Below are 71,716 nucleotides of genomic sequence, written 5' to 3' on the forward strand. Positions count from 1 at the left end.
GCATCCATGCTGATGACAGGTTTTGCTTGATAACAATCCAAAGCAGAGAGGGCAGAGGCATGTTCATTTTCATCATGAGTCAGATGCCACCAGCAGAAGGTTCGGTGGTTCGGGTTCTTGTAGTTTCTGCATTGGAGCGTTACTCTTTTAAGACTTCAGAAAGCATGCTCCACACCTCGTCCCTCTCAGATTTTGGACTGCACTTCAGATTCCTAAACCTTGGGTTGAGTGCCGTAGCTATCTTTAGAAATCTCACATTGGTACTTTCTTTAAAAGTGAAAATGTTTTTAAAACAAACGTGCTGGATCATCAGCCGAGACTGCTATAACATGAAATATCTGGCAGACTGTGGGTAAAACAGAGCAGGAGACATACAATTCTCTCCCAAGGAGTTCAGTCACAAATTTAATTAACTCATTTTTTTTAACAAGCATCATCAGCATGGAAGCATGTCCTCTGGAATGGTGGCCAAAGCATGAAGGGGCATACAAATGTTTAGCATATCTGGCACATAAACACCTTGCAATGCTGGCTACAAAAGTGCCATGTGAATGCCTGTTCTCACTTTCAGGTGACATTGTAAATAATACGCAGGCACCATTATGTCCCGTAAATGTAAACAAACTTGATTTTATATACCTGTATCATATCCCCCCTTAGTCGCCTCTTTTCCAAGCTGAAAAGTCCTAGCCTCTTTAATCTCTCCTCATATGGGACCCGTTCCAAACCCCTAATCATTTTAATTGCCCTTCTCTGAACTTTTTCTAATGCCAGTATATCTTTTTTGAGATGAGGAGACCACATCTGTATGCAGTATTCAAAATGTGGGTGTACCATGGATTTATATAAGGGCAATAAGATATTCTCCGTCTTATTCTCTATCCCTTTTTGAATGATTCCTAACATCCTGTTTGCTTTTTTGACTGCCGCTGCACACTGCATGGACGTCTTCAGAGAACTATCCATGATGACTCCAAGATCTTGTTCCTGATTAGTTGTAACTAAATTAGCCCCCATCATATTGTATGTATAGTTGGGGTTATTTTTTCCAATGTGCATTACTTTACATTTATCCACATTAAATTTCATTTGCCATTTTGTTGCCCAATCACTTTGTGACGAACTTCAAAAAGATCTCACAAAACTATCTGCTTTGGTCTTAACTATCTTGAGCAGTTTAGTATCATCTGCAAACTTTGCCACCTCACTGTTTACCCCTTTCTCCAGATCATTTATGAATAAGTTGAATAGGATTGGTCCTAGGACTGACCCTTAGGGAACACAACTAGTTACCCCTCTCCATTTTGAAAATTTACCATTTATTCCTACCCTTTGTTCCCTGTCTTTTAACCAGTTCTCAATCCATGAAAGGATCTTCCCTCTCATCCCATGACAACTTAATTTACATAAGAGCCTTTGGTGAGGGACCTTGTCAAAGGCTTTCTGGAAATCTAAGTACACTAGATCCCCCCTTGTCCACATGTTTGTTGACCCCTTCAAAGAACTCTAATAGATTAGTAAGACATGATTTCCCTTTACAGAAACCATGTTGACTTTTGCCCAACAAGTTATGTTCCTGTGTCTGACAATTTTATTCTTTACTATTGTTTCAACTAATTTGCTCAGTACTGACGTTAGACTTACCGGTCTGTAATTGCCGGGATCACCTCTAGAGGCCTTTTTAAATATCAGTGTTACATTAGATATCTTCCAGTCATTGGGTACAGAAGCTGATTTAAAGGACAGGTTACAAACCATAGTTAATAGTTCTGCAATTTCACATTTGAGTTCTTTCAGAACTCTTGGGTAAATGCCACCTGGTCCCGGTGACTTATTACTGTTAAGTTTATCAATTAATTCCAAAACCTCCTCTAGTGACACTTCAATCTGTGACAATTCCTCAGATTTGTCACCTACAAAGGATGGCTCAGGTTTGGGAATCTCCCTAACATCCTCAGCCGTGAAGACTGAAGCAAAGAATTCAGTTTCTCCACAATGACTTTATCATCTTTAAGTGCTCCTTTTGTATCTCGATCATCCAGGGGCCCCACTGGTTATTTAGCAGGCATCCTACTTCAGATGTACTTAATATTTTGTTAAGTATCAGAGGGGTAGCCATGTTAGTCTGAATCTGTAAAAAGCAACAGAGGGTCCTGTGGCACCTTTGAGACTATCAGAAGTATTGGGAGCATAAGCTTTTGTGGGTAAGAACCTCACTTCTTTATTACCTTTTGAGTTTTTGGCTAGCTGTTCAAACTCCTTTTTGGCATTTCTTATTACATTTTTACACTTAATTTGGTAGTGTTTATGCTCCTATTTACCTAGCTACAACTGAATGAGGTGGGTCTTTGTATTGCAGTACAGTGAGATGAATCCTGTCCTAAAACCACTTACGCAGGTCTAATTCTATACTCAAAAGTTGTACTGGTATAACTTTTGGTGAGTGGGTTTTTTTTTTAATCTACCAGTACAAACCCTAGTGGGGAGACAGTTATACTGGTACAACATATTCCCATTCCTGTACAGGATTAAGCTAATCAGTATAACCACCTCTATAGAAATTTACTGTCTTAACTACGCTGGTACAACCCTTCTAATGTAGATAAGGCTCCCCTAGTGAAGTTAGTAGTTTTTTGTACTTCAGCTAGTCCAAGCACCATTCAAATATAATGAAAACAAGTGGAAGCTACTTTAACTATAACCCTGGTGTGTTGCTTTCATTATCAACCTCACTTCCTTCTGCCTTCCTGTTCAGGTGTAGAGTCCAGCTAGTTTTATGAAAAATCTCAAGTTCTCTCCCCACCTTAAAATTGTTTTACTACAGGACAGCTCCATTAGTAGGATAACCATCTTTGGACATTTGTGGCCCTGTGCACAGTGACAATTTTTTCATTTGATATCTTTCAAACAGCTTCTTTAAAAAGGACAGCAGCTAGTTACAAATAACCCCACCACCTGTTCTTGTGTTCAAATTGGTTTTAACAAAAATTTAGTTAAGGCTGGTGCAAAATGCTCACAAATACTCTTCAGTCAATTTAGATAAGGCCTCTTTACCTACTGATATGTAGGGGAAAAATGGTTTTTAAAGAGCTACAAAATCCAAAATTGGAAGGGTGGACAGATACATAGTCGCTGGAAGCTACATTAGTTGCAACAAAAACTCTGCTTTCAAGTCCTTGTGATGCTGATTGACAGTGGAGTTATTTATTGCTGTAGGAAATAGTGACCAAATGAAAGCCACTTTACTTGTAAGAATTCAACCACACTACACTAATGCCATTAAAGTGAAAATACTATACTTTATTTTATAAAAGGAAATTAAAACAAAAACCCTGCCAGTGTGTACATTGTACACATTTGAATGACACTCACAACAATGAAGTTTTATTCAATATACATTGAAAGATCACTAGCCCACACTGGTGAAGGATGATGTTTACAAGCAAATAAACTGGACTTCATAGATGTCACTTCCTGTAAAACTGATGTTTCATGTCCAGATGACAGATGACAACAGCAACAATTATACTACAATAGCACTGGTAATGGAGCTTTGGAATTAGTGTCCATGCTATTTATTCCACTACAAACTGTACAGAAAGCAAGGAAAGACTTTATTCAGAGTATGATTCAGGGATAAGATTTGTCATTTGCTGTAATAATTCCTCACTCTTCAGTTGCCATTTTCAACAGATGTACTTTGTCAATTTTGAAGAGCCTCCATCCTTCCTCAGTGGACAGATCAGAAGCACCTCTTCTCTTGTAGAACCTGATAGAAGGTTCATTCCATTCTGCGACTACAAAGTGCATGCTGCTACAGCGGCATTTGAGAGCAACCTACAAACATATAACCAGTATATTTATTAGGTATATAGCAATCTTATTTGTTATGTACACAAATCTATCCTTCCACTCACTGTTGATAGGCAAGAGTCCCCAGCAATATGATTTATTTTGAAGCGGACACCACTACTAAAATGTCTGCAACTGTTTTAAATATAGAGTTTCCTCCTTTGTCCCTCATCTCCATTGTGTCTATCACAATTCTGCATCTATGAAGAATCAGACAGATACTAAGCCACTAGTTTACAGAATCTGATAAGCCTGCCCCTATATGTCCATTTATCCACTTTACTACGGCAACTGAATCACTCACTTTCAAGTTCTGTTAAAGGGTAATATTAATTCAGACAACTGACAGACAGACTTGCTTCTCTGCTGTTGTCTTGTGCTAAAAATCTAATGGCGAAAGGAAAAACTACTTACCTGACTCAGATTCTTCAGAATTTCTGAACCAATGCCAAGTCCTAAAAAGTCAAGAAATGTTAGTTGTAATTTTTTAAAAAAGCATATACAATAAACAATACTTTTAAAAGCTATTCCTTAAAACATACCTCTGAACTCAGGCATTACAAAGAAATCTTCAAGGTACAGCAGTTTTCCAATCCATGGGTCATAAGTGAAGTAGTACATGGCAAAACCCACAATAAGATGTCCTGTAACAAAGGATTATATTACATCAGCAAAAAAAACCTTATTTTTGAAAGGCATCAAGATTAGTACATTTCAGCTTACATGCATGTAACCTAAATACCTAGGTGTTCTTTCTGTACATGCAACTATTAATTTATTAACTGTTATAAGCCTGATTTAAGAATGGAAGTTTGCAATAAGCATATTGAGGTGTAGGTAAAATAGGAATTCTGATAGCTTGAGATCTGTGTTGTGGAATGAAGATTATCCTTCTGGTTCCTCAAAGGCAGTGTTTACAGTTATAGCGAACAATGAACAACTAAGGCTTTCTGCTACAGACACATTATACATACCCTACTGATTTATCAGTATGTCCACTTTGGATTATAAATTGGTTTACATTTTACACGGCAGTTCAGAATATGGTGGCAGTTAACTCAATTCTGCTTTCTTAAAAATCAGAACACAACACTAATAGTAGAATCTAAAAACACACACCTTTAAAGTCTGTCTTCCAATTAATATTTCTCAAAAATTGCTCAGTGGGAAAACCAGGAGTGCTCACAGGCAGCCATGAGTTAACATAATGGCATCTCCAGCACTGCCTCAACTGTGTTCCCACTGATAAAGTAGTAGTCTGTCTCCTTTATCCTGGGCACCAGAAAGAGATCTACTTTGGCCAACAGCTTTCCTTGTTTGCTTGAAACAACTCTATGGCTCACCCTGTAAGAGGAGCCAACCAGTCAGTGCAAAACTGGTACCCTCTTCCAACACCATCCCACTCAGTCCTAAAACTTGAGAATTCAAATCATGTTGTTAGCCATAATGCTTTGCACATACTCATACGAAGAGAGTGCATTCAGAATTTCTGATCTACCGTGTGTTTTTTGGTAAATGCTTGGGAATAGTACTTGTCCCTGTTAGACCTTACCTCATGTATCATGATCATCTACTTTATTGTGTAACGGATCTTTTAGTTACCTCCCCGCCCATCCATGTACACGGAAGGGCCATGTACATGGCGAAGCTAGAGACTGTAACCTGAAGATTGGGGACAAATTAAAGAAAAAATGTGATTCAACAGGATTACATTAAGGTAAATTAGGGTCAAACAAGAACAACCATTTAATGAAATGGAATTACAGTACATCATATATATTATACCTGGTCTCCAGTGTCTTCAGGATGGTTGATCACTTTAGAAAAACATAATGGTTCTTCTATTTCAATAGTTGCATTTTAACACTTTCTTCTTACCCAAATTCACAGCTGGAGCTTTATGGATAATCAGTAGCTTTAAATAATGTTACATACACCCTGTGCATTTCTGATTTTAAAAAAGCAGCAGGATGTCTTACCTTCAGCTGTCCATTGTTCTTCTGGCACTTCTGCAACAAGACAGTGGTAGAAAGGATGCTCACCAAAGCCATCTTCAAGCAGATCTATAAGATGACAATAAGCTGATATACATTATATACTAACTATAGTGGGACTATCATCAAAACAAACTCACAGCTGCTAATTCGTTACCTTTTTCAGTTAGGACTACTTGATCTTCCATATCCTCATATTTAGCTAGTTCCTAAAAAAAATATATATATATATATATATATATAGGTAAACAAATATATTTCCATGTGTAGAGAAGACATTTCTTACCCAAGTGCTGTTTATACAAAGCAGCACTGAGAGGAAGCCATTTTCCCTGTGCAGAGAGTGAAGAGCAAGCAGCCCATTGCAGGTGAAGTGAACACAAACAACTTGTTTTTGCCAAGTCAGGAGGACAAAGGTGTCCTCCACACTCCAGCAAAGAAGGGCTGGGTGCTGGGCATAAAAAACCACAGGAACAGGGAGTGGGGGGGAGAGAGGTGGGAGGAGAGAATTTCTATCCCCTGTGGCGCAACAGGTGCAAAGGTTCTGATTACAAGAACAACAGATTCTACTCCTCCCCCTTCCCTCCCCCCAGATACTCCTCCGTCCCCTCCTCCACACACTCCTCTCCCCCAGTCTCCCCTCCCCCCAGCCTTTCCCTTCTCCACACACTCCTCTCCCCCAGTCTTCCCCTCCTCCACACACTCCCCTCCCCCCAGCCTTCCCCTCTCCCCCAGCCTTCCCCTCCTCCACACACTCCCCTCCCCCCCAGCCTTCCCCTCCTCCACACACTCCCCTCCCCCCAGCCTTCCCCTCCTCCACACACTCCCCTCCCCCCAGCCTTCCCCTCCCCCACACACTCCCCTCCCCCCACACACTCCCCTCCCTCCACACACTCCCCTCCCTCCCCTCCCCCAGTCTCCCCTCCCTCCACACACTCCCCTCCCTCCCCTCCCCCAGTCTCCCCTCCCTCCACACACTCCCCTCCCTCCCCTCCCCCAGTCTCCCCTCCCTCCACACACTCCTCTCCCTCCCCTCCCCCAGTCTCCCCTCCCCCCACACACTCCTCTCCCTCCCCTCCCCCAGTCTCCCCTCCCCCCACACACTCCTCCCCCTCCCCTCCCCGCCTTCCCCCGCGCGCAGCCTGTTACCTTGATGAGGCGCAGCAGATCGGGGCAGTCCTCGGGCCGCGCGCTGCGGATGCGGAACGGGGCCATTTTCGGCGGCGCTTCCCCCTGCGGCCCCCCCGGCTGGCGAGTCCCCGGTACGTGAACAGGAGCAGCAGCAGCTTGTTCATTCGTGTCCCCGGCGCGGCGGCTCAGTCAGGCTCCGAGCATGGCGCGGCGGAGGCGGCGACCTCGGCCCAACTGCGCACTCCCGACTCCGCGCTGTGTGGAGGCGGCCGGCCGGGCGGCCCCCATTTATCGGCAACAGGCCCCGCCTCCTCCGTCCCCTCCGCCAATGGCCCCTCCCCCGCACAGGCCGTCAGCCAATCACAGCGCTCCTGACCCAAGCATTACCTCACTCGTCCAGAAACTGCGGGCGCGGCGCGTGCGTCATGCCAGCGTGAGGCCGGAGCGCGCGGCCGGCAGCGCCCCCTGGCAGTGACACCCCGATCAACAGGGATTGCCACAGGGCATGGGGACGCTAACTAGCTGCTGCTCACCTGCATGGCACACACCCACTTTGCCCTCTTCTGGCTTAGCAGCACAGCAGGGCTACAGCTCTCCCCTCTGGCACCCAAAGCATAGGCTCCTTGGCACCACGGGAGAATCTCTGCTAGCTGCTCTTAACAGTGTTGGGTCTCTGACACATTTGAGCAACTCTGACACCCCACCTCCCATCAGCACAGAGCAGCAGTCCACAGACTATAGTGGCCAGTAAATTCTGCACAGTGCTCTCACTTTTATACAGCCTCATCCCACGGATGGGTACTTGGGAGAAAGAGTGTGAGGTGGGGCAGGGCCTGGGGTGTAGTGAGGGCAGGAAGAGGTGGGGTTAGGGCCTGAGCACCCCCCCAGGCCCAGCGGAAGCTGGCGCCTATGTGGGGAGCTGCCTAAGGTAGTCAATGGGAGATGCTGAGAGGCTAACCTCTGCCCCGTCTTGGAGATAGGCACTCACTGGGCTGCAGAGAAGCACCTAGTTCTGCTTAGCTATCCATGAACGGAATCCACCACATGAAGGCAGGCCGCTTAGGCATTTTTGTGGGAAAGAATTAGGCAGCTGCCTTGCTTCACACAAAATGGCCAGACATAGGGTGACCAGACGTCCCGATTTTATCGGGACTGTCCCGATATTTGCTTCTTTGTCCCGCGTCCTGACCAATGTTTGGTCGGGACACTGGACAAAAAAGAAATGTTGCCCTCCACTCTGGCGCTCGCGCCCCCCTCGCCCCGGCTCCGCTCCCTCCTTCCCCCATTGGCTCCCTCCCCAAATCCCCGCCCTGGCCCCGCTTCTTCCCCAACCACGCAGCATTCCTCCTCCCTCCCAGGCTTGCAGCATGGCGGCGCAAGCCTGGAGGGAGGGGGGAGGCGGCGGTGCCTGGATCCTGGAGCTGGTGAGTCAGCTCCGGCACCCTGGCACCGGGCGGGCAAAGGGGGGCTGGCAAGGGAGGGAGACGGGGGGCTCAGCTGTGAACCCCCCCGCCGCGCCAGAGGGCTTCTGCCCGGGCTGCTGCACCTGGGGCTGGGAGCGCAGCCTGGAGGCTGCTCCAGCCCTGCAGCCCGCGGGGCAGCGCGGTGGGTCCGGTCAGGGGCAGCGCGGAGCGGGCAGGGGCCAGGTGGGCGGCGCGGGGGCGTGGGCCAAATCCCTGCTGCTGCCAGGGAGCCCCGCGCCTCTCCCTCCCGCTCGCGGCTGCGGCTCCTTCCCGGTGGGACGCATCCCCCGGCCTGCCCCGCGCACATGCGGCGCGCGTCCAGCTGCTCCTTCCCGGCGGGAGGGAGACTAGGCGCAGGGGACGCGCGCCGCATGTAGCCGGGGCAGCGGGAGGCGCGTCCCGCCGGGAAGGAGCCACAGCCGCGAGCGGGAGGGAGAGGCGCGGGGCTCCCTGGCAGCAGCGGGGATTCGGCCCCTGCCGCCCACCCGGCTCCTGCCCGCTCCGTGCTGCCCCCGCCCGGACCCACCGCGCCCTGCATATGCCCGTGGCGGGCCGGGGGGCGGGAGGCTCCGCGGGGAGGGCAGCGCGTGGGGCCGGGGCCTGCTAACGCCCCAGGCCCCTTTAAAACTCTTTTTTTTTTTTTTGCTCCGCCCCCCCCCTTTTTTTTGCTCCGCCCCCGTCCCGATATTTTATACTACTAATCTGGTCACCCTAGCCAGACATGGCTCCCACCTTGTAACTTTTAGCCCACTAGTTACATCACTTGCCTGGGATGTGGGAAACCAGGTTAAATTCCCTGCTGTCTGGTAGAGGGAAAGAAAGGCTTTGAACAGGGGTCTTCCATTTCATAGGCAGCTGCGCTAACCACTGAGCTACAGGATATTCTGATGTGGAGCTCCCTCAGTCTCTCCTGTTGAAGCTGTTCCACTGTGGCTAAGTTGTTAACTAGCCATTGGCCTAGAGAAAGAGGGACTGACCCTGTAGTTGCCTGATGATTTGGGTAATCACTTGGGTGGTGGGAGATCCTGGGTCCAGTCCCCCTATTTCACTCTGTCATTATTTATTCACAGTGGAACAGCTTACACTGGAGACACTGAGGGCACCCCACATCAGCATTTCCCATAGCCCAGTTGTAAGAGCACTCATCTGTTGTAAGAACATGGCCTGAGAGATGGGGGAGGGGAATTGAACTTGGGTCTCACACATCCTGAGTGCTCTAACCACTGGATTAAACATATAAAGTAGGTAGTACCATCTCCTCCTCTGAGTAGATTCTGAATGGAACCCAATCCAGTAGGCAAGCTCAGAGGTTGCCTTCTAGTTTAGGCCCTGCACATGATATAGGTCAGGGGTCGGCAACCTTTCAGAAGTGGTGTGCCGAGTCTTCATTTATTCACTCTAATTTAAGGTTTCACGTGCCAGTAATATATTTTAACGTTTTTAGAAGGTCTCTTTCTATAAGTCTATAATATATAACTAAACTATTGTTGTATGTAAATTAAATAAGGTTTTTAAAATGTTTAAGAAGCTTCATTTAAAATTAAATTAAAATGCAGAGCCCCCTGGACCGGTGGCCACAACCGCTGTGTGAGTGCCGCTGAAAATCAGCTTGCGTGCCACCTTCAGCACGCGTGCCATAGGTTGCCTACCCCTGATATAGGTGGTCAAACACCTGTCTTCTCCCGGTTTGTGATTCGCTCTGGGTCTTAATAAGCGGGAGATAGGTGTTTGGACACCTAGAGGACGGAGGCAGTGTGGATGCTCAGAGGCAGAAACTTAGGCACTGAGAAAGCTTTTATCCTGATAACTTAGGCTTTGTGTTTAGACACTACAGGGTTCAGTGGAAGTTTTGTGGCTAGTAGTGGAGCCAAAACTGGGTGCCTAAGTTTGGGGTGTAGGCACATGACTACCTTTGTGGATCCCACTGCAACTGTCTAAGCCCTGCCTGCAAATTAATTGGTGTTTTGGTGTTCTAAGATGAAGAAATATTTTTCTTAGAATCCAACCATGCTGATCACAACTATGCTCTAGACTCTAGCAGATTTCTAAGAGTCTTTCAATACAGTAACTCCTCACTTAAAGTCATCCCGGTTAACGTTGTTTCGTTGCTGATCAATTAGGGAACATGCTCGTTTAAAGTTGCGCAGTGTTCTGTTATAACGTTGTTTGGCAGCTGCCTGCTTTGTCCACTGCTTGCAGGAAGAGCAGCCCATTGGAGCTAGCTGGTGGGGGCTTGGAACCAGGGTGGACCGGCAGCTCCCTATCAGCTCCCAACTCCCCTAAGTTCCCTGTGTGGCTGCTGCCCAGCAGGCTATCAATTGCCGAGCAGTTCAGTTGTCCCTTCCCCCACTGCCGTGTGCTGCTCCTGCCCTTTGCCTTGGAGCTGCTCCCGGGAGCCTCCTGCTTGCTGTGCAGGGGAGGAGGCGGGGAAGAGGTGGGACCGGGGCGGGGATTTGGGGAAGGAGTCGAATAGGGGCAGGGAGGGGGCAGAGTTGGGGCGGGGACTTTGGGGAAGGGGTTGGAATGGGGGCGGTAGGGGGCAGGGCGGGGTGGAGTCGGGGCGGGGCCCAGGGCAGAGGGGGGTTGAGCACCCACCAGTGCCATTAGAAGTCGGCGCCTATGAGTCAGTGTACTTAAAGGGGAAATGCGCGTCTCTCACGCATGGTGTGTGTTTCTGTCTCTCCCTCTCTCTCTCTCTCACACACACAGTGTGTCTCTGTCTCTCTCTGCCATGCTGTGTCTCCTCCCTCCATTTGTGCTGCCTTGTAGAGTGTGAGGCTACATTAACAACAATGTGTTAACCCTTGAGGGCTCAACCAAGTGCTAGTTCATCATTTAGCAGTAAGGCATTTCCTGGGAAATATCCCACCCCCTTCCACCCTCTGACTCCACCACCTCAACCAAGCTTCACAATCATCATTGCTGTGTACACTATTAAATTGTTTGCTTAAAACTTATACTTTGTATGTGTGTGTGTGTGTATATATGTATATATATATATATATATATATATATATACATAAAATTTCCTTGGAACCTAGCCCCCCCTATTTACATTAATTCTTATGGGGAAATTGGATTAGCTTAACATTGTTTCGCTTAAAGTAGCATTTTTCAGGAACATAACTGTAACGTTAAGCAAGGAGTTACTGTACAGTTTGGAATTGAGTGTGGACAGACCATGTTTCAGTCATCTATGGACATTATTAGTATTGTCAACCCAAAATGTTCAAAAATCTTGAGTCAGCTCCCTCCTCCCGCAAATCATGAGACTATTTTAAAAATCCTGAGACTTTAAAAAAAAAATGCTGAGTTGACTCCTGGTTTGAGCCTTCATAGTGCCTTCACCTGGTTCATGTTTTCAAGTTCTTCTCTGCAACCATGAGGGAAGATACTTTTCTTTTTTAAAAATGAAAGCTGAGATTCCCATGCAATCTCTTGGAGCTTTAAGAAGAAAAAAACCCAAATTTGTGAGATTTGTGCTAAAATAACAAGAGTTGGCAATAGTGGTCAATAACTGTTTGAAAACATTTCAAACATGTTTACAGGGTCTAGTAAGGTCAGGGCCTTAGTCTAGTCAGACAGCAAGTGACTCTTCATGAGTAAGAAGGAAATAAAGAGAGAAGAAGGGTGAGAGATTAATGAAAGGCATTGCTGTCGAAATATATAAACAATTTAGTATCCCTGCTTTTACTACTTACTGAAATAAATAATACCCTCTTCTCTTATAGCTTCTCATGTAATCCTGATTACGTCTGTGTTAAGGCTCTAAACAAGGCATATATTTATTTGATCACCTTCTCCTCCACAAAAATCCCAAGTAAGTGTCACTGATATTTTAAATGACCAATTAAAAATCATGGAATCTATGACTCTCATGACAGCATTGGCATCTATCCTTATAGTTCTGATACATAAGTTTCTCAGAGTTGTTTATATTGTCTATGTAGCCATGAAAGTGAGATGGCTTTGTTTCTTTGTACTGCATCCTTAAATTTCTTAACAGTCAACCTGTGGGGGGAGATTTTTTTTCTTAGGCCTGGTCTACACTATGACTTTAATTCGGATTTAGCAGCGTTAAATCGAATTAACCCTGCATCCGTCCACACAACGAAGCCATTTATTTCGAAATAAAGGGCTCTTAAAATCGATTTCTGTACTCCACCCCGACGAGCGGAGTAGCGCCAAAATCGATTTTGTCATTTCGAATTAGGGGTAGTGTGGCCGCAATTCGATGGTATTGGCCTCCGGGAGCTATCCCACAGTGCACCATTGTGACCGCTCTGGACAGCAATCTGAACTCGGATGCACTGGCCAGGTAGACAGGAAAAGCCCCGCGAACATTTGAATTTCATTTCCTGTTTGCCCAGCGTGGAGAGCACAGGTGACCACAGATAGCTCATCAGCACAGGTAACCATGCAGGCCGATAATCGAAAAAGAGCACCAGCATGGACCGTACGGGAGGTACTGGATCTGATTGTTATATGGGGAGAGGATTCAGTGCTAGCAGAACTTCGTTCAAAAAGACGAAATGCCAAAACTTTTGAAAAAATCTCCAAGGGCATGATGGAGAGAGGCCACAATAGGGACTCAGATCAGTGCCGCGTGAAAGTCAAGGAGCTCAGACAAGCCTATCAAAAAACAAAGGAGGCAAACGGTCGCTCCGGGTCAGAGCTGCGGACATGCCGCTTCTACGCCGAGCTGCATGCAGTTCTAGGGGGGGCCGCCACCACTACCCCACCTCTGACTGTGGATTCCCAGGCGGGGATAATCTCATCAGCTACACCTGAGGATTCTGTGGACGGGGAAGAGGAAGAGGAGCAGGAGGAGGAGGAGGAGGACGACGAGCTTGCAGAGAGCACCCAGCACTCCGTTCTCCCCAACAGCCAGGATCTTTTTCTCAGCCTGACTGAAGTACCCTCCCAACCCAGTATCCAAGACCACGACCCCATGGAAGGGACCTCAGGTGAGTTTACCTTTTAAAATATCAAACTTGTTTTAAAAGCAAGGGTTTTTAATGATTACTTTGCCCTGAGGACTTGGGATGCATTCGCAGCCAGTACAGCTACTGGAAAAGTCTGTTAACGTGTCTGGGGATGGAGCGGAAATCCTCCAGGGACATCTCCATGAAGCTCTCCTGGAGGTACTCCAAAAGCCTTGCCACAAGGTTTCTGGGCAGTGCAGCCTTATTCCGTCCTCCATGGTAGGACACTTGACCGCGCCATGCTTGCAGCAAGTAATCTGGTATCATTGCATGACAAAGCCTGGCAGCGTATGGTCCCGGTGTTTGCTGGCATTCAAGCAACATCTGTTCTTTATCTTGCTGTGTAATCCTCAGGAGAGTGATATCGCTCATGGTAACCTGGTTGAAATACGGGAATTTAATTAAGGGGACAGAGGTGGCCGTTCCTACTGGGCTGTTTGCCTGTGGCTGAAAAGAAATCCTTCCCTGCAGTTAGCCAAGCGCGGGGGGCGGGGGGGGAATTGGCCCAGAGCTTTTCGCGTTTGACTAGCAGGGATCTTCCCTGATACCAGCCACGCGGTGGGGGGAGGGGTAAAGCGATCATCCCAGAGAATTGGATGGGGGGGGGGTTAGTTTGTTTTCTGCTGCTGAAGGTTAACAGGAAAACCGCAGCACTCAACGGGCTTTGCTTGGTATGTGGGAAAGGAGGGCGCAGAAGCCGAAAGACAATGGCTTACCATGGCCGCATGCAAGCCGAATTCTGTTGCCCGGACCTGCGTCTATGATCTCTAGCAGCAAAGCCACAGGCACTCAATATTAAGAGGCAAAATGCGACCTTGCACAGAAATCACATGTGCTATGTAATATGAATAGTGTTGGTCACCGTGAAAGAGTATAAGCATTGTTCTACAAAATGTATCTTTTTAAAAAATTCTCTCCTTTTTTCCCTCCCTCCAGCAGCTGCAAATTCTTCAAGCCTCCCTCCTCCGTCCCGAAGGCTATCACAGATAAGGCGTCGGAAAAAGAAGACGCGAGACGATATGTTTGCAGAAATCATGGAATCCACCCGCAGTGACAGAGCTCATCTGAATGAGTGGAAGGACACGGTTTCAAAGTATAGGAAAGAAGCCAGTGAACGTGAGGACAGGAGGGACCAACGTGAGGAGAGGAGAGACGCTCGTGATGAGAGGTGGCAGCAGGAAGATCAGAGGAGGCAGGATGCAACGCTGGGGCTGCTGCGTGAGCAAACAGACATGCTCCGGCATCTGGTGGAGCTTCAGGAACGGCAGCAGGATAACAGAGTGCCGCTACAGCCCCTGTATAACCCCCCTCCCCATGTTCCATAGCCTCCTCACCCAGACGTGTAAGAACGCGGGGGGGGGGGGGGAGGCTCCGTACACCTTCCCATTCCACCCCAGTGGACAGCCCAAGCAAAAGGCTGTCATTTTTTAAACCTTTTTTTAGTGGCCTTTTCCTTCCCTCCTCCCAAACCCCACCCGGGTTCCCTCCCTCTTTTTATAATCTATGAATAAAGAATAAATGATTTTTAAACGATAGTGACTTTATTTGGTTTGAAAGCAAGCTGGGGGAAGGGGGAGGGTGGGTTCCTTACAGAGAATGAGTCAATAAAGGGGGCGGATTTTCATGAAGGAGAAACAAACAGATATTTCACACTGTAGCCTGGCCAGTCATGAAACTGGTTTTCATGACTGATGCACAGCGCTTCCTGGTGTGCTCTTCTAATCGCCCTGGTGTCTGGCTGCGCGTAATCAGCAGCCAGGCGATTTGCCTCAGCCTCCCACCCCGCCATAAAGGTCTCCCCCGTACTTTCACAGAGATTGTGGAGCACACAGCAAGCAGAAATAACAATGGGGAGATTGGTTTGGCTGAGGTCTGAGCGAGTCAGTAACGATCGCCAGCGACCTTTTAAACGGCCAAATGCACATTCTACCACCATTCTGCACTTGCTCAGCCTGTAGTTGAACAGCTCCTGACTCCTGTCCAGGCTGCCTGTGTATGAGCCATGGCATTAAGGGGTAGGCTGGGTCCCCAAGAATAACTATTGGCATTTCAACATCCCCAACGGTTATTTTCTGGTCCGGGAAGTAAGTCCCTTGCTGCAGCCCTTTAAACAGAGTAGTGTTCCTGAAGACGCGAGCGTCATGAACCCTTCCCGGCCAGCCCACGTTGATGTTGGTGAAACGTCCCTTGTGATCCACAAGTGCTTGCAGCACCATTGAAAAGTACCCCTTGTGGTTTATGTACTGGGTACCCTGGTGCTCCGGTGCCAAGATAGGGATATGGGTTCCATCTATCGCCCCACCACAGTTAGGGAATCCCATTGCAGCAAAGCCATCCACTATGACCTGCACATTTCCCAGAGTCACTACCTTTCGTAGCAGCACCTCAGTGATTGCTTTGGCTACTTGCATCACAGCAGCCCCCACAGTAGATTTGCCCACTCCAAATTGATTCCCGACTGACCGGTAGCTGTCTGGCGTTGCAAGCTTCCACAGGGCTATCGCCACTCGCTTCTCAACTGTGAGGGCTGCTCTCATCTTGGTATTCTGGTGTTTCAGGGCAGGGGACAGCAAGTCACAAAGTTCCATGAAAGTGCCCTGACGCTTGCGAAAGTTCCGCAGCCACTGGGAATCATCCCACACCTGCAACACTATGCGGTCCCACCAGTCTGTGCTTGTTTCCCTTGCCCAGAATCGGCGTTCCATGGATAGAACCTGCCCCATTAACAACATGATCTCCAAAGCACCGGGGCCCGCGGTTTGAGAGAATTCTGTGTCCGTGTCCGTGTCCGTGTCCATGTCCATGTCCTCATTACACTTGTCGCTGCGCTGCCGCCGCCGCCGCCTCCTCGCCTCGTTTTTCTGGTCCTGGCTCAGCATAAACTCCACGAGAACGCGCGAGGTGTTTACAATGTTCATGACTGCTGTCTGGAGCTGAGCAGGCTCCATGCTTGCCGTGGTATGGAGTCTGCAGTGTTCACCCAGGAAAAAAGGCGTGAAATGGTTGTCTGCTGTCTGTTGCTTTCATGCAGGGAGGGAGGGAGGGAGGGAGGGGTGAGGCTGTACCCAGAACCACCTGCGACAATGTTTTTTGTCCCATCAGGCACTGGGATCTCAACCCAGAATTCCAATGGGCGGGGGAGACTGCGGGAACTATGGGATAGCTATGGGATAGCTACCCACAGTGCAACGCTCCAGAAATCGACGCTAGCCCCGGTACATGGACGCACACCGCCGAATTAATGTGCTTAGTGTGGGCGCATACATTCGACTTTATACAATCTGTTTCCCAAATTCGAATTATATAAATTCGGATTAATCCCGTAGTGTAGACATACCCTTAGCGCTCAGTAGAGTCTGTCATTGTACCCTGTGCTCTCTCATGCAGTTTTTACCTTTGTTCATTTTCATTTGCTGTTTTCAATACATTCAGTTGGAATGATCTTTATTTTGTATTTGTTTGCTCTGTGTGTATGGAAAACAATAAATTTGTTAATCTTATCCACCAATGTATTGCTCCATGAACCTAGCTACAACAAATATTAATTTGTTTTTATGGATTAAATATTTTCTCAGGAAACCTGCACTGGATTTAATAACAGTGCTGCCAAGTGCTAGATTAAATAAAAGGGGAAAATATACTCGACAATCCACTAACATGTCTCAGTTATACAACTGTTAATCCTCCCTAAGTATTGTGGGAAAGGAACTTTGGAAAAGAATTCAAACAGAAGATTGGTGAAAACAAATATCCTTCTGTTTTCAGATGGAGTGAGGAGTGCAATTGAAGCAAACCCTGATTTTAAGTGAAATGGTGAGATTGTGTTCAATTATACATACATGTATCTATTTCCTTCTCAAAACTCTATGAAATTAAAAAAGATTAACAAATCCCCAGTTATCAAAAGTTGCTGATATTTGTAAAACAAGCGATGAAAAACCCTGGACTCCATGATTTTCACATTAGCAATGACAAACATCCACCCATAATGATACATGGTTGCATCGTATATTCTCCTTCAGTTGTTTATAAGTCATCTGTGGCTTTGATACCCATGGATGCAATGCCACCAAATCTCTTGAGATTTTGGAGGCATGCCTCAGAAGCAGGGCCGGTGCTACCACTAGGCGAACTAGGCAGTGGCCTAGGGTGGCAAGTGGTTGGGGGGTGACAGGGCCGTCCTCAGGCATAGGCAGCTGCGTAGGGCCCCTGAAAATTTGGGGCCCCACTGGGTCTTAGTGTCCACCCTACTTGTTTTCCTATCCCTGTTCTGACCCTTCCTGCAGGCTCTGAGTCTTCCTGGGCAGGGGATCTAGTAGTTAAAAGAGAAAAAGTCTCCAGCCTGCCAGACCTATTAGCACAACACTGAAACTGTTAAAGAGCCATTCAAGAGGTAATGAAGACATTTAACAGGCATACGCCAACCCCCAGGTATCTACTGTCAGTTTCTGAATGTACCACAAGTACTCCTGTTATTTTGACAAAAACAGTTGTGCATGACTGTAATATTTACTCAGAACAGGTCAGTCTACAGGACCTTAGTTTAAAATTTGCTTTAAAAATATTTCATTAGTGAGTTGGTGAATATTATAAAATCACATCTCTAAAAAAATCCTTGCATAGATTTTTAGATGCACAATCATCTTTAGCCTTAAATGCTTGGATCTTCAGACATATGGTTTTTTAAACAAATTCTTCAAAAGACCACCCTTATCTAAAATACACATTTTAATTACTATAGAAAAAAACTTACTTCCAAAGTCTTCCTGTCCTTTCTGTCCATCCATTTCTCCCTTCATCTCTTCCCCCCCCCCGCCCCCCCCATTGAAGGAAGCAACAGCCCTTTGCTTCCAGATAGCTGGACATAGAGTTTCCCTTTCTTTACTTCTGACTATCTGATGAACTAGTTTTACGCAAAAGCAGTACCTTAGTAAGATATAAAATCCTTTGTTATGCCTAAAATCTTTGGAAACATATTTTTTAAAGTTGGTGAAATTTCATAAACAGGTGTATTGTTATGGAGATCACACACAGTAAATTAGTGTTCCCTTTTTCTAAAAGCAATAAACATTGTTATGAACATGCTAAACCTCTGTGACGGATTAATTTAAAATAATGTCTGTTTCAGTGAGTTAAATATGTAGTAATCTGGAATGATTACTTTATGAAGGCTTAAGAGTACATTTAAAATATAAAATCAGCTTAGAAATACTGATTAAGAAAATGTAAAACAGAGAAGAGCTGCATCATGTATTCCATAATATTTAATGTTGTATTCAGCAAGACAGCTGACTCACCCTTACTACAAAGTTTTTGCAAATAAATGTCTGACAAACTTCAGGACATATCAAACAACCTGTGACTTTTTTATTCCCAAGTTTAGTGCTTTTAATTAGGTACCTTCTGCGTGTCCATTCTGCATGAGGGAGAGGGTACAGGGGTCTCTGCGGGGAACTGTGACTCTCCGCCACCGTGAGGCGGGCCGGGCATCTTGTTATTCTTTCTGCCTTGTCCCTCCACCCCCGCCCCCCCCGGGCTGCAATCTCAGGCTGCCGTTGGGCATAGGCGCACCAGTTTAATAATACTACATAGGGCCCCATAAATCCTAAGGACGGCCCTGGGGGCGCCAAAAAGTGGTGCCCTAGCTTGGCAGGGAGGAGCCGCCTTCCGGAGGCATCGGAGAGCCAGAGCATAGACTTGCAGGGGCGGCGAGCCCCAGCCATTGAGGAGCCGGCGCGGCGCAGGGGGGCAGGAGCCCTGCAAAGGCGGCGGTGCCGCTAGCGGGGAGCAGCCGTGGCCCCCGCCCCTCCTGCCCAAGCTGCAGCAGATGCATGCGGGCAGAGGCCCCCATGCGCCCCCAGCTCCCCCCTTGCCACGCTCGGGCTCTGCGGCTCCCGGGCATGTGAGCCGCCGCTGGGGCGCGGGGCCCTGAGCCTGCTCCAGGAGGGGCAGCGGTGGCGGCTCACACTCCCAGGAGCCGCAGAGCCTAAGCGCGGCAAGGGGGACTCCGGGGGGGCACACGGGGGCCTCTGCCCACATGCATCTGCTGCAGGAGCCCCCAGAAGGCAGCTCCTCCCTGCCGAGCTGCTGCAGCGGCCCAAGCCCGGCAAAGCCAGTGAGTGGACTCGGGGTGGGGGCTGCCAGGGTGGGGTGGGGTGGGGAGGGCTCACGGGAGGACTGTGCACCCTCCAGGGGAGTTCAGGGGGCGGGGAGGAGGGAACCTGGTCTGGGGAGCAGTCCCTGGGCACAGCTGGCCCCTGGGCAGGGTGGCCCCTGGGGTCTATAAAGGCTCATTGGGATTTGCCCCTCAATGAACCGATGTGCGGGGGGGAGGGCGCAAGGTGGAAGTTTCGCCTAGGGCGCAAAATATCCTTGCACCGGCCCTGCTCAGAAGGTTCTACAACCCTGCCTGAGTCTTAAATAAAACAAAAGGGGGAGGTGCGCGTGGGAAGCAAGCAGTTGGAAGGACAGGGCGGTTACAAATCAGCCAGAAAGAAGCAGATTGCATGGGAATTCTACCAAGAATGGCTGTGGGGACCAAGAAAAATAAACCAGATGTGAAACGCCTGAACTTGAAGGCAGGGCCGGCTCCAGGGTTTTGGCCGCCCCAAGCAGCCAAACAAAAACAAAACAAAACAAAAAAGCCACGATCGCGATCTGCGGCGGCAATTTGGCGGGAGGTCCTTCGCTCCGAGCAGGAGTGAGGGGCCGTCCGCCGAATTGCCGCTGAACAGCTGGACGTGCCGCCCCTCTCCGATGTGGCCACCCCAAGCACCTGCTTGGTAAGCTGGTGCCTGGAGCCGGCCCTGCTTGAAGGACTGAAGAAGCTGGTCCCTGGATCAGAGGATATGGTGCCTTTTCTGAACAGTGACCTGTTACTGCTTTCCCTGGGGTCAGATGACAAAACAAACAAAACCCCTTGATGAGCTCCAAGTAAAAGAAGCCAATTTTTAACAGAAGGCAAGAATGAATCCCCCACTCCACACACACCTGCTTTGCTCCCCTCAGTTTCATTTATCCTATCTGACGCTCCATGCACCAGATGTCACTAGGTCTGCTCAGTTTAAATGACTGAAGCAAGATGCAATGCAAGCATCCACCTTAGCTATTTCTCAACAGGAAGGTTTGGCCAGCTTGAAGAAAACACAATTTACAGAGAACCCAGGATAGACGGACGCTAACAATTTATTCAAAACACATATGGATGTGTAGCCACGCACAGGCACATACAGAATCTGCACTAACCAGTCAGGATTTCTGGCTCTCCCACCACCTCCCATTTGTCATGAGGGGCCATATGTTTTCACACTTGGCACCCAGTTCTGTATAGCTACATTGTACTCATGACTGCAGAATAGGTTCAGGGGTGGCTATTAGCCAAAAGATGGCCAGAGACGTAACCCTACGCTCTAGGCATCCTTAAACTTCCAACTGCTGGAAGGTGGGAGTGGACAACAGCAGATGGATTGCTTGATAATTGCCCTGTTCTGTTCATTCCCTCTGAAGCACATAAGAACATAAGAATGTTCTGCCGACAGTGCTGGGCTGGATGGACCCTTGGTCTGACCCAGTATGGTCATTCTTATGTTCTCTCCTGCCATCCATCTCCAGCCTCTGACAAACAGAGGCTAGGGACACCATTCCTTACCCATCCTGGCCATAGGTGCCAACTCCGTGGGTGCTCTGGGGCTGGAGCACCCACGGGGAAAAATTGGTGGGTGCGGAGCACCCACCGGCAGCTCCCCGAACCACCCTCCCCGCTCCAGCTTACCTCCGCCTCGTCCCCTGAGCGGGCTGTTGCGTCCTATTTCTCCCCCCTCCCTCCCAGCGCTTGCGCCGTGAAACAGGTGTTTCGCGCAAGCCTGGGAGGGAGGGGGGAGGAATGCGCTGCGTTTGGGGAAGAGGCGGGGATTTGGGGAGGGATCCAATGGGGCAGGGAGGGGACGGAGTAGGGGCCGTTGGGGGGGGGGGGGCGAGCACCCACCGGTGCCAACAAAAGTTGGCGCCTGTGATCCTGGTTAATAGCCATTAATGGACTTAACCTCCAAGAATTTATCTAGTTCTCTTTTAAACCCTGTTATAGTCCTAGCCTTCACAAGCTCCTCAGGCAAGGAGTTCCACAGGTTGACTGTGCGCTGTGTGAAGGACTTCCTTTCATTTATTTTAAACCTGCTGCCCATTATTTTCATTTTGTGGCCCCTAGTTATATTATGGGAACAAGTAAATAACTTTCCCACCTGGCACCAGCTGCTGCTACACACCATGCTAGGCTAGAGGGACCACTGGTCTAACTCAGTACGGCCCTTCCGCTGTTGCTAGCCCCAGATGAGCTCGTTAAGTGCGTGCTGAAGCACAGAGGGCGGGAGGATGCAGGGCTCACTGGAGGCAGGCTCTGTTTGTAGGAGCAGGGTTAACAATGACACCAAGGCAGGGCACGGCGAGCTGGGGGAGGATGCAGGTGCCAGCCGGGGCAGAGCCTTCGAGGCACAGGAGAGGAGTCTGAAGGGCACGTGCAGGGAAACCGGCGGCCAGCGCAGAGCTCAGCGCGTGCCGCGCGCGCGGCAGCCAGGCACAGCGCACCAGAGGCCAGGGCACAGCGTCGGGCGGGATGGACGGAACCACGTAGGCACGGAGGGGTGGGGGGCAGACGGAAGGAAGCATAGATAGAAAAAAGGATTCGGCGGCTCTCTGCGCCGGGGCGTTGCTGCGTGTCTATGGTGCTGGAGGACTGAGTTCTCGCCGCGGGGCGGCGGTTCTCGGCGCTCGGGGGCAAGATGCTGGCGCTCAGGTGAGTGTCCGGGCCGGGGGACGAGCTGCTCCAGGGCCACAGGCCGCTGCCCGGGGCTCGGCAGGGGACCGAGCGCGGCCGGTGCCCCCAGGGCAGCCATGGGCCGGGCGGAGCCGTTGTGCCGCCTGGGGAGCAGCAGCCGCTCGCTGGCCCCTGGGTGCCCGTAGGGAGCCCCCGGGTTCCGCTCTGTTTTGTGGGGCACCGTCGGCCCGTTCGCGGCGCTGGCGCCGGAGTCCCCCGAGGGCCGGAGGCGGGTAGCGGGACTGCCCAGGGAGCCGCCTTTGCCTGCGCACTGGCCCGATTCGGGCGCGCTCCTGCGCCCGCCTGGTGGTGCCGTGTCTGGCCCTGTGCGGGGGGCGGTCACTGGTCTCCGGTCCCCAGGGCTCGCGCCTGCCCGACGCTGCTTCCTGTGAAAAAATCACGAAGTAAATTTCATCCCCCCCCAACTTGTAAGTTCCAGATGCAACATTATCGTCGGCTCCGCTGCCAGGGCTGCACGGATAGGCTGTCAAAATCCCAGCCACGCACTAACGAGCTTCACTCTGTAGATGGGCACTATCCGGTTAAAATACACAGACCTGATTCTTGCACTGTGATTCGGCAGCGTTTTACAGATAACTACACAGTGTGCAAGGCAGTGAAGAATCAGGCTACATAGATATTAAATTAGCTGCTTTACAAATCATTCATTAAATAATTCAGCTTGAAAAATCCATTTTTTTGCCATTAATGCTAATTGCTTTTTTTTTTTGCATTTCACTCATCTTAGATAATGAAAATTGAAGAGTTGTACTGTCGTTTTCAGTATTTAACTTAATTTTGCGGTACTGGACTATCATAAAGCTGTACTACTTGAGTTGAAAACACTGTAGAGGAATGTTTAAATCCAAGCAAACTGTTTGAACTGAAATGCAAACAAACCAAACAGGCAGATTTTGAACCCTTTTCTAGTAATGCTTGGGGCTAAATTCTGCCCTAATTTATACCCTGTGCAACTCTATTGATGCCAATGGGCTGAGCCTGTACAGAGTGTCAGTGAGGCCAGAATATGGTCTTAAATGTTAAAACATTTTTTCCTCCTAAAGTACTTGCCATTGTATTTTAAAATCCTATGGGAATGTGAACTGAGTTAAGCAACATATCACCTGGGGGCTCTGCTAATAAAAGTGTCTGTTGGAGTCAAAGGCTGTGTCTGCAGTAGGGGATGTTAAAATAAAGTTTCCACCATTACCACTGCGGCAATTCCTAGTGCAGATGAGATTTAGTGCAGTGGTCCCCAACCCTTTTATGTCTTGCCCCCCCCCTTACCCATGTCCATGCCCCCTGGGAGCTTGGTTGGGAGCTGGGGCCACGGTTGTGGCCAGGGGCTGAGGCTGGGGCTGCAGCCTGGCTGGGAGCCAGGGGCCAAGGCTGGGGCATCAACTGGGGCCAGCAGCCGGGGCAGTGGCTGGGTGCAGAGCTGCAGCCAGGACCCGGGGCCACAGCTGGGGGTTGGGCCGGAAAAGAGCTGGGGGCAGAGTGGAACTGGGTGGTGCTCCCTCCGCCCCCCCCCCCCCCGGAGGGCACGCTCCACAGTTTGGGGACCATTGTTCTAGTGTTTTTACTGTCCTGTTAGTTAAATCAGCTGGAGAGGTGCAGGGTCCATAGTGGTGTGGCGATACATGATCTTTATGTAGACAGCCCTCCCCTATTATACATGCTGAAGACCTACCCGTTTTTGAGGTGAACCCTCTGGCCATTTCTGCAGGAGGTTGAGGGACAGGCAAACCCTGTGCCTTGACAGGACAATATGGGGGATTGCTGTGAAAATTTTACCAGACAGAACAAGGAGTAATGGTCTTAAGTGGCAGTGGGGGAGGTTCAGGTTGGATATTAGGGAAAACTTTTTCACTAGGAGGGTGGTGAAGCACTGGAACGGGTTACATAGGGAGGTGGTGGAATCTTCTTCCTTAGAAGTTTTTAAGGTCAGGCTTGACGAAGCCCTGGCTGGGATGATTTAGTTGGGGATTGGTCCTGCTTTGAGCAGGGCATTGGACTTGATGACCTCCTGAGGTTCCTTCCAACCCTGATATTCTCTGATTTTTTAGGGACTATCTGGCCTATTGAGATTAATATGGGGAACATGCAAATACAAATCAATAACAGTGTATCTTATCAGAAAAAGCAATGTTGCTTCGTTGAACAAACTATGAAACTTGAAGTCAGGACTCAAAAAATCTAGCAACTTTGGTGCTGACTCAGTATGTAACCTTAAGGAAGTCATTTAAGCCCAGATCCTCAAAGGTATTTAGACTCCTAACTTCAGTTGATTTCAGTGCTGAGCATCCACCCTAATGTTAAGGAACTTGCACTCTGTGAGACAGTGACCTGAAATGACATAGCTTTTTCACTAATATCAATAAGCCTCCTTTGTTGTTTGTTTTACTTTTCCAAATTAAAACTAGCGTCTTACTGCAATAAAACAAAACCTTTATTTCAGTGAATTTTACATTTTCCCTATTAATGTTACCTTAAATGATTTAAACTCATGTTCACTTTAGTAAAAACATTAGGTACGTCCAAGAATCCCAAAATGATTTAGAAGTGTTGCTATACCTATTTTACAAATGGATAAATTGAGGCACAGAAACCTTAAGGCCCAGATCCACCAAGGTATGTAGGCTCCTAACTTCCAACTGCAGTCTCCGCTGACCAAGCCCCTTTAAGGTGCCTCAGATTGGGAACCTAAACTCATGAGGCACTTCTGAAAATCTTGGCCACTGTTTATATGCTTCATTGACAACTTCTTCCAAACAATGTTATGAAAAATTCAACAGTTCTTTCTGTGGGGAAACAACATACCTGATTTGGCTTTACTTTTCCCCCCTGCTCCTCAAAATATTTTTACCATACAAGTAATGCAAACTTGTCTCTTTTACTAATTCTCGGCACATGTCAATTTGCAATTTAGCCAACTCCACCTATAATATGTTTAAACTATTGCGTTGCTTCTGAAAAAAAACTTCTATGAAAATGATTACTTCTATGAAAATGATTAAATGAGTCTCTGAAGTAGTGTGTACCTTTCTCATTTGTTTTCACTGCAGTAATTTTGAATGATGCTTAATTCCTTTCATGTCTACAGATGGTGTACTGTAAGGAAGGCTCCTTCACTTCTGGCTAGGGCACTGACATCCATGACTAATGGCTTCCAGTCTCCTCCAGACATGTTTGAAGGTAATATAACTGGTTGAATTTTGGAAGATCATGTCATTTGGAAGGATCATGTCATTCTTTCCTTTATACTGTTGGGTGAAAAGCACTGTCCTTATCAGTTACTAAGCTTAACTAGTTTAACGCTTTAATAGTAAAATGTTAGGACAATATATTACCACCTTAATCAAGCATAAAGCATAAGTAAAGTAGATAGAGAAGGATAATGTAATGATAAGTTAGCCTACCTATGCCCCAGGGCTAGGTATTTCTGGCATCTGGTCCAATCTGGTATAAGTCCTGCATTGCTCCACCTCCCGTTGTTAAACACACATTCTTTATACCTTGTCCTGTAACATTGCATGGGCACAAATTATTTAAACTACCTAATCTGCAAACATTCCATTCTAAATATGTTTTCTAATATAGTTTTAGCAGAATAAATAAAAAAGTAACAGGTACCTCCTTAGCTATCTTTTATTTAACCATTGCTTTCATGTGTTCATTATTTCTTTCAACTGTTGTTTTATTGTTACATATCTTTTTGTTATGGCCTTGTAGTTGCTGACTAGTTCTGTCCAGTCAGTGTTTATCCTTCCTAATCTGTCTTGCTTGTATCTATCTAGAAAAAATACACATTGTCTGTTTCACTTTTCCCAGTTATCTACACAGACCAAGAATCCACTGTAGATAGGATGCAAACCAGCTTTCTGATTTCTTTACAACCTTTGAAAGCTATGTCAACAACACACAGAGAAAGCAGAAAAGTTCCCTTTTTACATTTTCTTATAACAATATCTACTTCTCTAACATTAAATACAGTATTAAATACAGTTCATTGTACTTTTCGTTCTAATACTCTCATGCAACTCCCATTAAGGAGTGACATGGATGTATTGTAAAGAGCATATCCCTTAGTGTAGTTCATATTATTTAAGACATAGTTTCTGACAGTTTCTTTTATGTAAAATTCTTGCACATGTGTTGAACTAATGGTAAAGCTGTGTGAATGCAGCATACAAGTTCAGGGTATCAGCATGGTCCTTTTTGCCTGGAAAAGTGGAAAGCTCATGTCTGTTTTTTGGGAAGACACCTTTCCTTTTTCCCTGAGGATGCGTTCTGGATGGACACAAAAACTAACAGCAATTTTTTTTTAAGTACATCAGAAGCAGGAAGCCTGTCAAACAATCAGTGGGGTCACTGGATGATTGAGATGCTGAAGGAGCATTCAAGTAAGACAAGGCCATTGTGGAGAAGCTAAAGACTTCTTTGCATCTGTCTTCACTGCAAATAATATGAGGGAGATTCCCACATCTCAGCCATTCTTTTTAGATGATTTATCTGAGGACCTGTCCTAGATTGAAGTGTCAGTAGAGGAGGTTTAGGAACAAATTGATAAATTAAACTGTAATAAGTCACCAGGACCAGATGGTATTCACCTAAGTTCTGAAGGAACTCTAATATGAAACTGCAGAGCTACTAACTGTGCAATGTAACCTATCTGTAAACTCAGCCTCTGTACCAGACAACTGGAGGATAGCTAATGTAATGCTCATTTTTAAAAAAAAGGCTCAAGAGGCAATCCTGGCAATTACAGGCCAGTAAACCTAACTTCAGTACCAGGAATATTGGTTGAAACAGTAGTAAAGAACACAATTATCAGACACCTAGATGAACACGATAAGTTGGCAAAGAGTCAACACAGTTTTTGTAAAGGGAAATCGTGCCTCCCCAATCTATTAGAATTCTTTGAGGATGACAACAAGCATGTAGACAAAGATGATCTGTGGATATAGTGTACTTGGACTTTTAGAAAGCCTTTGGTAAGGTCCCTTATCAAAGGCTCTTAAGCAAACTAGGCAGTCATGGGATAAGAGGGAGAGTCCTCTGATGGATCAGTAACTGGTTAAAAGATAGGAAACAAAGGTTAGGAATAAATGGTCAGTTTTCATGGTGGAGAGAGGTAAACGATCTTTACTGAGACCAGTGCTGTTCAGCATATTTCTAAATGATCTGGAAAAAGGGGTAAACAGTGAGGTGGAAAAGTTTGCAGACAATACAAAGTTACTCAAAATAGTTAAGTCCAAAGCTGACTGTGAAGAGTTAAAAAGGGATCTCACAAAGCTGGGTGATTGGGCATATGTGTGATTCAAAAGCTTGTCTCTCTCACCAACAGAAGTTGTCCAATAAAAGTTATTACCTCACCCACCTTGGGCAAAAAAAATGGCAGATGAAATTCAATGTTGATAAATCCAAAGTAATGCACATTGGAAAACATAATTCCAACTATACGTACAAAATCATAGAAGATTAAGGTCGGAAGAGACATCAGGAGGTCATCTAGTCCAACCCCCTGCTCAAAGCAGGACCAACTCCAACTACATCATCCAGGGCTTTGTCAAGCCAGGCCTTAAAAACCTCTAAGGAAGGAGACTCCACCACCTCCCTAGGTAACCCATTCCAGTGCTTCACCACCCTCCTAGAGAAATAGTTTTTCCTAATATCCAACCTAGATCTCCCCCACTGCAACTTGAGACCACTGCTCCTTGTTCTGTCATCTGCCACCACTGGGAACAGCCGAGATCCATCGTCTTTGGAACCCCCCTTCAGGTTGTTGAAGGCTGCTATCAAATCCCCCCTCACTCTTCTTTTCTGCAGACTAAATAAGCCCAGTTCCCTCAGCCTCTCCTCATAAGTCATGTGCCCCAGCCCTCTAATAATTTCCGTTGCTCTCTGCTTGACTCTCTCCAATTTGTCCTCATCCTTTCTGTGGCGGGGGGGGGGGGGGGGGAAACTGGATGCAATACTCCAGATGTGGCCTCACCAGTGCCGAATAGAGGGGAATAATCACTTCCCTCAATCTGCTGGCAATGCTCCTACTAATGCAGCCAAATATGCCGTTACCCTTCTTGGCAACAAGGGCACACTGTTGACTCATCCAACTTCTCATCCACTGTAATCCCCAGGTCATTTTCTGCAGAACTGCCGCTAAGCCAGTCAGTCCCCATCCTGTAGCGGTGAATGGGATTCTTCCTTCCTAAGTGCAGGACTCTGCACTTGTCCTTGTTGAACCTCATTAGATTTCTTTTGGCCCAATCCTCCAATTTGTCTAGGAGTCTTAATTAACTGTTTGACTCCAAGATCTCTTGCTTGTGTGCTTGTGGCTAGTTCTCTGAAAGGATCTGCTCAATGTGCAGCGGCAGTAAAAAAAAAAAAAAAGCTAACAATATTAGAAACCATTAGGAAAGAGAGAGGTGATAAGAAAATATCATAATGCCACTATATAAATCAATGGGATGCCCACACCTTGAACACTGTGTGCAGTTCTGGTTGCTCCATCTAAAAAAAAGACATGTTGGAATTGGAAAAATACAGAGAAGGGCAACAAAAATGATTAAGGATTAAGCTTCCATATGAAGAGAGGTTAAAAAGACTGGGACTGTTCAATTTAGAAAAGAGACAACGAAAGGGGGATATGATAGAGGTCTATAAAATCATGAACGATGTGGAGAAAGTGAATAAGGAAGTGTTATTATCCCTTCACATAACAAGAATCCAGGGTCACCCAATGAAATCAATAGCAGGTTTAAAACAAACAAAAGTAAATATGTCTTCACATAATGCACAGTCAACTTGTGGAATTTGTTTCCAGTGGATATGGTGAAGGCCAAAAGTGTAACTGGATTAAAAAAAGAATTAGATACGCTCAAGGAGGATAGATACATCAGTGGTTATTAGCCAAGATGGTTAGGGACACAACCCCATGCTCTGGTGTCCGTAAACTTCTGACTGCTAGAAGCTGGGAGTGGACAACGGGATGGATCACTTGATACATTGCCCAGTTCTCTTCACGCCCTCTGAAGCATCTGGCACTGGCCATTGTTGGAAGACAGGATACTGGGCCAGATGGATCATTGGTCTGACCCAATATGGCCATTCTTATTTTTTAACATGTACATTAAAATAGAACAAAGGGACTGAAATGGGACACAAATAATTCCTCTGAGATTCTGCTAGTGTCTGATACTATCTAATCCTTCAGTCATTCTCTAAATAGAAACTCTCATTTGTACTAATGACTGGGTTACTTATTGTGATTTACTGAATGTTGGAGATTTGTGTTAGTAAATGAGCAAACACATAATTGAGAGGTGCGGAGGAGGGGAAGAAAAGCAAGCATACTGCATGTGGTATTTAATGAAAATTGTACTTGGTTCATTTATTGTGATTGTAATTTTAGATTTAGCTATAACAGTACCAGCTAGTAATACAGTACAGTACATTTTTGTAAAAGCTTCTAGGGGCACTCTGTTATTGGTTATTTACTGAGAAATGGGGAGCAATTGATGGTTTGTATATTATAACACTTACTGCTTAGTGAGGTTCTACTCTAAACCTGTAACTTTATTTGCCTGTAAAAACACCATGCAAACTTCCATTGCTATATATAAATAACTTGTCCTTCTTTCATTCCCATTCACTATATTAATCTATTTTTCCAAGCTGTCTCCTAAGTGCTGGATGCTCACCCCAACTTGTTTTTCCATACCACCGACCTCCATTCAAATCCCTTCTGTAAAAAAAAAAAAAAAAGCTCACTTCTTCTATATCCTCACAAGAGGTGAACCAAACAACCCTTTAAAGATCATCCTCCCCACCTCTGCAACTCTCCAAAAAAATACTCCATGTTATTCCTTCCTCTGACCTCCTTATTGCATCCTTTCTTCCCCATTTACAACTGTTGAGGCCCTGATCCTTGGGGCTGCTCACATGTGTCAAGTTAAGCATGTGCATAAATGTTTGCAGGATCACGGTGATAGATTGTAAGCTCTTCCGGGCAGGAAGGGATATTGTCATTACTGGTGCTTAACAAAAATTAATATTAAAATTAACCATGTAACTGAATGAAGACAAGTTGCCTACAATTAGATACTAAAGTGCATGTGCAAAGTGGAATTTGGAGGGGAAAAATAACCAGACAACCTGTGACTAGAAGTATACTCTTTTCCTTGTTTTATGGTGGTATTGATTATCTAACTTGTTTTTTCCACTCCACAGGACACTTACCCATTCATGTGAATAATGGTGTGTGGTGGTAATCCGCATGCATTTTAATATTTGCAGAACTGCTTCAAGCCTATCTTGCTACTATCTAACTTTACTTGAGGATTCATGAAAAACAAAAACTAATATTTTTCTCTGTCAACTTTCACAAGTCATCCCTGTGGTCATTAAAACTGTTAACTGTGACATGTGAATGGTTCCAATCTTATTGGTAGAAATATTGTCACAGGTCATATATACAATGTGCTGATTGATATAAGGTCATGCTAGATCACTTGCATTTTTAAAAAATCTGCAGGTAATAAAACCATTTATATTTTAAGGCACAAATCCTGCAGTTCTTATACATGTAAATCTCTCATAGGCAAAATTCTTACTTATGTCAAAGTAGAGATTGCAGGATTTGGCCCAAAAAGTATAAACAGAAGTATACTCAGGAAAGCCCCTGGAATAAGTTTTTTTTCCAATTTAGGTGCCTGAAGTCACGCTCCAATATCCATATTTAGGAATTTAAGCAGCCTGACTTTTGAAAAGTTTTGAGTGCCTGTATCTTCCAATGAAATCAATAGGAATTGTAACCGATTAATACTCTTGAAAACTCAGGCTATTTATTTAGGTCCCTATATATGGATTTAGCAGCCTAACTTTAAGGACTCAAGTTTGAAAATCTTTGATTTGGTATTTGAAGCAATGTTGATAATTTAAAGAGATGCCACATACCAACTCTAGTCTGCTTTTGTTGAAAGACCCAAGCCAACATTTTCAAAGTTGGCTGCCTAAAGTTAGACTCCTAAAGCCTCAGTTAGACATCGAAATAAAAACTTTGATTTTCAGATGTGCTGAGTACCTGCAACTCCCACTGAAATCAATAGCAAGGTCGGCTTAAAAAATGATGGCGCAATATGGCGCTTTGTTTGGGGAATACTGCTGTGTAACTTACTTGAAACTAATGGCAAGCTTACTCTCACTCTTAATGGAAATTAGATGTCAGTGCATCCAGTAAATACTGTTAACAGCCTCAGCCTCTGATTACCTTCACATTCTCTAGGGCAGTGTTTCTTAACCTTTTTGATTCCAGGGACCGGCTTGCTGTCTTCCTAAACTTTCTGACCTTGTCTACACTACAGGTTACTTCAGTATAACTTACGGTGTTCTGGGGTGTGAATAATCCACACACCTGAGCAACATAAATTATCCCAAACTAAGCACTGATGTAGACAGAACTATATTGGTGGGAGAGTTCTCTGTGCTGATAGAAAACTATTTTCAGTACTCTGGTCTTCAAAGAGCCCATTTCTTGTACATTGTGCAAAAGTCTCTACATGCACTGAAACATTGGGGTTTGTTTTCCTAGCTGTCAGCTGTCTCTGAGGCTACTTTAAATTTCCATCTGTTCAAATTGGAAGAAAACTGTATCTTGATACCATCCCTTGTAGAGCCACCTCAGCTTTCACTTTCATTGCTATTTACAATATTCTCTCTTGACCTGAGGAACTCATAGTATTTTTATTTATACTAAACAGCTTTAGTGATTTTTTTTTTTTTTTTTTTTTTTTAAGTTAGAAAACCTTTTCTGGTTTGAGTGAATACTGTTACAATGGAGCTGTAACAAAGAGTTTGAAATTGATGCAGCATCACTTTATTAGTACGCTATAGCAGGGATGCTCAAACTTTTGTATAGTGTGGGCCACATGGTCATACGGATTGACTCATAGCAGTGGTTCCCAAACTTTAACAACCTGTGAACCCCTTTCACTAAAATGTCAAGTCTCACGAAGCCCTCCTAAAAATGAATATTTCCAGGGATTTTCTCCTTTACCTGAGTATAAATTATAAAAGCAGTGATCTTGGAAATATAAAATTTGTTTTTATGACATGCTTATTGCACACTATTTATTATTAATTATTATTTATCATTACAGTATTTTTATTACATTATGAAAACGGCAACACTCTTCCAAGATCTCACCTTCATAGCTTGTATTGCTTAGAATAAGCCTGTTATAAGACAAGGCTCCTATATTTCATCAAGGAGTATAAGATGTGAAACAGCATGAAGGTATTTAAGAAGCCAACTCAAAGAGTTCCTGCTACACAAGCATTCAGGTCTTGAGCAGTCCAGGCAAACAACGCACATTACAAGAAAGCTTAAACTTGTTCTTTGTAATAATTTTAAAAACAATACTAGCTGCCTATTTATTTTAAAAACAGCAAAAAATATCCACCTCCCTTTCCATTTCTTATAAGAAGTCTTGAAGTTTAAATCTCCTCAGCGTGATAGCTATGCTTGCTTTGATCTGCGTAGCTCTTGGAAGTCCAGGGGCTCCGGGCCGCTGGCCCCGTGCTGCCCGGAGTTCCTATGGACAGCTCTGTCCGCCATTAGGGAATTTTTTCCCAAGAACCCCCGTAACATTTCGTGAACCCCCTCCCATTCGTGATCTCATAACATTTCTGTCACAAATAAAGCAATTGCTTTCATGGATGGTTTACTAATATTTTATACAGTTAAGCGATTAGAGTGTGTAATAAAACAAAATAGTAAATCAAGTATGGAAGTTTAGGGAGCGTTATCTCTAATTGGGGGAGGGATAGCTCAGTGGTTTGAGCATTGGCCTGCTAAACCCAGGGTTGTGAGTTCAATCCTTGAGGGGGCCACTTGGGGATCTGGGGCAAAAATCAGTACTTGGTCCTGCTAGTGAAGGCAGGGGGCTGGACTCGATGACCTTTCAAGGTCCCTTCCAGTTCTAGGAGATGGGATATCTCCATTAATTAAAATTAAAAAAAATTAATTGCTTGAAAGCCTGTTAAATGAAGAAGGGAGTAGATGAATAATAGAATTTACTCACTAAACAAATTCTGAAGTACTGTTTGGTTTTAAATCTGTAAATTGGAATGGATTTGGTTTGCTCACATTTTAATAATATTCATTATGCACATTTTCCTTTTACATTTTGTGTAATCACAATGAAAGTACTAAATCTTCTACCCTACAAACACTTGTGTGTTTTAAATCTGTGAATAGTTGCACAAAAGTGAATGGGACTACTTGCACATGTAAATCTTTGCAAGATTGGGGATTAAGTCATTAATAGTTTATTGCCTCACTCTCTTTACAATTAGAAATGGCTACAACTTTCTCTTCAAATCAAGATACAGAAATTCTGGGTGAAAACATTTATTTTTCTTTCACTTTGCACGATAGTACAAAAATGGTTGTAGATGCTGTGATGGGGTTCATTCTAATGCTGCTTTGCTCTAATGGATATTAGGGCAAGTTCACTGCTGGTTCCATGAGTGGAATTTAATTGACTTCAGTGAGTAGCTCTTCTTATATAAATAGGCCACTGATGAGGCTTAATTTAATTTAGTTAATTTTTAAGCGTTTCTTTTGGTTAAGGTTTATTGGTGTAAAATTAGTCATGGAATTTTTCTTAATCCAAAATATACTTTTGATAATTGTTAATACAAATAGCTTGAGTGTTCAGTCTGGAATGTGCAAAGCAAGACTATGTGTAATGATTTTAATTTGCCTTGTATAAAAAATGTGAAGGATCAGCTGCTGTGATATCAGTGGCTGAATCTGTGTCTTGCTTTTGTTCTTTATATAACTGTTCCCTGATATGTCCTTAATTCTGTCTTCATAATTTAAAATCCTCTCTCTCTTCCTGCTAAAAATCTTGATAAGGAGGCAAGTTTGCCCTGCTTGTGTAAACTGCTTCATGTCATTGTCTGTCTGAAATTTATCAACTGTTGCTGGATGAGTTCAGGCACTGAACACACCGTGCATATACCAAACTAGAACTCACAGAGTAGAGTCCCTAGATTTGAGTAGACCTAGCATCAACTTGGCAGTCCCAAATGAGAAAAGAGCAGAACCATTAATCTGCCTCTTCACCCCAAATTTAAAGAAATCTCACATCCTTGCACAGATGCTAGAGCTGTTTCATTGGTGCAGGCAATGGTAGAAGTACTATTGACTGCCTACCTGTAAGCCAGGAATAGGCAACCTTTGGCACGCGGCCCGCCAGGGTAAGCACCCTGGTGGGCTGGGCCGGTTTGTTTACCTGCCGCGTCCACAGGTTCGGCCGATCGCGGCTCCCACTGGCCGCAGTTTGCCGTCCCAGGCCAATGTAGGCTGCGGGAAGCAGCGGCCAGCATATCCGTTGGCCACACCGCGGCCCTGGTGTAAACCCAGCTAAGAGCTGCATTTCTACATCAAGGGAGACGAGTCCCTGCTTGCGAAAGCCAGTATACTGACCCTGCCCGTCCTTGTTTGGAAATTATTGATTAAAAAAGAGAAATTTTCCTTTTTTCCTCAGCTGCACTGTTCCCTTTTGGGTTTGTCTTGCCTCTTGTCAGTCTGTGAATTAGCCAGGATTTGTTTGTGTTTAGGCTGAAATGGCCCCATATTCTAATTCCCCAGGTTGATATTGATCTGCCATATTTTTTCAATTATTCAAAAAGCTAACAACTTTTGTATTTGCATTAGTAAATTTTCTGAAGGCATTTTCTGTTGGTCGTTGCTGTACACAACTGGTTACAGAATCATGTTACTAAGATAAAAAGAATCCAGGTTAATTACATTATTAAACTGTGGAGAGTCTTGTTAACTCATCTCAAGATCATGATATACCTACTAAAACCAGCAGTGAATTTGGCCAACAATATCTAGTTTTCAAGCCACTGTTTGCATGACTTTGCTTGATCTTCCTGTTCTTGGGATGAAGATTGCACCTTTTAGCACCAGGCAACTTCACATTTGTCACTTGACTGATTTGCTTTGATTTTGTTTCAGTGCGAAGCAGATTGAGTGCTATAGTGGGAGCTTCTACCAACTGGAGGTACAGTGTACATGAATGTATTTTTCTTTCATTTTTGATACCCTTGAGAGAGCTCACTTTCACAGCAATGGAGGTTAACAGCATTATACTGCTAACCTGTGGGAAAACACCTGGCTAACGCTGGAAGAAACAATGAAAACTAAAGGCTTTTGAATTCTGAATTAGTGGCTAAAGTTTGAGGTGGCAGCTCGTGTAGACATGCCCGAGCTAGCTTTGGGACCAGAACAGCAAAGCTACAGCAGTGCATGCTTAAGTGCTGGCTTGCTGTGTAAATAATTACCCAGGGCTCTGGGCAGGCTTGTACAGCCCACTCTGAAGCACATGCCATCTCATCTTCACTGCTCTGGTACCATACTAGCCAGATTAAGCTAGCTAAGGTATGGTTATGTGAGCTGCAATTATACCCATTGATTGCAGTGTAGATATGCCCTAAGTTTGTTGTAATGACATTTTAGTTCATGAATCTTTTGTGGAAATCAGTGCCATTTTACATTACAAGATCCGTCTATCTTGTTTGTACGTGTAGGGTTTATAGTATTTTCGAGATTATGAACACGCTCTTCTTACCCAATGAACTGCAAAAATTGAGAGACCATTTACATCAACTCTATTGTGCTGTTGTGTGTATAAAATTATTAAATATATTTATATAATCTAGATTACGGATATGATTCAACATGTCGAAGTCTATAGAAACACATTGACATCAATGGGAGTTGGATCGGGTCTTAAGATTCTTGTATGTCTAACTTTAGGGCTGCATGTACTGGACCATAGAACACATGCAAGATTCTCCTCTACTTAATGGCTGTTTGTATCAATTTTGCTGATGTGAAAAGTCTACACGTGGCTTTTATAATGAGTGATACAGAGGGTTGGACCATTTTGGAGGAAACCTGTTATAGTATTAGATGATTGTGCTTGATCCTATGTTTAGCTAATTCAGATACACAAGATTTCCTTTTTGTGAATGTTTGTCACCTAGCAGTCGATACATGGATGGAGTATTTGTATAATATTTTAAGAGTAGTACTGCAGCATTTAAAAATATTGATGGTTTTGAGGAATATTATTTCCTTATAATATACTATAGAGAGGATAACCCCTAATATTTACATCTATGTATATGAAAGTGTGAATTTTTCTAAAACTTTTAGGGGTGAAAGCCTGGCTTCCTTGAAGGCAATAGGAGTTTTGCCATTGACTTCAAAGGAGACTTTAATATGTCTATTAAAAGTGCAATGTAGGAGTAGGGTGGAGAATAGAATATAATTGGATCTCATTGTTCAATTCCTACAGGTTTATGGACTGTTGAATTTGCACCTGTGACTATCAATTTCATTTAGACCTCTCCTTTAAAATTTTGCATCTTCCCTGAAATGTTTCACTGTTAGTCCAACCTAGAGATAAATCCACAGAAACTAAAGAATAGAGCATCTTCACTTAGCAGTCTGGTGTATTTCGTGTCTGTACAGCTGTCTAACTTAGAATGTAGACCCTTTGGAGTAGGAACTGTAACTTCTTATGTGCTCTGTGAACTCTGATATGCACTAGAGCTGGTCAAAAAATAAATAACATTTCACAATATTTTTAAAGCAGTGAAAGTTTTTATTTCACTCAAAATATTCTGTGAAAATTTTGGTTTCTTTGATTAAACATTTTAATCCTTTTAATATTTTTGAAAACATTTCAAAATAGGTTTTGGTGAGGGAAAAAGCTCTCTCTCTCTCTCTCTCTCCCTCCCCTCCTCCCCCTTTCTTTCCACTGGAAAACAGGGGTAGAGAGAGTCCAATTGTTTGAAAAAGTGTGGGGTTTTGCATTTGAAATGGCATTTTTCAGTCAAAAAACCCCACCCCCAAACTTTTGTTAGAAACTTGGGACCAACTCTGCTATGCACAATGGCGCATAGTACTGTATTATAACATGCACAAAGGATCAAGCTGCACATATGTGAATGGTATAGATCCATTTTGTGGCATAGATCCATTGTGAGAATTAAAAAAAAATAGTTTGATGTGCCTGGTTCAAGAAACAGGTTAGTGTTTTAGAGAATATCTTTAGCATTATATTGAACTCTCGTAGGTTTAACAGATTTAATACCCATTTGTTATATAGATTTAGTATTGACTTTAGAAGAGTTATAAAATATATGCTTTCTAAAGTTAGGTTGCACTTTTAAGAGGAGGGAACTTCTGAGGCTCATGTAAGGAGTGAAGTTTAGAGCAAGAGTTTTACTTGCCATCTGCATCTCTGCAGGGAAGTAAGGTGGGATGAGGTGTCTCCTTATTCCCCTGTACAGGCTACTTGCCTCATGGATGACTGTTGTGGGGAGAGCACCCTCTGCAGGAGCAGTGTGCCTTTTTCTGCATAGATGGATTGGGGAATGGATAGATTTGGTTTTCACCTTCCATCAATGTTCTGGCCAGCACAGGTGAGCTGGTATGGCAGGGAAAGTAAACTGCTGTTGGCGTAGAACATTGGCAGGTTACTTTTCTCCTGGAACAAAGTGCTGGTGGGGGGTAGGGAGAAGAACTGAGGAGGGAATAGCAACGGAGTCATGGTTCCCTCTCTGGTCTCCTTACTGAAGGCAGATTGTAAAGTGATAATCTGGACCTAGTAAATTTAACAGATTTTTTATGTTGGAAGAGTTGGGCTATAGTAAATGTGAGCCATAAGAATCTGTACAAAAATCATTAGGTTAAATTATGTTTCCTTGAAATCAAGTGTTCTTTAAAGCAGTGCAGGTTGTTGTTTTTTTTAACAGCTTTGCATCATTCAGGATTGGACATACATTTTTATTTAATTATTTAACTCTCTTGTAGAAAGTACGCTACTTTATTTGATAAAACCATCACATCCTGTTCATTAAGAGTTTGCACATAGTTTACTTGCTTTTAACATTTCTGATTGTGATGTGTTGTACGTCTCTATTCCTCTCATGACGTGTGATCCCTGGTATAATATATACTTTTTTCTCACTGCTGCTGTTTTGTTTGTTTAAACGTTGATCTACAGCATGGCATATTTTGGGGAGAGTTGCATCCTGTATTCTGCTGATGTTCTCAATTTCTTTTCTTCCCAGTGACCATGTGCAAGCAATGCATGAAAGAAAAGACCTACATATTCTATTGGCCAAACAGCAGGAAGACTTGCCACCTAGGAAAATGAGTGATAGCTACATAGAGGTTATTTTACCTCTAGGAAGTCAACCTGAATTAAGAGAAAAATATCTGAATGTACATAATAGTGTGAGGTAACAAGGCAATCATTTTATGCATATGGAAAAATAAAAATTGCTTATCTACTGTTAATGTAGTAGTTGAATTCTCATTATTTATGTCCTAGGTTTGGAAGAATTCTTGAAGATCTTGACAGCTTAGGAGGTATGTAACTATACCTATGTTTAATGCAAATCTACTGTTACTGTATTAGAACAAGAGATAGCAAATGTATGTTTGAAGATGTAGCTATTGTATTGTTTGGAATGAATTACTTCAGAACAATATACAGTAAAAGCTTTGTTATCCGGCATGTTGGGAGAGTTGGGGGTGCTGGTAATTAAAAAATTCTTGTTAAATAAGAGGGAGGGAGTTTGGGTGTGGGAGGGGGTTGGGGCGCGGGAGAGGGTGCAGGGCGCAGGCTCTCAGAGGGAGTTTGGGTGCGGGAGGGGACTCGGTGTAGGGGGTTGGGGCACGGGAGGGGGTGCGGAGTGCCGGATCCAGGCGGTGCTCACCTCGGGTGGCTCCCCACAAGCGGTGACATGTCCCTGCTGCTCCTAGGCATAGGCGCGGCTAGGCGGCTCTGTGCACTGCTGGTGCTGCCCCTGCAGCTCCCATTGGCTGGCCAGTGTTCAGGGTGGAGCGGAGGCAGTGCGAAGAGCTGCCTAGCTGCGTCTTTGCCTAGGAGCAGCAGGGACATGTCACCCACTCCCGTGCCCCTGCCCTGAGCCCCCTCCCTCATCCAGACTCCCTCCCAGAGCCCACGCCCCACATCCCCCCTGCACTTCAAACCCCTTGTGGCCGTTCCTCCACCTAGGAGCAGCAGGGACATATCGCTGCTTCTGTGGAGCCATGCGGAGCCAGGTAGGGAGCCTGCCGACCCCACGCCAACTGGGCTATAAACCGCACTTTCAATGAAGATCAGAAATGCCGGCTTATAGAGCTTTCTGGTTGGTAAAGTGTCGGATAACACAGCTTTGATTGTAGTATACTGATGTGTTCTGTCTGTGAGGATGTGCTACAACCTCCAGAAGAAAAATCTAATACAGTTGGAAGAGAGGAAAATGGGGTAAGGAGTAGCCAGAGGCAGAATGGCTCAGCTGCTTGCCTATGCCAAATTTAAAGAGTAGCATGCAGGTAAATGTTCCTAAAAGAGGTTTGTTTTAGATGGAATAGGAAGCTATGAAGAAAAATGCTCTTGGGAAAGGGCTGTCTGTTTTTTTCCCCCCCTCAGTGTCAGGAGTTGGTTGGAAGTCATCCCACGGGTTCCACAGTTTAGCCTGGTGTGTTTGAAATAACAGGAGCCACTGATGGGAATACCAGAGGGGATGAGAATCAGGAAAGCATGGAATCACAGACTAAGGAGTGATCAGCCATGTCAACTGGAATAGGGACTTCTTATTGGATTTGGAGCTTGCCAAGAGAATGTGCGGCAGCTTCATCAGCAAAGCGCAGAGCCTTCAGACCACCATCAGATCTGGTCAGAGAGCAGTCGTCTGTGATTTGTGATGCTGTCTGTCTTTGGCCGTGACCCCAAGTTGGATCCTGTTGTTGACCCCCGGTGTGCTGGCTAGTTTCATATTAACCCTGGCTTATTCAAAATTGGTTCAAAAAGGCCCATGAGTGGTGTGGCAAATCAAAGCCACAGACATGTGTCAGGTCAGTTATAAGAGACTGGTTTCTGATGTCAGCTGCAGACTATTTTTCATGCCACTTCAACATCAGAGAAATCTAGGCAGGGCAAGTGGGTCCACAACGGGTTCCTTGAGAGCAAACATGCTCTTGAGTGGTTGAAGCGGTGTGTATATAGTGGTGTCTGGTTTGTCCTGATCTTCTCAACCATTCTGTCTGTAGCAGCCTGATGATGTATGCGTGGAGAAGTCATGTTGCTTAATGTGGGGAGCTGGTGTTGTCGAATCTTCCCAGCTACGATGTGCATGGTTGAGTGTAGTTATGTGTCAGCCGACTTGATGTGAGACAAATGGAGCCAGAGTGGAGCACTGTATTCTGCTGCAGAATAATAGAGGGCTAAACCAAATATCGGAGAGTTTGAGCATTTGCTCCTCAGGAAGTGCTGGCCTAGAATTTGTCTAGAAGGTTGTAATGCGTCGTCACCATAGCAGTTTTCCTCAGGTGATTAAGATATGTGACCTACTTATCGAAGGTTACTCTGAGAAAAACTGGTGGGGTTTGTGTTTCAAATGATGTCCGTTGAGAAAGATATTCAGTTTTTGGGCTGCTCTGGCATTGTAAAGATCGGAGCAGCAGGGAGATCTGAGATGATGAGTGTGACGGGGTTGGTCACAGAGACTCCCTTCGGACGGTCACCTGATGTGCTGAGATTACCTCTGAGCCTGTTTTCCTGCCATCTTGGGACTCCAGAACCCTTTCTTGTTGAGCCAGATACGCTAACTTGCTGCAACACTGACCCAGGGTCTGAACCAGACCCACAAAGCTGCAGACTTAACTGAAAACAGCTCAGCAAGTACTCCTGTCTCCAGCATCCAGACACCCAGCTCCCAAGGGGATCCAAACTCCAAATAAATCCGTTTTACTCTGTATAAAGCTTATACAGGGTAAACTCATAAATTGTCCGCCCTCTATAACACTGATAGAGAGGTATGCACAGCTGTTTGCTCCCCCGGTATTAATCACTTACTCTGGGTTAATTAATAAACAAAAGTGATTTTATTAAGTATAAAAAAGAGGATTTAAGTGGTTTCAAGTAATAACAGATAGAACAAAGTAAGTTACCAAGCAAAATAAAACAAAACGCACGAGTCTAAGCCTAATACATTAAGAACCTGTTTACAAGTAAAATCTCACCCTCAGAGTTGTTCCAATAAGTTCCTTTCACAGACTAGACTCCTTCCTAGTCTAGGACCATTCCTTTCTCCTGGTACAGCCCTTGTCAGTCCCAGCTCAGGTGATAACTAGGGGATTTCTCATGACTGGCAGCCCCCTTTGTTCTGTTCCACTCCCCTTTATAGCTTTGGCACAAGGCGGGAATCCTTTGTCTCTCTCTGGGTTCCCACCCCTCCTTCTAAATGGAAAAGCACCAGGTTTAAGATGGACTCCAGTTCAGGTGACATGATCACTGTAAGACCTCCTTCATTACCTAGTAGCTGGAAGACACTACATAGGAAGGCTTGCAGGTAAACAAACCCATTCACAGTTCATTGATTCTGAAGCACCCTTAATGGCTTCCACTTAACATGTTTACATCAGTAACACAAGTTTATATCTAAGGCCTTGGCTACACTTGCAAGTTACAGCGCTGTAAAGCCTCTCCCAGCGCTGTAACTCACTCCCCGTCCACACTGGCAGGGCACTTACAGCGCTGTATCTCCCTGGGTACACCGCTGCAGGTACTCCACCTCCCCGAGAGGAATAACAGCTGCAGCGGAGTGGCTAAGACTCACGGGTGTGAGTGTAAACGGCTTGCAGCGCTGTACTAATCACCTTGTCAAGTGGCCAATCCTCTCCATTGTTGTGACCGGCTGCAGGAATGCGGAAGTGCCGGTTTCAAAGCTCGTACCACAGAGAAAAGTAAACAGATTGCAGCTTGCTTTGAGTGAGTGAATGAATGAGCAGGGGGCCGGGAGTTCGGAACTTGCAAAATAGAGAGATGACATGCTCCAAAAAGCACTCTCTCTCCCCCCACACTCCCTGTCACAATCCACCCCACGCCCCCCGTTTTGAAAAGCACGTTGCAGCCACATGAATGCTGGGATAGCTGCCCATAATGCACCACTCCCAACACAGCTGCAAATGTTACAAGTGTGGCCACACCACTGCGCTGGCAGCTGTCAGTGTGGACAGACTGCAGCGCTTTTCCCTACTCAGCTGCACGAAGACAGGTTTACCTTACAGCACTGTACAGCTGCAAGTGTAGCCAAGGCCTTATTCTCCTAACTTCAGACATAGAAATAATACAGGCAAACAAATGGGATGAACACATGCAGTAGATTATAAGCTTTGTAATGATACCTTACAAGAGACCTTTTGCATGAAGCATATTCCAGTTACATTATATTCACACTCATTAGCATATTTCCTAAAACATATGGAGTGCAACATCACAATGAGAATTAAGAAGAAGCTTTGTACCTTTTCTGTTAATACAAGAACAAGAGAATACCCCCAAAAACTGAATTGCAATACATTTAAAATTGATAAAAGGAAATACTTTTTACACAATACATAATTTTTACACAATACATAATTAATCAGTGGAACTCACTGCCACTAGATGTCATTGAATACAAGAGCTTAGTAGGATTAAATAAATAATTAGACTTTTATAGGAAGAAAATCTACAGTTACATTGGGCAGGAAATAAAATTAGAAGAGAGAGTCCCTTATGTTTCAAGGCATAAACTAACCACTAACTGCCTGGAGGTAGGAAAAAAATTCTCCCAGGGGCAGGTAATGGAGGTCCCTTTATAGGTGTTTTATACTTTCCATTGAACTATCCTGTCCAGAAGAATGGCCAGTACCAGGATTGGATGGCTCACTGGTCTGATTTGATATGGCAGTTCCTGGGTTCTGGAGAGATTAATGAAAGCGAATAAGAGGTGTTTTTCTGAGTCGGATGCTTGAGTTATGAGGGACAGTGTGCAGGGTGGAAAAGGAAGGAGGCAGGGTACAGAAATTCATATTAAACTGGATGTTTTTCTCTCTTAAAAACAGCAGGAGGTAGAGTAGTTTTGTCTGAGGAGAAAGTTGAAAAGTGGGAAGAGGGGTGTCAGTAGAAATTGTCTAGTGTGGAGAAGTAAGAGTTGTTTGGCATGGGAGTGAGACCACATATATAACAGTCCCTGAACTTTCTGTAGAGGCATTAGGTGGTGCTGAGAGCAGGAGAGGAAGTCTTTCAATCAGACTTTTCATTTACAAATCAGCATTGAAACAGTAACAGGGGACCTGGCTCTGTAGCTCAGGGGTTAGACCATTGGTCTTGTAAACCAGGGGCTGCAAGTTCAATTCTTGCTGGGGCCTGCATAGAAGTTTCTGCCTTGGGCTGTCATCTCATCGCTTGTCAGCCAGAACTAACCACCACCCACTGAGGGTACTTGTGATGTAGTTCAGGTTTTAGAGCATTGCCACTTGAATAAATGGCCCAGGGATGCTGTGGAATCTCAGTCATTGGAAATTTTTAAGAGCAGGTTAGACAAACATCTGTCAGGGATGGTCTAGATCAGGGGTCGGCAACCTTTCAGAAGTGGTGTGCCAAGTCTTCATTTATTCACTCTAATTTGAGGGTTCGCGTGCCAGTAATATATTTTAACGTTTTTAGAAAGTCTCTTTCTATAAGTCTCTATAATATATAACTAAACTATTGTTGTATGTAAAGTAAATAAGGTTTTTAAAATGTTTAAGAAGCTTCATTTAAAATTAAATTAAAATGCAGAGCCGCCAGAACCCGGGCAGTGTGAGTGCCACTGAAAATCAGCTTGCGTGTCGCCTTTGGCACGTGTGCCATAGGTTGCCTCCCCCTGGTCTAGATAATACTTAGTCCTGCCATGAGTGCAGGGGACTGGACTAGATGACCTCTTGAGGTCCCTTCCAATCCTTTGATTCTATGATTCTAAGGTTCTCTTACTGCTTTTTGTGCAGGATCATTCACATCCAGCCTTTAAAGACACTGAGATTCTAATCTTTTGCTTTGCTGCTAAAAGAGGTGGTTTGTTGCTGATAGAAGTGTGGGAACATATTTGCACTCAAAGGGGGAGGGATAGCTCAGTGGTTTGAGCATTGGCCTGCTAAACCCAGGGTTGTGAGTTCAATCCTTGAGGGGGCCACTTAGGGATCTGGGGCAAAATCAGTACTTGGGCCTGCTAGTGAAGGCGGCAGGCGGCTGGACTCAATGACCTTTCAAGGTCCCTTCCAGTTCTAGGAGATAGGATATCGCCATTATTACTCAAAATAATACCACAAATCCCACAGTTGTCTATCTGTTCTGCCCAGCGTGTAAAGGTTTTGGTTCATGAAGGTCATATACCCAATTATGAAATATTCATAGCTGTGGGAACCAATTTTCATGTGAAGGTGTAATGTTTTGAAACCATGCCATTCGTCATCAGATGAATGAGCATCACTAATGTTTTGATGGCCTTGAGCAGTTCAGAACAGAAAGCTGTCTGAAAGCTTAGTTCTAGTGAGAGTCTTGAGTTGAATTAGACTAATTTCAGTACGTTACCTTGCTGTTATTGAGGTTGGATGGGTTGCGGGTTCTGAGGGGGGCAGTCAGGGGGCGGGATGTGGGAGGGGGTGGATGGGGTCGGGGGCCAGGCTGTTTGGGGAGGCACAGCCTTCCCTCCCTGGCCCTCCATACAGTTGCGTAACCCCGATGTGGCCCTTGGGCCAAAAAGTTTGCCCACTCCTGCTATACAGCAAAAAAGGGTGTGTTCTTAACTTGTGTTAGTTATCTCAGGTTACAGTAGCAGTGAAGACATGGCAACTTGGCATTTAACTTGGGTTAGGAGCTTGAATTAAAGCCTATAGGAGAGCCTGGGGATGAACTCAAGCTGTTAACCTGAGTTACTGCTATTTTAACTAACCTGTGTTAAGGACAAACTTTTTTTATTTGCAGTGTATGCATACCCTCAGTTACAAAAATCTCCATCATGTCAAAACAGTATAAACACTTAAAATGATCCAGTGCAATGTGAAATTGATCTAAGGAGTGGGTATACTTGAATGATCAGACCAAATTAACTTGCTCTGGGTGAATAAAATTTTGTAAGCAGATTAAATTACTTTAGTCATTAACCCTCCAGGATGTAGTCTTGTTTGTCCTCAGTTTTGTTTGAACTGTACATGTGCCCTACATTTTGTATCACAATGGCTACATTGTGAAGCTTGTTCCACTCTTTAAAATCCCTTTTAAAATATATGGAGAACGGATAACTTTGATCTCTCCACAGTTCTCATTTGTTACACTCACACGAAACATGAAGTTTCTCAGAGATCTCCTTTGTCAATAGTTACAGCCCTGGTGGATAAAATTGGTAAGTGGACATTTGATCAACTGAAAAATGATGGTCTGTTCTATGAACACTTAGTAATTAACTGCTTATCTCCAGCAGAAACTGATTTCTTCCTCCTTTGTTTACATGAAATTGTTTGGTGTTAATTCTGATATGTTCTCCTTAGATACTATTCTGCCTTTTCTGATGCCTTTCCTTCCAAAAAGTGAATATTTCATCTTTCTGTATTCAGTTTTGCATCAGTCAAGTCAGTCTTCTAGATATTGACAGGCCAGTGTTGCTCCTCTTCCAAGAAAGAGGCTTATAGCAGTGTCCCTCAGCTTTGATTTTGTACAGTACGTAACCAAGCACACTAATGGTACTTAAAAAATAATAACTTAGCTCTTATATAGCACTTTTTTTTCATCTGTAGATCTCAAAGTGCTTTACAAAGGATGTCCATATCATTATCCTCCTTGTACAGATGGGGAAACTGAGGGACAGAGAGGTGAAGTGACTTGCCCAGGGTCACCCAGCAGCCTAGTAGCAGAGCCGGAAATAGAGCGGAGTTCTTCCCTTTTCACTATGTATATATAATCTATTAAACCATTAAAAAAAAAAAGATTAATTGATTAACTCTAATTGTCAATTATGATGACCTGCTGCCATCTTGTGACACCAACAGTGTGTATGTGAGTCCATTGCTGATGATTCTAAACTAGAACTAATCTTGATTTAATACCAGAATAAATTTGCTGTGTGAACAGGAAACACTCTGGCCCTCATTCTTTACCACATCAGAGCTGCATTTTGGGTTTGTCTGCAGGGAGCCAGTTTATAGGGATACAGGGAAAGACCCTTACACCAGTGGAGGATGGTGTGTAGTGGAACTTTACTGTAGCTTGTCATGCTGTTTCCTTCTGTGTGCTGCTTCTTCCCCTTTTGCTGATGTTAGGAGGGGTGGCTGGTATAGAAGCTGGTTGAGCTTCTTCCACCAGCAGAGAGTTGCCCTACACTGGGTGCAATACTGACTGGCCATCTCTAGCTATTTTATGGCCACTTTGTGCTGTGAAGTGGCCTAGGAGAATCCATACCCTTGCTTTTTAAATACTAAACTTCAGTTATCTTGCTCTAACACATTGTCATGTGTATTCTAGATTTGTGCAAGAAGGTCATATACCCAGATTGTGATATCAAATTCACTGGAAGTGTTTCTTGGGTTGGGAAGACCTCAATGGAAGTGAAGATGCACATGCTTCAGGCTGGGGTCAGTGACTTCTATTTCTTCTATAGCAGAAAACTCTCTTCATTTCTCCCAAAATACCTTGGACACCTCAGAAGGAATTATGAGTGATAACACTAGAAGCCTAAATTACACTGAGGGTATCGTCTGTTTTAGAAGGGCTACCAACCCCTGTGCTTCAGGACCTAAATGACTACCAGTGGTCTAAGATTAAGAATATACTTCCCTGTTTTCTCCTTTCCAAAGCATAGTTGTTTATGGTAGGTGTTTTATATCTTCCACTGAAGTATCTGGTACTGTTGGAGATAGGATGGACCATTGGTCTAATGCAACATGGCAGTCCATAAGCCCTTCTTTTCTCCTCCAACAAAGGTGTCCTCCCTGCTTTTTGGAAATGTTTTCTTCTTTATTTTAACATCAAAAGATACCCAGATTAGAATGCCAGAGTTTAGAATTGATATTGAAATGGGATATCATAGAAATTTAAGGCTGAAAGGGACTTCATGAGGTCATCTAGTCCAGCCCCCTGCATTGGGGCAGGACCAAGTAAACCTAGACCATCCCAGACAGGTGTTTGTCTAACCTGTTCTTAAAAGCCTCCAATGATGGGAATTCCGCAACCTCCCTTAGAAGCCTATTCCAGAGCTTAACTATCCTTATAGTTAGAAAGTTATCCCCGAGATCTAACCTAAATCTTGCTTCAGATTAAGCCCATTACATCTTGTCCTACCTTCAGTGGACATGGAGAACAATTGATCACCGTCCTCTTTGTAACAGCCCAGGAAGGGAGAGTAGTTATTTAAGTTAAGGGCCAATGCTGGCACAAGAACAAAGGGATATAAGCCAGCCATCAATTAGTTTAGTCTTGAAATTAGATGGTTTCTAACTATTAGAGGAGTGATGTTCTGGAACAGCTTTCCAAGGGGAGTAGTGGGGGTAAAAATCCTAACTTGTTTTAAGACTAAGGCCTGGTCTACACTAACCCCCAACTTCGAACTAAGGTACGCAACTTCAGCTACGTGAATAACGTAGCTGAAGTCGACATACCTTAGTTTGAACTTACCGCGGTTCAGACGCGGTCCACACGCGGCAGGCAGGCTCCCCGTCGACTCCGCGGTACTCCTCTCGCCGAGCTGGAGTACCGCAGTCGACGGCGAGCGCTTCCGGGATCGATATATCGCGTCCAGACCAGACGCGATAAATCGAACCCGGAACTTCGATTCCCAGCCGCCGAACTAGCGGCTGGGTAGACATACCCTAAGATTGGTAGGTTTATGGAGGGGATGGTATGATGAGATTGCCTACAATGGCCTATGGCCTGTCTGCTACTGCTTTTAGCAAATATCTCCAGAGTCCGGAGATGGGACTCTGGAGGGGGAGAGCTCTGAGTTACTACAGAGAATTCTTTCCCAGGTGTCTGGCCAGTGGATCTTGCCCACGTGCTCAGGGTTTAACAGCTCACCATATTTAGGGTCAGGAGGAATTTTTCCTCAGGTCAGACTGTGTTTTTTTTTTTTTGTCTCCTCTGCAGTGTTGGGCAGGGATCAGTTGCTGGTTTGAACTAGCAGAAATGGTGGATTCTATGTAACTTGAAGTCTTTAAATCAAGATTTAAGGACTTCAGTAACTCAGCCAGAGGTTATGGGCCTACCTCAGTAATGGGTGGGTGTGGTTGTGGCCTGCAGTGTGCAGGAGGAGAACTGGATGATTCTGATGGTGCCCTCTGGCCTTGAAGCCTCTGAGTCTATGTGGGTGACAGCCCTTAGCACATTTGAAAACCATTATCAGGTCCCACCCCCTGTCTTCTTTTCTGAAGACTAAACATGCCCAGTTTTCTAACTGTTCCTCAGAGGTCAGGTTTTGTAAACCTTATCGTTTTTATTGCTCTGCTAGTCTCTCCACATCTTTCTTAAAGTGTGGTGCCCAAAACTGGATACAGTAGTCCAGCTGAGGCCTCACAGTGCCAAGTAGAGCAGTACAGTTACCTCCCATATTTTATATATGACACTCCAATTAATACACCCCAGAATGATATTAGCCTTTTTTGTAAATGCATCACAGTGTTGACTTGTATTAATTTTGTGATACATTACAACCTCCCCCCTCCCCCCAAGATCCTTTTCAGCAGCACCACTGCCTGGCCAGTTATTCCCCTTTTTGTAGCTGTGATTTAATTTTTTTCTTCTTCCTAAATGTAGTACTTTGCGCTTGCCTTTACTGAATGCCATCTTGTTGATTTCAGACCAATTTTCCAAGGTATTGTGTTGATATGTTCTAGTGTGTAAAATAACTTGACTTTTTAGCATTGTAAGACAGATAATTCATGAATGTCACTGGAAACAGTGTTGAAATAAGATACTTTAATTGGAGTACAGTTGATCTACAAAAAATATACCTGGCTAAATAATGGAAAAAATATTTATTAGTAACCATTCAGTGAAAAGCTGCCAATGAATATGATGTATTATTCACAATTAATTATTTGTCCAGCTCCATTACAAAATACTAATGTGGCAATTGAATTGTTCAAAATACATCCTACACGTCAGAAAAACAAATATAAAAACCCAGTTTTGATCCAGTTTACCTCTTAAAACTGTCTGTACTGTGGAACTGTTAGTGGATAAGGGATTATCTGTTGCTAAATGTGTCATTCCTCTCTGTGCTGGCATTAGGTAGGCAAGTCTGCAGTGATAATGGGTTGTTGTCATGGTATTTTTCCATGAGGTTGTTTGGGAATGGAAGTGGGAACTAATTGGTAACTAGAGTTGTTGCCATTTTTTATACTAATTGTATAACCTGTATCATTGCTAAATAGTTGCATGGCAGTTCTGCTGAAATAGAATATTATGCTGAGCACTTCTCTCGTCTTAGGTCCATTGCAAGAGAACTGGAAAGGGGTGAAATGTGAAAGCAAACAACATCTTAATTGCATTATTAGTATGAACTGCGTGGCCTGTTAAACAATGACACTTTTTTGTAGAGATTAAAACTTGATTTGTTTGTCCTCTTTTAGTTACATGATGGTACTTACAGCCCTGTGTTAGATGCAACCTTTGTCATGGTGGCCCGTGATCCAGAAAACAAGAGGTAATTTATCTGTGTGGGACACTGGGAATACCAGATTGTTGTTGCTGGAAAGTGGCAAATGCTCTAACTTTTATATGTGCTTCAGTTATAAGTAAATCTCATACTTGCCCTTTTTTTTTTTGGTTAGGAAATAGGCAGTATATTTTCAGGTTCTTTTGGGGAGAGCTTGAGGGAGAGGAGGTCTACGGTTAGCTTCTCAGAACTGTATAGAGTATTGTTAGTAGTTTTCAAACTATAATTGGTATTTGACCCATTTCTAGAAATGGTGTTTCCCTGAATTTAAACAATAGACCTGATTAAAACACGCCAGAAGGAAAAGTCATCTGGAACCCACCAGGAATCTACTGTAACCATGAGAATTAATTGGTCCCTGTATCAAGGGAGGGAAGGGCTGATCCTCAGCTTGTAAATGGTCACTCACGAATATAATTTTAATACCATACTGAAAATTCTGGGAGTTCCTTAGAGGACTCTGTCAACCCAAACTTGTGTAACTAATAACTAGGACTGTTAATGATTTTGAAGGAATTAAAAAATTCTAATTTACATTTCCCCATCTTGCTGGTTTTACTTCCCACATATTATTTTGCTTGGTCATTTAAAACAAACAAACTGATCTTTTCTCTTTTGGCCTATAGGGCACTAGCATTGCTGTGGGAGGTTTAACTAAAACTTCTACTTCTTCCCTGTTTAATTTGCAATTTTCAAAAATCTTAAATCTTTCTATTCATAATAGGTCTAACAACTTCTTGTGTGCATAATAATAGAAAAATATTTTTGTGATTTAAAATAATTCGGTGTCCTTGACATAGTAATATGGTCACATGTTTATTTTTTCAAGTTTATAATGCATCTATCCTAGGTACTTAAATGGGTCCTGTGGCTGTAGTATCTGAGTACCTTACAGTCTTTAATGTATTTATCCTCACAACACCCATGTGTGGTAGGAAGTGCTATTATTCCCATTTTACAGACGGGAAAGTGATGTACAGCGAGAGTAAGTGACTTTACTGAGATCAGAGAGGATGGCTGTGGTAGAGTAGGAATTGGCCATGGGCAACCTAGGTTCTAGGCTAGTTCTCCTGTCAGTGTACCATCCTTCCTAACCTCATATCTGGGTAACTATTCCAAAAAATAAAACATACAAAATAATATAAAAAGACCATCTCAGCCCAGCTCCGTCCTCTGTAGTCAGAGAACAGAAAGAGAAAACCTGGACTTTGCAGCATGCTTGGAAAGTTAGCAAATCTGGGGAACAGAGAGAAGCTGCCTCAGCAGTGTAGCATGATGCGAACATAGCATATATGTATCTTTTTGTATCCAGTCTGAACATAATGTAACAATTTAAGAACAGAAGTAACTTCTCCAAATTATGGAGAGGGAGGGCTCCTAAGAGTAAACAGTCATCTTGCTTTGTGAAAGATTCGTATGTTAATTTGATCTATATAATTAGGCATTGTAGATTTGTGCAGCACAATAAACAAATGAATTGGACTGTAGGCAGCTTCTAATGTTCTTATTTGGTAAGCTGTATGTGTGGTAAACAGCTTTTGGTTGCTGATAAGGCCACTGCTGAAATGAATAGATTACGGCAGAAGGCTTGCTACAGGTTTTTTCAAGTTCTTTCATTTCATTATTTTAGACAACTATTTAGACAATTTTAGACATTATTTTAGACAATCCTAGATCACTGCTTGAATTTACTGTACTTCTGAATGGTTTCAGTCTGCAGTAATCTCTTATATGAAAATTTGGTCATCATTTAACTTTTTAAGAAGTATAAATGCTATGAGGACTCATTTTTAATTCTACTAGAGAGCTGTTAACAGAGTCTGAGATCTGCTGAGCAATAAAGCCAATGGGTGACCTTCCGGTGTCACCAGCCATCCTATGAAACGTATTTATTTCTTTAGATGTCATCTTATCTGGGATAAAGCTATGTCTTTCTCTCTTAGATTGTATGTGAACGAAGGAATGTCTATTGATCTTTCCCCTGTGTATTTACATGACAATTTTTTCTAAAGCATATCACTTCAAAAATAATTCATATCCATAGGTCAGCATTTGTTAATCCATTAATTCCTGAGGGTCCAGAGGAGGAAGAAATCTTCAGGAAAGGAGAATGTATGTAATACTTCATGTATACTTTATGGTAGTGGAAAACTGTATAGATTCATTGCAGTGACCGAGAGAGCGCAAAGTTCAGAAATTCTACTAGCAAGAGTTGCTCTTAATTTATTTAAGATCAAATTTACTTCCACCTCACATACCTGCTAGTACCTCGAGATTAGTCCAAACCATGAATTTTGAATCTGGATTTTGAAACATTTTCCCCCTCACCTTACCTCAGATACAAGGTTTTGTTTTAGACCATATCTAGTTGTATCAATTTTAATACGCTATTGTAGTACATCAGAAATACTGAATAACTAAACTGAGAGTAAGGAAACTGTAGATATGTTAATTAAATAAATCATACTTCCTGAACTGCTGCATCTTGTCTTGTGTTCATATTTGGACTGTGGCACACTGAGGGCTATACTATCTAAATTGAATCACATAATATCTTACCAATTAAAGTCCCTATTCAGGACAACATTTAAGCACATGCTTAACATTAAGTTTGCACGTAAATCCCATTGATTTCAATTTTCAGTGCTTTAATCTTTGGATGACCAATTTGACACTTTAGAGGGGCCTGATTTTCAACAACTGGGTGCTCATCACCTTCTGAAAATAGAGCTCTTTCAGGTATCTCAACTTGGGCACCCAAAACCGTAGGCAACCAAAATGACTAGTTGTTGGACTGTTCCTTTATATCCTAAGTATATTTCACTGCACAAGACATAAGATAGAGAGGAAGTCATTGTTAGCTTTCTGTATGTGCATGGTAAATCTTTGGGGTTTGTGGCAGCATGTACTGTGTATGACTGATTTTTCTTTTTCTTACTCACCCTTGGTGACTTTTTTATTTCATTAAAGTTTGCTTCACAAATACCTTGTTTTAGAGGAGTTCAAAACTGCTCTGAGTTAAAATAGCCAACTAAGTTAAAATCTGAAAATTGTGGGCTGCCATAACTGGTTTCATCATAACTCATGTCCTCATAAATTTGGTTCTTTGTACCATATACACAGTAACCACACAAGTTTGTGGGGAAATCCAAATGCATGAGCAGCTAATTAACTGAACCACAGAAATGCTATTGAAGGAGATATGAGGGATGGGTTGCAGTATCAGGACCCTTGGAACTTGTCACGATAAAGCCAACTTTAAAAAAAAAAAAAGTATAAGGTACAGATCCTTGCGAAAGCCTCGTTACATTATGTTTTTTAAAATCCCCTGTTTTGTTTATTTTTGAAGGTGTACAAAAATAAAATACCAGACGACTCTTAAAAGCTCCTTTTCCCCAAAAGTTCTACACTATCTTTAGTAAATAATTAAATTATATACTGCCAATGATACAAAAAGTAGAAATGTGTCACACACTATTCAGTTCCTTTGCATTTTTTAGTATGAATCAATCTGTAGTGGTTAAATGAATATCCTAGTATGTGAATAATGGGTCTGCAGTACATTGCTGTGTTTATAAGACCAACAAATTCTGTTGGCAAACCAGCTAAGTGACCATTTCAAAATAAAGCACTTAAATAAAATGTATGGATGAAATCCTAGCCCCAGTGAAGTCAGTTACAAAACTTCCATTGACTTCAGTGGGGCAGATTACACCCTATATTTTTTTCTTTAATGCAGACAAATATTAAAATCAAATTTCTGATAAGTCTGATTGTGAATACAAAAATCACTTACTCTGGTGATGAATTTTAAAATGGAGAGAGGAGTTGACCCCTTTGTAAAGCAATTTAAAACCAAGTGATGTTCTGCAATCTTTGTGCTCAATGAATTTTTTTTATTTAGTGAACAAGATAAGGAGGGTTGATTTCAGCACTGCATCCTTACTGAAAATGGCTCCCACTGCAGAAGAAAGAACCATTGTTCATAACATATTCCTTAATACACTGGACACAAGGCAAGTAGGGGAAGAACTAATAACTTGCAAGAAGGGACAGTAATGTGGCAGTTGAATGCTCAGTTGTAAGGGTTGAAGGAATGCAGATACTTTTTGCTTCCCTATCCCATCACTTAAACACTTGGATGCTGTCTCCTGTACCTGGGATACAGGCACAAAGCACCATCAATGTGCTGGTATACCACATATGTTCCCGAACGGAATTTTCTGCCATCCAAGAAAGCTAATGCTATGCAGCAGCTGCAATCAAGAATAAAACAACAAGGTTACAGTAGATGGCTTCTGATAAAGCAGCATAGAATAATCTTAAGAAAAGGATTAGTCATGCTTAACCACAAGAAGGAATTTAACCCCCTATGGGGCTCTTGGAGCTATTGCACTGGCATTAATTCATCTGACATTTTGCATCTTCTTATACCCTAATACAGTGGTTTTCAACCTTTTTTCATTTGCAGACCCCTAAAAATGTTGAATCTAGGTGCGGACCCCTTTGGAAATCTTATAGTCTGCAGATCCCCAGGGGTCCACGGACCACAGGTTGAAAACCGCTGCCCTAATAAAAAGGTGAAGGACTTGCTTAGGGAGTGTAGAATGGATTTTTATGGTTGGCTGGGGTTTTTTGCTAGTTAAATTTTTCAAGTCAGGATACTTGAGAGGTTTTTATGGTCTTATGAGCAATGGTTTCCCCCATAAGCACATGCATAAACATTTTGAGCATCAGAGCCTAACTTTACTCATGTGAACAGTCCCACTGAAATGATCCACTTAAAGTTAAATATGAGCATACATGTTTGAAGGACCATGGCCTTAGACTAGACACTTGCATTAATCAAGTTGTGGTTTTCGAGGTCTGTCAGAAACAGCATATGTTTCTTCCATTTTTTCCATTTGAATCCTGGCTTGCTTGGTGTGCGTACACACACAAGTGGTTTTTCTATTTTTGCGGTTGTAGCTTGTTGAGCACTGTTAAAGCTGGATATTGAGTGTATTGCCTAAACCCCCTTATTTCTACAGGACTGTAAGTTTTCGGAGTCGTGTGCTACCACCCAATTCAGTATGGATGGAAGATGCAAAACTTAAGGGCTTGGAGATCTGCCATCCTCAGGTATTTGAAGGAAAATAGTCATAATGAATGAGTTATGAATCATCTTTAAGGTTGGCGGATCTAAGACATTTAACTTGGGCTTTTTTGTTTTTTACTCTGACGTTTAAATATAGTTCTAAATGTAAGACTTTTAGCATTTCTTTTTATTTATCAGAAGAGATATCTTATGTAAAGAAACTCCTCCACAGACACCTGAGAGCAATGGGAGTTGATCAAGAGGACCGTATCCATCAGTGTTAGTCTTAGGGTTGCCACCCATCCAGTTTTCACCCAGACAGTCTGGGTTTCGGCTTGTGTATCTGGGTGCCATTTAACAAGCCCTGATGTCTGTTTTTTTTTTTTTTTTTATCTGGGGGGGGGAAGAGGCAGAGCAGGGGGCGGGGCCTCGGGGGTCTGATTACCAGCCATTAGAAAGGTGGGAACCCTAGTTAGTCTAATTTGAGAGCACAAGATTTTGACTGAACAGTTCATATTGTTTTAACAGCTTTTGTCTGCCATGAATAAGATTCTTTTAAAATTAGCATTTGAATATATCAGCTAGGGTCACAGATTTGTGCAATGCAAACCCTAAAGTTACAAAGGTTTACCTTTAGGGCTCAGCAAATGTACAATTCCAGTAGTACAAATACAAAAGTGAAAACACCTGACAGATTCTTCAGAGTGTGTTTAAGATGAGCTGACCACAATTTTTTTTTTTTCTTCCATAGAATCAGAGAATATCAGGGTTGGAAGGGACCTTAGGAGGTCATCTAGTCCAAGCCCCTGCTCAAAGCAGGACCAATCCCCAACTATTTTTTTTGTCCCAGACCCCTAAATGGCCCCATCAAGGATTGAACTCTCAACCCTGAGTTTAGCAGGCCAATGCTCAAACTACTGAGCTATCCCTCCCCCCAGTCCATTTTGGTTTGGATGAGTTGAGCTCTTAAGAAGTAAGCACGCTGAATCATTTAGACTTCTATATATGTTTTAATTGTGCTGTACAGCTGCCAAATACTCATTATAGGAGCTATGTATAATCCTATAAACAAGAATACAAATGAACCTGACAGGCTTTACAACTGTGTTGTGTGAGTACATGCATATTGTTGCCACTTTGCTGTTTGTGTTTCTAAATGCAGAAGCGAAACATTTTCAATAGAATCTTCGGGGGGTTTCTCATGAGGAAAGCATTTGAGCTGGGATGGGCTACTGCCTGCAGCTATGGGTGAGTTTCAGGTTTTCAGTATTTGTGTATTCCAGAACATTTTGTGTGTTTATTAATGGGGTAGGGGGAACTGACCTACAAAATAACAGTTCAGCAGTCAATGGAAAATATGTATAGTTGGGATAGAAAAGGGTTTGATGTTTGAGTGGCTATTCTAACAGCAGGGCACATCAGCTGTAACTTTAGCCTAATCTGGGTCAGAACACACTTTTCATTAAAATAACTCTAAATTTGCATACCAAACTCCTGAAGCTCAGATTTTACAATCTGTTTCTGGGAAAATATGTAACTGATGGAATTTTGTTTTATTTTTAAAGTGCCTTTCTGTGCTACTATCACTAACTCTTAGAGATACACAAATTAGCTAAAAATGTCAAATATGGGTTCTTGTAGGTATTACATCTTGTAACATCTGTGATTTGATGAATGGCTTATGAACTTTACCTTACAGCCACTTACTCTTAGAAACCTGACTAGGTCCCTGATCCTGCAAACACTTACAAACCTGTCCAACTTTAAGCACATGAGTAGCCCCACTGAAGTCTGTGGGACTACACATATACTGAAAGTTAAGCACATGTGTAAGCTTTTGCAGGAGTGAGGCTTGAGTGAAGAGGACTAGACAAACCAAAAGTGGCAGCAAATTGTGTTTTGACGCTAGTACAGTGGTTCTCAAACTTTTTTTTTCACGGACCACTTGAAAATTGCTGAGGGTCTCGGTGGACCACTTAGATCTTTCCAAATGTTGTTTGTACCATTAGCTAACTATTGTAAAGCCCTTTGGAGAAAAGCGCTATATAAAAAAACTTTAATAATTAACGTTTTTTTGTTCTACAAATAAAAGCACACAACTCACATTTTAATATCAGTAATCTTACCTTTCTAATGCGATGGATGTGCCCTCTCTCCCCCACCGCAGGAGCCCCCGAGCTGGGGCTGGGAAGGAGGGCTGTCTCTCCCTGACAGCCGCAGCCCTGGGCTGGGGAAAGTCGCCTCTTTCTCTGGCTGCCACAGACCCTGCACGTCCTAAATTCCAACCACCCCCTCTTCTCACCCCACTGCCCCCTCCCACCTACCCCCTGCGCGGCTCCACTAATTAGGTGGGTGGCCCTTCATTTTCTTGTGTGCGGTTGCCCAGGCGCGCACCTTAGAGGGAACTATCCGTGGACCACCTGAATGGAGCTCGCGGACCACTGGTGGTCCACAGACCACAGTTTGAGAACCTCCGCTCTAGTACATAATGTTGCTATAGTATGTGGTGTAGTAGAAGAGGATGGGAGCCAGTACTGTGGCAGGAGTACATGTATCACCTCTGTGCTGGCATTCCCTCAGGATATTTGTTTTCTTCTTGGCACCCTGGCAGTATTCTTTAGCAATTCTTCTTGTTTTTTATATTTATGTGGCTCAGTTTCAGATAAATTTTGCATTAAAGATAATTGAAATTGTTTCAACTTGTGCAGAGACAAGTAGCTGCTCTTGAATACTAAGTGCCTTTTTTTTCTCTGCAGAGGTTCCAGACCTTATGTAGTAGCTGTAGATGATATCATGTTTCAAAGACCAGTTGAGATTGGATCCCTATTACTGCTTTCTGCACAGGTAGGAGTTGGTCTCTTTTCAAACAGCCATAAAGCTTATTCAGCTTGATGTCTTCATTATCAATCATTGGCAATGAACAATGAGTTATGGAAGTGGTGGAATTAACTCTTCTTCCGTCTTGTCCCCTTTCTTTGGTGTAAATGATAAAATAATAACTGTGTCCACTGTTCTGTCTAGGTTTGTTATACAGAAGAAAACTATATCCAGATTAGAGTACACAGTGAGGTTTATGATTCAGATACCAGAGAGCACAAGACAACCAACATCTTCCATTTCACTTTTATGTCAGAAAGAGAGGTACCACAGATTGTCCCAAAAACATATGGTGGTAAGTGGCAATTTTAATGCATCTCATTAAAACTTTGTTCTTGGAAGGGAAAGACCTATTTTCTGTCTGCTGGTGGAGCATACTTAATTTTTAATAGACTACTACTAATAGAGTAACAAAAAAAATGTCCCTTCATGCTAAACTGTATTTATTCTATACCCTGCCATAATGCAAATGTATTTCATATTGCCTCTCAAACTTGGTCTTCTGTGTAGTGCCCAGTACACTCCAGAGGCTGTGTTTTTAAAGTGACCCTTTTTTAAAAATACTCTTATCTCTTTTCTTTCTTCCTGTCATTTCAGAGTCCATGTTGTATTTAGATGGGAAGCGGCACTTCAGTGCCACCACGAAAGAAACCAGAGAAGTGGAGAAAACTACTGCAGCACCATAGCAAATGCTTAGCTTTGGAGAAACCTCTGTCAAAGATTGCTAGCTTCCTATGCACAGTGTATCAGTAATGGTATTCCTGCTCTTTAACGCAGTGTGGTCATCAGTGTAGGCATATTGGAAAGTGGTCTGTTTTTGTACAAAAAGACAATTATTTAGCACTATTTATACAACTAGCTGTAGGCTGACTGTGATATTGTACAGCTTTCCCCTCTACTCTCCCTTTAGAGCTTCCACAGTTAAGATGCATAGCTTCTTAAAATTCTGCTCTGACAGGCTGTTCATGTTAGCATAGAGGGATGAAAACTATAGTCCAGAAAACTTTAAAGGGATACTACCATAGAGAAGTCTCAATTTGGTCACCATTCCCATCTCTTCTCTCCTACACACACTTGTGCTTCTCATTATGGTCCCGATACAGGAAAGCTATCATCTCTCTAAAATGAGGGCTGCTGATGTTGATATCCTGTTTGATCATTTGTGTGCAAATCTGACCCAGGGCACGTCTTCACTACCCGCCGGATCGGCGGGTAGCAATCGATCTATTGGGGATCGACTTATCGCGTCTAGTGAAGACACGATAAAATCGATCCCTGATCGCTCTGCCGTCGACTCTGGAAATCCACCGCGGCAAGAGGCGGAAGCGGAGTCGACGGCGGAGCGGCAGCGGTCGACTTGCCGCCGTCCTCACAGCCAGGTAAGTCGATCTAAAATATGCAACTTCAGCTACGCTATTCACGTAGCTGAAGTTGCCTATCTTAGGTCGACCCTCCCCCCGCCCCCCCGTAGTGTAGACCTAGCCTTAAAGTCAGCCTCCTGTTGGTTCTTGGGAACAGGTGCATCTGGGCAGCGGAAGGACAGTGTGATGTGCACATCTGTTTTATGTGAACATAATCCTTGCAATCGTGTGTATTTGTCTGCTGATGGGATCTCACAAGGTTGCTGCAGTCCTTGTTTGAAGGATTGATGATGTGTGTTTCCTACTTCTTTTGAGGACACACTAATTTTTACAATGAATGAATTGGCTAAATGTGAAGTTTACAGACATCTGTATGTGGGAGATCCCACCAATACTGTATACTCCTTTTTGAATTCGTTTATACAAGTGGTTCAGTGAACAAAAGATGATTAGGGCAAATTCCTGAGAGAATTATTCCCGAAAGCCTTTAGGCTAAATATAGTACAGATGCTATTGGCAGAGTGCTGTGTATGTGTGGAGGGGAAGGCAGGTTTTTTAGAACAGAGCATTAGGTTCCAGCTTTGTGTGGAAGCTGCTAGAACAGCAGTGGATTGAGCTGATCCATAGAATCATAGAATATCAGGGTTGGAAGGGACCTCAGGAGGTCATCTAGTCCAACCCCCTGCTCAAAGCAGGACCAATCCCCAACTAAATCATCCCAGCCAGGGCTTTGTCAAGCCTGACCTTAAAAACCTCTAAGGAAGGAAATTCCACCACTTCCCTAGGTAACCCATTCCAGTGCTTCACCACCCTCTTAGTGAAAAAGTTTTTCCTGATATCCAACCTAAACCTCCCCCACTGCAACTTGAGACCATTACTCCTTGTTCTGTCATCTGGTACCACTGAGAATAGTCTAGATCCATCCTCTTTGGAATCCCCTTTCAGGTAGTTGAAAGCAGCTATCAAATCCCCCCTCATTCTTCTCTTCTGCAGATTAAACAATCCCAGTTCCCTCAGCCTCTCCTCATAAGTCATGTGCTCCAGCCCCCTAATCATTTTTGTTGCCCTCCGCTGGACTCTTTCCAATTTTTCCACATCCTTCTTGTAGTGCGGGGCCCAAAACTGGACACAGTACTCCAGATGAGGCCTCACCAATGTCGAATAGAGGGGAATGATCACGTCTCTCGATCTGCTGGCAATGCTCCTACTTATACAGCCCAAAATGCCGTTAGCCTTCTTGACAACAAGGGCACACTGTCGACTCATATCCAGCTTCTCATCCACTGTAACCCCTAGGTCCTTTTCTGCAGAACTGCTGCCTAGCCATTCGATCCCTAGTCTGTAGCAGTGTATGGGATTCTTTCGTCCTAAGTGCAGGACTCTGCACTTGTCCTTGTTGAACCTCATCAGATTTCTTTTGGCCCAATCCTCTAATTTATCTAGGTCCCTCTGTATCTGATCCCTATCCTCCAGCGTATCTACCACTCCTCCCAGTTTAGTGTCATCTGCAAACTTGCTGAGGGAGCAGTCCACGCCATCCTCCAGATCATTAATGAAGATATTGAACAAAACCGGCCCTAGGACCGACCCTTGGGGCACTCCTCTTGATACCGGCTGCCAACTAGATGTGGAGCCATTGATCACTACCTGTTGAACCCGACGATCTAGCCAGCTTTCTATCCACCTTATAGTCCATTCATCCAGCCCATACTTCTTTAACTTGCCAGCAAGAATACTGTGGGAGACCGTATCAAAAGCTTTGCTAAAGTCAAGGAATAACACGTCCACTGCTTTCCCCTCATCCACAGAGCCAGTTATCTCGTCATAGAAGGCAATTAGGTTAGTCAGGCACGACTTGCCCTTGGTGAATCCATGCTGACTGTTCCTGATCACTTTCCTCTCCTCTAAGTGCTTCAGAATTGATTCCTTGAGGACCTGTTCCATGATTTTTCCAGGGACTGAGGTAAGGCTGACTGGCCTGTAGTTCCCCGGATCCTCCTCCTTCCCTTTTTAAAAATTGGGCACTACATTAGCCTTGCAGAAGTCAGGGCCCAGTGACCCTGTTGAGCAGCTTACAGGCCAGGTCCTGAGGTGGAAAGATAGCAGTGTTCTCAGACTCAGAACGATTCCAACCAGATGAGAGAGTATTGCTTGAAGAAAGAATCCTCAACTGGACTATAGACTGTTTTTTGTTGGTACTAAGGTGGGCAATAATGAAGCACTACACCAAAGGGTTATTTTATATGTATGACATGCAAAGCAGAGCTCCATTGTAGAGGGACTCTGACACCAGCTGAAGTCTCCGAGAAATAATAGAAACTCTATAAAATGGATTACAAAGGGAAGACCTAGATCTGGTTGAGAACAACGGTGGGATAGCTGTGGAGGAAGATGGAACAATCTCCACGTAAGTACCTTAGAAAAACCTGTATGGCAGCAAAAGAAGAAAAGGGACAATTCATGTGGAAGCATGCAGCCTAGAAACTGGCATATACATTACACCCTTGACAAGACATTGTGAGGAAGATCAGAAGGAACAAAGGCAAAACACGGACAGCCCATCCAGTCAGTAAAAGGCAATTACTGAAAAGGAGCCACCAAAGAGTAATATAGATAATAGATGTAATATTAGATTTTTTATTAGTACTATGCAACATTGATTTTAAAATTACCACTATGCAATACCAATAAAGCACATATTAAATGGATTAAGAACTGACTGATGGGTCTCAAGAAGAAGTTGTCAGTGGTGAATCATTATCAGGTGTGGGGTTTTCTGGTGGGATTCTGCAGGGCTCAGTACTAGGCCTGATGCTTTTCAATGTTTTCATCAATGATGCAGAAGTAAATATAAAATCACTGCTGATAAAATGTGTGGCTGCCACAAAGGTTGGTGGAGAGGTAATTAATGAGGATAGGGCAGTCATACAAAGCAATCTGGATCACTTTGTAAGCTGGACCTATTCAAACAAATGCATTTTAACACAGACAAATGCAAGGTCATACATGTAGGAACAAGGAATGCAGGCCATACCTGCAGAATGGGGGCCTGTATCCTGGAAAGTAGTGACCGAAAAATATTTAGGGCTCATAATGGACAAGAAATTCAACATGAAATCCCAATGTGATGTAGCAAAAAGGGCTAATAGGATCATGGGTGTATAAACAGGGAAGTAGTGAGTAGAGTAGGGAGGTGATTTTACCTCTGTATACAGCAGTAGTGAGACTAATTCTGGAATGCTATGACCAGTTTTGAAAAATTGGAAAAGTGCAGAGAAGAGCCACAAAAATTATTTTGAAAACTGAAAAGCATGCCTTATAGAGAGAGACTTAAATAGCTTAATTTGTTTAGCTTATCAAAAAGATTGAGATGACTTTATTACAATGTATGAGGAAGAAAATACTGGGTACTAAAGAGCTTTTTAATCTAGTGGAGAAATGCACAAGAACCAATGGCTGAAAGTTGTACACAAAAATTCAAATTAGAAAAAAGGCACTGATTTTTAAGACTGAGGATTATTAACCATTGGAACAATCTACCAAGGGAGGTGGTGAATTCTTCATCTCTTGATGTCTTCAAATCCATAGTGGATGCCTTTCTGAAAGATGTTTTAGCCAAACAAGTTATTGTGCTCAATATAGGATTAACTGGGTGAAATTCTTTGGCCTGTGTTATCCAGGAGGTCAGACTAGATGATCTAATGGTACCCGCTGGCCTTAAAAATCAACAAGTCTAAAGTCTTATCCCCAAAGCGATTTTAGTGTGCCGCAAGCTGGAGTGTAAATTTACATCACCATGTGGAGAAGCCATTAGAAGAAGCAAGTAATCTTGGTCTCTGACTCAGCAATCAAAAAGGGAATACATTGATAGAACTAAGCACTATAGTAGGATCTTATTTGAAGTTAAAAACATTTGAGAAATTCAGAATCCTGGCGTGGACTCTTCCGCTTGCAGTAAAGTCAGGCCATTGTTTTTAAAAGGAATTTAATATAGCTCATTCCCATTAATAGTAAAAGGAAACAAAATTCCTTGTAGTGTGTTTCTGTGACATTCCCTAGTTCTCCAACCCGGGGTGCCTTTCACACTGCTTTGCTGTGGATACAACCACTCCTGGTTTGTTCACACACAGCCTCTAGCATGCAAAATCACTCGCAGTTGAATGATATGAGTGCTCTAGCCAGTCGCTCCTGAATTATATTGCAGAGTGACACCAGCAAATTCTCAGTCCCAGACTTGTCCCCAGAAATGTGCATCTTGTACTGCCCAGCTCTCTCCTTCTGCGCAGTACAAGGTCATAGAAAATCTGTCATTTTATTAATAGAAAATGATATGCACAAACTCTGTCATCTCAAATGAAGTTCCCAAATACTTCAACCCAAGCACACTGGTTTATATAAAACAAGTTTATTAACTACAGAAAGACCTATCAGTAGCCCCCTACTTCTTACACTTTAACATTAGCACAGTAATCCTATTTGTTACTTGCATAACAGTTATGAGTTAGAGTGGCTACCCAGTCCTGTCCCCATTCTTTTTTTTTTTTTTTTTTAGCAGCAATTCTATATACATAAAGCACCATATTTTCCAACTTCACCTTTAGCGTAATTTTTTTAAACAAAAAATGGAAAACTGCCCTCAGTAGCTATGGCCAAAGTCCAGAAAGCCAACTAGCAAATGCAGAATAGAATGGAATGCGTAAGTGTGGAAGCCCTGTGTGTTTATAAAATTCCTGGTGACTTGGACTTCGAGATGTACCCCAATCAGAGTAATGATAGATATGTATGAATAACCATGTGTATACTGTAATTAACAAATAAACCAGTGGAAATACATTATTTGTGTGTCTGGTTATTTCAGTTTTGTCAGTTAGGAAATGTAGGTGTCTCCAGACTTGCTCATGTTCAACATATTAGTGGGGTAGCATGTACTCAGAGTTCATCTGTGAGATGTATTTCCATCTCTGACTCTAGGCCAGCTGAAGAAATTTAGAAGAAATTTGTTACAATTTGCATGTCATGTTAATGTGCATGTTTATATACAAGCACACATGAGATCAAATTGTATGGAGTTAAATAAATCCGGTGTATAATGTTGTAAAAGATATATTTGATGTTGCAGGAATGGAATTTCGCATTAGTTAAAAATGTTGCATTATTTTGTATAATAAAATATTTATCCCAACTAAATGACCAAAATATAGCCCTCACCCCTACTTTAAAATGACTACCAATACCAGACAGGCCTAATGATAGTAATAGCAAATATACTGCTAATAGTTCTTGGGGGAACAACTTACTGTAATCATTAGTGTATTGTTCAATAAAATTAATTCATATTGACAGGAACTTTCATTTTTTAAAAGCTACTGTGTACTTCCTGCTATCATTCTTCTCTTAATTGCAGCATTACAATCCTTCATTTTTGTCTGTATTTCATTTCCTTTGGTAGAAGCTATGTTCAATAAGAGCTACTGTATAGTACAGTGTAGTGAGGCAGAGTGGCCTCTCTCTGAACTGGATAGTGAGGGACCACTTCCCTCCTTCTGATGGGCAGAGCCAAATGTGCCCCATCCCCTGGCTGGAAGTACTGGGGAGAAGAAATATAAGAGGAGCACTCTGGAGCTCAGTTGGTGCTGGGCCACTAGAGGGAGCAGATATCTTTCTGGGAGCTGCAATCCCCGCAGGATCCCAGACTGACAGCTGAGCTGACCAGCACCCTGTGAACAAAGAGGCAGAGGACACCAAGGAATGACTGAAGTGGCCACTTCCCGACTGCGAGGTGGCAAGACATAGCCCCTGCTTGATGGAGCGACACAAACTAAGTGGGGTAGGAAATAGCCCAGGGGAACCAGACTTCAGTCCAGTTGCGCTGCCGGGAAGCGAGGCAGTGTGTTTCGGTGATTTTCCTGCTGACCCCGTGGTGCGACCGTATTCCATTAATAGGGCCCTGGGCTGGGACCCTGTGGAGTAGTGTGGGCTAGGGTCCCCCTGCTGCCAGCCCCACCCCTGGGGCGGTGCCCTACTCACCTGAGGCCAGAAGGCCTTGCTATAGACTTGTATTGCTGCCTGCCCTAGCCAGGAGGCTTGGGCTAAAGACTGCTCGTTGCTCTGCCCCACCCAGAGGGCCAGAGCCATAGACTGTTGTTTGCTGTCAGTCCTAGTCAGGAGGCTCTGGATTAATGATTACTTATTGCTCTGCCCTACCCAGGGGTCAGAGCCCAGATTGTTAACTGTTGTGTTCCCCGCCAGCAGGCTGAGAGTCATAGGCTGCTGATTACTTGGCCCCAATCAGTGGAGCATGAGCCCGACTACTGTTGCCTGACACAGTGAGGTGGCATGGCCTCCCTCCCCCACTGAATAGCAAGGGACCACTACATACAAACTTTTTATTTTTTTATGGCTTTGCTTTAAGGTAGTTGACTTTCTAAAGGCTCTTGTGATGGATATTAAGGTAGCTAGTCACAGGTGAGAGGTAGGTGGTGTGAAGTTACACCCCATATTCATAATAGAAATATGGTTATGATATGCATATGGCATAACTAAGATATATTTTATGCAAGATGGACCATGTAAGGTATCATTGGAAAGACTGATTTACAGAATGTGATTATCCTATTTGTATACATATATCATTTCTGTATTTAAAGTTAGGAATATTGACTATGTAACAATTAAAACCGGGTCTGTATTTGCGAGACACTCACCAGACAACCGGCCATCACAGCCTTGATAGGCCATTAGGAAGAAACAATAAGACTGTGAAGATACTAATCTCTCTCCTTCCTGAGAAGCATCTGGGGACGTAGCTGTGACACTGCCAAATCAGGTGATAAGATCACCTGATACAAAATACTATCTTGGACACTGCTGGTACTTTTCCTCTGTAGGGGGATGGGGATCAAACAAAGGTTTCCAGCCTTAGGTAAAGCCTTTTTAAGGCTGGGGAGGGGGTTAATCTTGACTCTCCTCCATTGCCTACCCAAGAAGAAGGACTGCTGAAAGTATCTGAAGAGACAAAGGAACTAACCTGAGAGGAAAGGCAGAGGTGAGTCCAGACTGAGATGGGTCCAGTCTGTGAGAAGAAATAACTGGAACTCTAAGCTACAGAAACTCTGCAACTTGCCTAAAATAACATTTAGGGTGAGAAATTACTTCTTGAAACCAGTCTCTTTAAGAGCTTAAGCTTAGTATGTGTGTTTTGTTTTAGTTGCTCAGTAATCTGCTTTGTTCTGTTTGCTATCCCTTATAGTCACTTAAAATCTGCCTTTTATAGTTAATAAATTTGTTTTGTTTATTATTAAACCCAGTTTGTGCAATTTCTAACAGGGTGGGGCAAGAAGTTGTCCATATTTCTCTTCACATTGAGGGAGAAGGTGAATTTTTATGAGCTTGCGCTGTGCAGATTTTTATATACAGTGCAAGACCATATACCTTTGGGTCTGCACTCCAAGGGAGGTGGGCACCTGAGTGCTGGGGCAAGTCCCTTAAACTGAGTCTTCCCAGAGCTGATCTCAGTGTCTGTGTCTTTCTGCAACTGGGTGTGGCCCTGCCTGTGTGTGTGCCAGAGGAGGCTTAAGAGCCTGGCTTAGCAAGACAGGGTAAAAGGGGCCCAGGCGGGCTCAGTGACATCCCAGAATATCAGGGAGCACCTTAAAGTGGGGCAACCCATCACAGGTGTCATGGATTAAAAATTGGTTGAGAGAACAAAACGAAGAATAAATATTAAGTTTTCATGACAGGAGTTTACTAATGAGGTGTCTTAAGGCTCTGCACCAGGAGGAGCTATTTAATGATTCAGTGAAGGTGCAAACTTTGTGGATAACACGGTTGCTTTAGTTAGCTCAAAATTGAGCAAATAACTTAAGATTTACCCAGCGCCAGGGAAACAGGCAACACAATTATAGATGAAATTCGCTAATGGCAAGGTAACGCTTCTGGGGAGAAACAATTTGAACGACTTGTACACATTGGCGGAATGCATAGTCGTGGAAGTGCTGTGTGTCTGTCAAGTTTATGGTGCTTTTGACTTAGAGATGTGCTCCAATCAGATGTTACCTCAAAGTAACTATGAAGGCTGGGCCAGCGGTGAGGACATTAGCTTCTGACTTGGAAGACCTGGCTTAAAGTCCTTGCTGTGCCACAGTCCTCCACGCACTGCCCCCACCCCTAGCACCGGCTCTGCACTCCCATAGGCCAGGAACCGCGGCCAATGGAAGCTGGGGCGGGGCAGTGCCGGCGGGCGAGAGCTACGCAGAGCTGCTTGCGCACCTCCACCTAGGAGCCGGACCCGGCCGCTTCCGGGGCGCAGCACAGTGACAGAACAGGTAGGCACTAGCCTGCCTTAGCCGGGCAGCACTGCCAACAGTACTTTTAACGGCCCAGTCGGCGGTGCTGACCACAGCCGCTGTGACCCAGTGCCTTACATTCCACGACCCAGCACTGGGTCGCGACCCCGCAGTTTGAAAACCACCGCTGTAGAGCTACTATGTCCCTCTGTGGGTGGGGGCACCCTCCTAACCGCCTGCTCCAGCCCTGAGCCCCCCTAAACCCAGAGCCCCCTCCTGCACCCCAAACTCCTCATCCCTGGCCCCCAACCGTCTACCCCAGCCCTGAGCCCCTCCCACACCCCAAACCCCTCATCCCCAGCGCCGTTGGGTTGCGGGCATCAACAATTTTCTTCAACTGGGTTGCCAGAAAAAAAGTTTGAAAACCACTGCTCTACAGAGCCAGCCACCCCATGAGGTATGACACATTGGCAAAAGAGGACTAAAGGGGCACTGGGTCCCTTCCAGCACTGCACTGGCAGGCAGGACAGGGCACAAGCTGGCCCCTTGTGTGTAATCTCAAATATTAATCCACTCAGTGTGGGTTTGTTCTAACAGGCAGCCTAGAAACTAGGTTTGTTCTATTAATTTTAAAATCTCAGGAAAGTGGAGCTCATGTCCCAGTACAACTGATTGGCAATGAGCTGAAGACTGAACTGTTTCTGAGATCATCAGTCCAGAACAGATAATATGCATGAGTAGCACCATCTGCTGGTGTGCTGGACTCAGCTTTATCAGACTTAAACTCAAAAGACACATAGTTAGTTTGTGTCCATCTACTGACTTTCATCTAAGGGCATAGCTGCTTCATGAAGTTAGGTATAATCTCTTTTACAGATGGGGAAAATTGAGGTAAAAGTAACTTGATCCAGAGCATAATGAGAGTCAGAGGTATAGTGAGGAATCTACTTGTCCTGCTTCAGGTCCCATACTCTGACCACTAGCAATACAAACTATCTGCTTTCTTAGGATTTGTAACATGCACACACACTCACTCTTTTTCTCTCTCGCTCTTTTTGAAACCATATTTTAAATGACACCCATTTATGCTAATGCATTTTTCAGCTTTGGCCTCCAGACTACCTCAGTACCTACAATTCCTTTCTTGAAGTGGGACAAAGCGGTTTGATTACATCAGGAAGTGCATAGGCTATCCCACTGGATGCAGTTTGGGTGGAATAGAGAAGTACTGCAACAAAAAGATGCCACACCATATGGAGGGGCAACATGAGCCTTGATCATGCTTTTGCATACCAGATCTGATAAACTTTGAATGCGAAGAGGTAGAAAGTGAAGATAAAATTAAGACTAGTCACCAGGGCCAGCTCCAGGCACCAGTTTGTCAAGCAGGTGCTTGGGGCGGCCGATCCGGAGAGGGGCGGCACGTCCAGGTATTCAGCGGCAATTCGGCGGACGGTCCCTCACTCCGCCTGGGAGCGAAGGACCTCCCGCCGAATTGCCACCGCAGATCACGATCGCGATCGCAGCTTTTTTGTTTGTTTGTTTGTTTTTTTGTTTTGGCTGCTTGGGGCGGCCAAAACCCTGGAGCCGGCCCTGCTAGTCACCTTATCACAGTGTGGAACAGAAGGCAGAGAATCCCACTGCTTGTGGGCTTTTGAAGTGAAAGAGATGCTTCCTCTGGCTAATATCTCATTAAAGAAGTCTGAGAATATGTTAATAGTAAATATGCTGAAAATGGGGCATTGATGTTATTTGCAAATGTGAAATGAAGTGGCCAATTTCATCTAAAAAAATAGTTTTGGGGACTGAGGTACTATTCACAAAAGTGAGAGGCCTCCCTTGCACCATTTAGAGTACCCACTTGGGAGACTCTGGTTCAATTCCCCCGCTGTGTGGGGGAGAGAGAGTTTTGAACTGGTTCCTCTCATAGGGTAGGAGCACACCCTCACAACTCACCTATGGCATCATTTGCTCTGTTTGCTTTGCTGACTAGTTAGTTAGTTATTTATACAAAGTGGAACAGCTTCAAAATGAGAGACTGAGACAGCCCTACCCAAGCCTCTCCTGTAGTCTATGGGTTAGGGTAGTCCTGTGGGAGGTAGGAGACTGAGATTCAAATCCCTGTGCCAAAGGCTATTTTAGTATGGATACACAATGGAACAGCATCAACAGATGAGGCTAAAAGTGCCTTATATTTCAAATAGGCCAGTGGCTGGGGTACTTTCTTGTGAGGGATCCAAGTTCAAATTTCTCCTCCACAGTGGGGAAGATAGAGAGTGAAACTGCGTCTCCCACTTGGCTCGTGAGACCCCATAAGCACTGCACTAAAGGCCCGAAAGGAGGCTGCTCCTCCCACTTTGTGACTCTTTAAAAATACTTGGCAACAAAATATTTTAGGTCAAATGAAATGTTTTGTTCAACCTGAAACTGACTCTTTCGATTTGCCAAAAATGTTTCGTCATTTTAAAATTTAGTTCAACCGGTACCACGTTTTATTTTCAAAATTTCAAAACTGCCAGTGAACTGTAAAAAATCAATTATTTGCTCAGTTCTAGAAGGAAGAAGTTACAACCATCTATTTACCAAGAGTACATAGGCACAGCCCAACACAAAACACTCTCTAAACAGCTTTTGTCTGTGTGATTCTGCCCAAGACAAATACTACTGCTAGATTCTGTAGGATGGGATTCTGTATTATTCCACTAATTAATTCTGCTGCAAGAGCTCATAAAATTGCTAAGCACTGTGCAGGGTCGCATGAAGGACACAACTATCTCAAGCACCTTGTGACTGCCACCAAATCTAAGATTCTTTTGTAGATACCTGGCCACCCCACATTTCAGATGCAAATCAGTATTTTATTGGGATGCCGAGGTATTAACGGGTCCGGAAGACAACACTTCAGAGGTAGACACATTAGCTCAGGTTGGGGTATCACACTTATTTTCTGCGTTCAGTTATCAGTTTCTGTTCTTGTGCGCTCAACCTAGTCTCCACCATTCCCAGTCAATCCTTCCCAGGAGAAGGCAGGGAAACTGCCCTTCATTGCTTGCATCCACTTGTAAGGCTATTAAAGTGTACCAAGTGTTACAAGTCCAACTCTCACCCCATTAGTTAGCCACCAGTGCACACCACCCTAAGGTGCTTTGAAAACAGCTATGTGATGAGAGGAGTGGTTTCACAGATAGAGGCCAGCTATTCCCTAGGGTCTGTAAACGAAGCATCAGGTGGGTTGGGTTAAGGGCATTCTAATTTTTGCTGGATCTAGCTCCGTAGGTTCATCCGAGCTACAACTGGCACAGCTGAGGAAGGGCTGGTGCATAGATGACTTTCCATTCCCTCAACAGTGCTTCTATATCCTGGGAAATTTCCCAAAATCTGGGAATTTGGGAGTAAAATGTTTTGAATGAAAATTCCCAATTTCCCAAGTTGAAACATTTTATTCACAAATTCCCAGGTTTGGGGAAATTTCCCAGGATATAGAAGCACTGTAAAAAACTTTATCTGGGAATTTTTCACCAGATTTGGGAAAGTTTTAGCGCTAGGTTGGGAAAAGTTGGCATCACGCTATAGCAGCACTGTCCAGGACCTTCAACCCTAATCCTGTGAGCAGCCCCATGGCTTCAAGACTCCTTCAACCCTAATGATGCACCCAACGCTTGTTTCAGCCTCTTCCAGTCTTTGCAGCAATCTTTAGCTACCCTCTCTACCTAGCTGTCTGAGCCCTGAATCATTTCTTCATGTAGCATTGTTTTTCTATAAGCACTTCTCTCCCATTTTTCAAACACGCCTTTCTGGGGCTGGCCCTTTAAATTTGGCAGAGCCAACCATCTCCAGGCCTAAAACTGCCATTTTCCAAATGACTTCTCCTTGCTGCATCTACTTCTACTCTATCTAGTAAGTACTTAATTTGTAATGGAAGAGATGCTGGGGCTTAAGCAATTTTTTTTACATTCATAACTTATGCAGTTAGCCCAGGGGCTATGAATTGCCAAGCTTAGAGGTGCTGGGTCTCAGCCCTAGCACAAATTAAGCTTTGAGTACTTTCTGTTTTGGTCTCCCTTCTTGTTCCTGACATGAAATGCTTTCACTGCCTGGCCTCTTATGTTGCCATCATTTTATTATTTCTTCAGTGTCTTCTACACCCTGACCTGCTAGTGCAGGACAGAGGTTTGTCACTTGACTTTGTCTGAAGCTACTTGGGTTAGTGAGTGGCTGGAAGCTGAAATGCGTTCAATATGTTGATGACAACCAACTCTGCATCTCTGTCATGTTT

At 43.9% G+C, this 71,716-nt stretch overlaps 2 protein-coding genes and 1 non-coding gene across 3 annotated transcripts; 2 read left to right on the plus strand and 1 right to left on the minus strand.

The window, feature by feature from the left end:
- Positions 1-3,356: 3,356 nt before the first annotated feature.
- On the minus strand, positions 3,357-7,233 carry SAT1 (spermidine/spermine N1-acetyltransferase 1). Its single transcript, XM_065412532.1, has 6 exons — positions 6,996-7,233; positions 6,004-6,055; positions 5,832-5,915; positions 4,395-4,496; positions 4,267-4,307; positions 3,357-3,837 (listed from the first exon to the last, which is right to left on the minus strand). Exons 1-6 carry the CDS (start codon positions 7,059-7,061, stop codon positions 3,667-3,669), a joined length of 516 nt encoding a protein of 171 aa, XP_065268604.1. The 5' UTR covers positions 7,062-7,233; the 3' UTR covers positions 3,357-3,666.
- A 14,928-nt stretch (positions 7,234-22,161) lies between these two features.
- Positions 22,162-58,499, plus strand: ACOT9 (acyl-CoA thioesterase 9). The gene is made up of 16 exons (XM_065421439.1): positions 22,162-22,213; positions 25,338-25,429; positions 30,464-30,490; positions 35,265-35,310; positions 38,393-38,563; positions 38,656-38,693; positions 45,455-45,538; positions 46,654-46,763; positions 49,755-49,828; positions 51,885-51,952; positions 53,745-53,856; positions 54,871-54,961; positions 56,080-56,165; positions 57,674-57,761; positions 57,939-58,089; positions 58,392-58,499. The coding sequence occupies exons 1-16, from the start codon at positions 22,200-22,202 to the stop codon at positions 58,478-58,480; spliced, it is 1,341 nt and encodes a 446-aa protein (XP_065277511.1). The 5' UTR covers positions 22,162-22,199; the 3' UTR covers positions 58,481-58,499.
- On the plus strand, positions 43,454-43,526 carry TRNAT-UGU (transfer RNA threonine (anticodon UGU)). The gene has a single exon. It is a non-coding gene; the product is annotated as a tRNA-Thr (tRNA).
- Positions 58,500-71,716: the final 13,217 nt, after the last annotated feature.

The sequence above is a fragment of the Emys orbicularis genome, chromosome 1, assembly GCF_028017835.1.
Source record: "Emys orbicularis isolate rEmyOrb1 chromosome 1, rEmyOrb1.hap1, whole genome shotgun sequence".
Taxonomy (NCBI): Eukaryota; Metazoa; Chordata; order Testudines; family Emydidae; genus Emys; species Emys orbicularis.

What these genes read in the sequence shown, in the direction of transcription:
- ACOT9 (XM_065421439.1), top strand. An exon ending in CGTGATCCAGAAAACAAGAG is followed by an intron (nt 49,829 to 51,884) that starts GTAATTTATCTG and finishes TCATATCCATAG; the next exon opens with GTCAGCATTTGTTAATCCAT. An exon ending in TGGAGATCTGCCATCCTCAG is followed by an intron (nt 54,962 to 56,079) that starts GTATTTGAAGGA and finishes TTCTAAATGCAG; the next exon opens with AAGCGAAACATTTTCAATAG.
- SAT1 (XM_065412532.1), bottom strand. Translation starts at nt 7,061, where the DNA reads ATGGCCCCGTTCCGCATCCGCAGCGCGCGGCCCGAGGACTGCCCCGAT. An exon ending in AGTAGTCCTAACTGAAAAAG is followed by an intron (nt 5,916 to 6,003) that starts GTAACGAATTAG and finishes GTCATCTTATAG; the next exon opens with ATCTGCTTGAAGATGGCTTT. An exon ending in TTCTGAAGAATCTGAGTCAG is followed by an intron (nt 3,838 to 4,266) that starts GTAAGTAGTTTT and finishes ATATGTTTGTAG; the next exon opens with GTTGCTCTCAAATGCCGCTG.